This window comes from Gavia stellata, chromosome Z (genome assembly GCF_030936135.1).
Source record: "Gavia stellata isolate bGavSte3 chromosome Z, bGavSte3.hap2, whole genome shotgun sequence".
Lineage (NCBI taxonomy): Eukaryota > Metazoa > Chordata > Aves > Gaviiformes > Gaviidae > Gavia > Gavia stellata.
In genome coordinates this window covers 59810174-59882262 of record NC_082637.1, presented here as the reverse complement: position 1 = coordinate 59882262, position 72089 = coordinate 59810174, and the positions used below count along the sequence as shown (strand labels likewise).

The 72089-nt window shown below is 40.9% G+C and overlaps 2 protein-coding genes across 2 annotated transcripts; both read left to right on the top strand.

Moving 5' to 3' along the window:
• The first annotated feature begins 11964 nt into the window (after positions 1-11964).
• RIOK2 (RIO kinase 2) lies at positions 11965-29049 on the top strand. Its single transcript, XM_059833842.1, has 10 exons — positions 11965-12139; positions 12982-13120; positions 14014-14130; positions 15100-15275; positions 16878-16966; positions 21261-21452; positions 21868-21960; positions 22903-23439; positions 24407-24503; positions 28313-29049. Exons 1-10 carry the CDS (start codon positions 12074-12076, stop codon positions 28472-28474), a joined length of 1668 nt encoding a protein of 555 aa, XP_059689825.1. The 5' UTR covers positions 11965-12073; the 3' UTR covers positions 28475-29049.
• A 3418-nt stretch (positions 29050-32467) lies between these two features.
• LIX1 (limb and CNS expressed 1) lies at positions 32468-70184 on the top strand. Its single transcript, XM_059834307.1, is given in 6 exon segments — positions 32468-32549; positions 52775-52938; positions 56301-56447; positions 59430-59525; positions 69075-69149; positions 69900-70184. Coding segments are annotated over 6 exon segments (849 nt in total).
• Positions 70185-72089: the final 1905 nt, after the last annotated feature.

Below are 72089 nucleotides of genomic sequence, written 5' to 3'. Positions count from 1 at the left end.
AGGCTTCAATTTGCTGCCTTCCCTACTGATCCACCTCCTACAGAAGTGCAGCAATTTAAAAAGAGCTGCAGGGAACAAACAATACTACTTTCAGTCCCTGCAGTGACACTGTTCTCACAGGAAGAAGAGGTGATTTGTTCCAGCAACCCCCTGAGACCGGCAGAAAGCTTTCTGTCCAGCTCCACAGCCTCCATGTCCACATAAAATAGACTTGGGAACACAGAACAAGTACTGAAGAAACTCTGGAGCTGTTTCTACAAATCTAGAAAGGAGGAAGACACAGCAGGGATACAAAACCTCAGAAACTTCCTGAAGAACAGAAGTAATGCAAAGGCCAAGATCTGATAGTAAGGACCAAATTCATCATTGCTGAGAGTACTAGTGACATACGTAGCAAATACATTTAAAGATGTAATATTTGACCTTTATGTTTCCAGCTTTGTGGATAGATCTGGTCCTTGAGTTTTGAATCTTTGGGGACGGAACAGTTACAGTTGTCTCCACTAAGCACACCATTCCTTACACTTTTCAAATCGCTGAGAATATCTTCCTCAAATATGAGCAGAACCATCCTCTAAGTTCCCCAAAATACATTTTAGCATTTTTTCCTACAATGAGTACCTAACTTGCAACTGTCCCAGACAACTTCTTGTTGTAAATATACTTCACACAAAACTATTTTGATTATTTTATTAAAATCAGAAGACTACTCTGTAGATTTCCTTTCAGTGAAAGGATTAATACATGACTAGCTGACCAGAACACAGAACACAGCAGAGCCAGAAAAAATATACTGCAGCACCACAAAGTCTCATTTACACTGTGCCCAGAACTGCAAAATTTACCAAATACATTTCCAGACTCTCCCAGTAAAGACTGCATTTATAAAGATATTTTGTTCATACTTGTGCTTCACTCAATCACGAGGATACAATTTTCATGTTTGAGAGAGCTAAGCACCCCAATTTCCCTGAGTGAGAAGACACGTTACTCCTGATCCACACAGATCCAAAAACTAGGCCAAAAATTATATATTTCTACTTCAAAAGCAGTGGATTTAAATGACAGTAAAATGTAAAGAAGCAAACTGACCAAAACAGAAAGCTTGCATCTTGTCCAAAAATCACATGGCTTCCCGTGAAAAATGCTTCCCCTTCCTTCCAACAAGCAATTCTTATTTTGGATTTCTGATAGTGGGACACATTGACGTACAGTAATAAAACAAGATGCTTAGGCATGAACTCAGATATTTCAAGACCTTTCTGAAATTTATTTTAAAAAGACACACACAGTTTTATATTCAGAATTTTGACCAAAAGTTGCTGTAAAATTTCTAATCTACCATAGCTGTAGCAAGACCACTGTTATCATCTTTTTCATTTGATTTATTTTTCAAGAACAATCTGCATACTTGAGGTATTAAACTTTCTATAAGCTTTATTTCCTCAAACAAGAACCTTAATCTGGCCTTTCATTTTGAGTGAAGAAGCAAACTACTTTTGTTACTGAAAATCGTAACCAAGAAAACTCTCCAAACCAAATGATAGTTCAGAAAGCCGAGACTGGTTTATCGCAGCACTGGGTGCATGGGGGATTTCTCCTCCTAGCATGCACACCCAGTTGAAAACACGACAAGTATTTAAACAGTTAACAAAGTTAGTTACGCCTACTGGTCCCACCCCTTAGCTAACCATTGGTTAGGATCTTTCTTACTTCATCTTAAAGATAACTATTTGGTATCAGTCCCCCCCTTTGGAAGTAGTTAGATTTTCTTACTATTTCCATATATTTTTCTCAATGGTTCTCTTAGTACAACTTATGCAGATTCCTATAATAACTACAATTATGACTACATAAATTATTATCCACGGAGTGACTCCTTCAAGCTCGACAGCTGGTAGGTGGTGAGTAAAATCTGGAAAGGTCCTTTCCACTTCTCCTTCAACGGTTCATCTGACCACATCCTCAGATACACCCAGTCTCCAGGTTGGTATTGATGCACAGGCACATCCAGGGATAGCGATGCACTCACAGTGACATACCTGTGGAAAGAGGACAGAACCTTTCCTAGAGAGATAACGTATTCTTTCAGGTAATGTTTTCGTATGATTTCAGGATTAACTCCTGTTTCTGTCACCTGACAAGGCTTACCATATATGATTTCAAAAGGACTAAGCTTTTCTTTAGTTCTAGGCTGGATGTGTATCCGTAGCAAAGCTAAAGGTAAAGTATCCAGTCACTTTATCTAAGCCTCTTGGCAAATTTTACTTACTTGTCTTTTTAGGGTTTGATTTATTCTTTCTACTTTCCCACTTGGTTGAGTTCTCCATGGCGTGTGGAGATCCCATTTTACCCTAATGCTTTAGCTAAACTTTCAACAGCTTCTGCTATGAAGTGTGGACCGCTATCTGAAGATAGTCCTATGGGTACCCCAAATCTCAGTATTATTTCCTTAAGTAACACTTTTGCTACTTCTTGCTACACCTTGTTGGTGTGGCAAGGGACAGCTTCCAGCCAGCCTGAAAAAGTATCCATCATTACTAAAAGATACTGGCATTCATTTGGCCGCAGTAATTCGGAAAAGTCTATTTGCCAATAGTCTCCTGGACTGTTTCCTCTCTTTGTTACCCCTAGTAAAGGTCTTCGGGGTAAGTGAGGATTGTTATTCCAGCATAATTCACATTCCTTCACCATGCTTTTTGACTATTCCAGTCATTCGTACACTTGGCACTTGTGTTTTCAATGCTTCAACCATTGTCTCAATTCCCCAGGGAGTTTCTTGGTGTTGTCTATTAGCCAATTCACGCATAATTTCCTGTGAAACTATTACTTGATGTGAAGGAGTCACCCACCACCACCCTTCTTGGTTTTTAATCACCTTCAGTAGATTAGCCAATTGGTTGTCTTTTAGTGTATACTGCAGACTCTTAGGCCCCAACCTCTGGACCTTTTCCAGCTAAATTAGCAATATTTGACCTAAAGCTGCTTCTTTCGCAGCTTTATCTGCCATACAGTTTCCTATATGCACTGGGCTATTTCAAAATTGTTGTGCCTTGCAATGCATAATTGCCACTAATCAAGGTAGATTAACGGCGTGTAATAATTGTTGGATCATTGGCCCATATTTAACTGGGGATCCTTGAGATGTTAGGATTCCCCTTTCTTTCCAAATAGCTCCATGAGCATGGACCACTCCAAAGGCAAATTTTCAATCTCTCCACATATTACCAGTTTTGCCTTTTGAAAGTTCTAGTGCTCTCAGCAGGGCTATGAGCTCTGCTTTCTGGGCCAAAATGTTGGATGGCAGAGCTTTTGCCTCAATTAATTCCTTACCTGTTACCACTGCGTAACCTGCTTTCCGTGTTCCGTTCCGCATAAAGCTGCTACTATCTACAAACAGGTCCCAGTCTGCATTTTCCATTGGCATGTCTTTCCGGTCTACTCTGCTGGAGTACGTCTGTTCCACCACTTGCAAATAGTCATGAGTTAATTCTTCTCCACCAGGATCAATAGTTAGAAAGGTCACTGGATTCAGGATCGTGGTTACTTTCAGCTCCACATCGTCTTGTTCCAAAAGAATGGCTTGATATTTCAGCTTCCGACTTGGTGACGAGTGTCCTCCTTTTTGTTCTAGCACTACGGTAACTGCGTGGGGCACAAACACAGTTAGCTTTTGCCTGAGCATCAATTTTCGGGCCTCTGGGATCAGCAGTACTGTATCCGCCACTGCTCAGAGGCACGCTAGCCATCCTTTGCTAACATTGTCTAATTGTTTTGAAAAGTACCCCACCAGCCCCAAAAAGTCACTTGTATGGAATCCTCCTTGTTACTTGCTGCTAGCAGTACATCATCTACGCACTGCAGCAAGGTGATATTTTTACGCATCTTTTGCCAGTCTTCTAATTCTTCAGCTAATTGATTTCCAAAGATGTAGGGCTATTAAATCCTTGTGGTAATACTGTCCAGCACAATTGAGTTTTTCTACCAGTCTTAGGACTCTCCCATTTGAAAGCGAACAGTTCCTGACTCTCAGCAGCTAGCAGAAGGCAAAAGAACGCGTCTTTCAGATCCAATACAGTAAACCATAATAACCCCAAATTTACGAATTGTTCTATTAATGGTTCTGATCCTTTTCTTGCTTCTAATTTAATCAGGTACTGTTTCCATCTTACTGGTCTGGCATCTGGTTTCAACTGGATGACTACTGGTTCTGCTGCTCAAGATCATCCTGGTATTCCTGAAGTCCATATAAGAGATGTTACAGCATTTTCAACTTCTTCTGGTATCTCCTGTAACTTGGCTTCCTTCTCTAACATAAAAACTTTGGCATCCAAAGCTTTATTTTCAGGAATACAGATTTCGATTTTCCCTTTTTCAAAAGTAATTTGTGTATTCAATTTACTTAATATACCTCATCCTAATAGCAGCATAGGGGAATCTGGAATATAGACAAATCGATGGGTTAACATCCTTTTCCCAATTCCAAACTTCAAAGGCTGGAAAAATGGCCAATTTTCTTTCCGCCCTGTGGCACCAATAATTGACATGCTTTGATTACTCAAATTACCTTGCATGTATTCAATGCTGAGTTAGTAGCCCTCATATCTACTAAAAATTTTACTTTCTTATTCCCCAACCTTACTATAACCAGGGGTTCTGTTGGGGAGGGTTCCGATTCTTCCCCCAGTCCTCCTCAATCTGAATTTAACGTCATCACGTTAACAGCCTGCCTCAGTATTTGCTCAAGGCCCAGCTGCCTTAACTGTGGACACTCTCTTTTCCAGTGTCCTTTCGAGAAACCTTCTCCGCTTTGGGCTCCCATAGCCCTGTCATCTGACCCCACCAGTTTCCTGGGCTACAGCTGCTGCCAGTATCTTACTATCTTTAAGCTTCTTACTTCTTTTTTTTTCTTCTTTCCTCATAAGACACTAAATTGTTTAAGATAACTTGCAGATCCTTCCAATCCAGACCCTGATTTTCAACTATAGTTTCCGTAACGTTTGCTACCCGTTCGGGGTCCTCCCTATATATGCCTGCTATCTCCTTCCAAGCCTTTAAATCTGATACCAAAACCAACACTTTTACCCAAACTGGTCCGTCTGGTCCTACCACTTGCCTGAGAGGGGCTTGTATGTTCCAAGCATTTCCCCTCCTAGTCCTACCCACTACCGGACTGAAACCTTCCATGTCGGAGTTATCCGAATCACTATTCCTTTGTTCCCTTTTCCTTCCGCTCAACCCCCTTTCAACCTGCGCTGCTATATCCATCAAATTTCTCCTTGCTCCATTACCCCTTCTTGGTCCAACCAATATCTCAACATCCTCCTCTTTATATTTGTTGCATCGCCGGCCAATGCTACATGCTGAACAACAACGCTTAGGCGCTTCCTTATTTTCTGCCTCTAGTGCCAATACACCACTTTCACCTTCAATCAAGCCACACTCCTTACATATATCATAATTATCCCATAATGCAAAGAACAAATTCACATATGGCATCTCATCCCATTTTCCTTCGCATCCACAAAACAACATTAATTGCAACACAATATTGTAGTTTATACTTCCGTTCTTAGGCCATTTCTCCTGATCACCCAGAATAAACAAGAGCCACCAATAACTGCAACAGTCTACCAACTTTTTCCGAGTGGGTTACCCCCAAACTTGCTCTGATGTTTTAATCTACAAGAAGGACATTGAGGTGCTGGAGCATTTTCAGAGACAGGCAACGAAGCTGGTGAGGGGTCTGGAGCACAAGTCTTATGAGGAACGGCTGAGGGAACTGGGGTTGTTTAGCCTGGAGAAGCGGAGGCTGAGGGGAGACCTCATCGCTCTCTACAACTACCTGAAAGGAGGTTGCAGAAAGGTGGGTGTTGGTCTCTTCTCCCAAGTGACAAGTGACAGGACTAGAGGAAATGGCCTCAGGTTGCGCCAGGGGAAGTTCAGGCTGGATATTAGGAAAAAAGTATTTACTGAGAGAGTGGTGAAACACTGGAATAAGCTGCCCAGGGAAGTGGTGGAGTCACCCTCCCTGGAGGTGTTCAAGGAACGTGTGGACATGGCATTGTGGGACATGGTTTAATGAGCATGGGTGTCAGTTAATGGTTGGACTTGAGGATCTTACAGGTCTTTGCCAACCTTAGTGATTCTGTGATTCTGTGAACACAAGGGAGAGCTCTTAAGAATTCCACTAAATATTTCCCATTCTGCTATTTAGAATCCACTGAACCACATTTCTTTCTCAAACAAACAACAAAACCACAACTCTAGATATGGAATCTCATCATCCCATTTATCAGTTCTTCTACAAAACAACATCAATTGCTGAATAGTATTAGAAGTTAAAGATTCATTTTCAGGCCGTTTTTTGCCATCTTACAATCAATATTGCAGCCACCACTGATTACAATATCTTTTCAATTTATCCTTAGTCATGGGGATCCCCTCCAAATTTATTTCGATATTTCAGGATGCATCCTAGAGGGGAACAATTGGGTGTTTCCTGAGAAACAGTTAAACCCATTTCAGTACCATAAATCAAACCAGCGTTTCCACACTAATTTTTAATATTGCGTATGCTCAATAAACCAGAAACCAAACCAGAGTGTGGAAACAAAATTATCCCTAATGCACTACCGCTTAGCGCCTTCTATAGGGTGAAATATTCCTTGATGCGCAACTTTCCCAATGCGACCTTACACAAGGTAAATATTTCCCGGGAGTTTACTGATTCTTAAGAAATTCCCCCTTCAGTTGACTGTCCAGCTCCCATTAGGCAAAGTTTTAAAGTCACCACGTGTACCCCAACCAAACCAAAAGCCGGACTCCGGGCATCCCCGTAGTAGTGTTTGGATTACACAATAGTGCACTTCTCATACCAATAACTTAACAACACGTACTTAATTCAGATACCACTTACTTGTAAGCAACCAATACCAATACTTATAACCAACGTCATTAATCTCCCAGGTAGCTGTTGCTAAAACTCACCCGACCAGGGAATTGAAGGGCTTCCCGGAAAATACTCCAGTGTGTGCTGGAGTCCTCACAATTCCTCTGGTCTGTCGAGATTCCAGAGAGCAGGTCCCACCTGGGTCACCAAATTCTGTTACCGAAAATCGTAACCTTGTGTCATGGTTTAGTCCCAGCCGGACTAATCACCACACAGCCACTCGCTCGCTCCCCTTCCTCAGCTGGACAGGAGAGAGAAAATATGACGAAAGGCTTGAGGTCGAGACAAGGACATAGGGAGATCACTCACCGATTACCATCATGGGCAAAACAGACTTGACTTGGGGAAATTAGTTTAATTTATCACCAATCAAAATCAGAGTAGGATAATGAGAAATAAAAACAAATCTTAAAAAAAACACCTTCCCCCTACCCCTCCCTTCTTCCCAGGCTCAACTTCACTCCCGATTTTCTCTACCTCTCCCCCCGAGTGGCGCAGGGAGACGGGGAATGCAGGTTGCAGTCAGTTCATCACACGTCGTTTCTGCCGCTCCTTCCTCCTCACACTTTTCCCCTGCTCCAGCGTGGGGTCCCTCCCATGGGGCACAGTTCTCCACAAACTTCTCTAACGTGGGTCCTTCCCACAGGCTGCAGTTCTTCACGAACTGCTCCAGCATGGGGCCTTTCCATGGGGTGCAGTCCTTCAGGAACAGACTGCTCCAGCGTGGGTCCCCCGCGGGGTCACAAGTCCTGCCAGCAAACCTGCTCCAGCGTGGGCTCCTTTCCACGGGTCCACAGGTCCTGCCAGGAGTCTGCTCCAGCGTGGGCTTCCCACAGGGTCACAGCCTCCTTCGGGCATCCACCTGCTCCTGCATGGGGTCCTCCATGGGCTGGGAGAATATCTGCTCCACCGTGGACCTCCATGGGCTGCAGGAGGACAGCCTGCCTCACCATGGTCTGCACCACGGGCTGCAGGGGAATCTCTGCTCCGGCACCTGGAGCACCTCCTCCCCCTCCTTCTTCACTGACCTTGGTGTCTGCAGAGTTGTTTCTCTCACATATTCTCACTCCTCTCTTCCCCAGCTGCCGTTTCCCAGTTTCCCCCCCCCCCCCCCCTTCTTAAATATGTTATCACAGAGGCGCTACCACTGTTGCTGATTAGCTCAGCCTTAGCCAGCGGCAGGTCCGTCTTGGAGCTCGCTGGCATTGGCTCTATCAAACACAGGGGAAGTTTCTAGCAGCTTCTCACAGAAGCCACCCCTGTAGCCCCGCCCCCCCCCCCCCCCCCCCCGGTACCAAAACGCTGCCATGCAAACCCAATACACCCTGAAAACTCTCCAAACCAAATGATAGTTTAGAAAGCCAACATTGGTTTATTGCAGCGCTGGGCGCATAGAGGACTTTTCCTCCTAGCATGCACGCCCAGCTGAAATCATGTCAGGTATTTAAACAGTTAACAAAGTTAGTTACGCCTACTGGTCCCACGCCTCAGCTAACTATTGGATAGTATCTTTCTTACTTCATCTTAAAGGTAAGTCTTTGGTATCAAAGGCAACATGACCTTAGAAGTATACTGACCAGTCAAAAATAACCATATTTTTACAGTCCTCATAAATTTTGTTACATCAGTGCAGACTTCCAGAGAACATTCTTTTTCATCGTTACGACCTTAAGCTCACAAGCAATTTTTAAGAAAGGTTCCTTTTTTTAACTGTACTGACAATTTAATATCTCATTTTACAAGTTCAGCTTTCAAGGGGCCTGCTTGTAAGTCCAGAATGTATTTGTGCTGTAAAGAAGTGATTCTATACTAAGAATTTGCAACAAGATCTGCTGCAGTTAGAATCCAAAGCACAGTAGCAGTAGCTCATGGTAGAGACGGACTGGAGGGAAATTTGTAAAGTTACTATTCCTTGCTAACAGCCAAGAATATGAAGTTCTGGATAGGAGTAGTATTATTATAGGAGTGTATTCAAACAACCAGTCTCTGAATTAAATAATTTACAGTGGGTTAATGTCCTCTTTTTTTTGCCTTGAGATAGCTCATTTGGAAACTCGCCTTACAGTTCCATGTTCCCTGTATTTCTAGCATAAAGATTTTATAGAACTACCTCATCTTCCAAGGCTTGCCAGCAAACCTTGCAGAAGGGATGCCAGACAGCAAATCAGAATATGCCATTCTTCATCACGTCATGTGAGAACATGGCTGAAATAAAAATATTAATTAAAAAACACCCGAAACAAAAACACACACCTCCTTCCCCCCAAAAAAAACCAAAAACTATGCATTGAAGTCAAGTGCATTACTGACCAACATTAACTGGCCAACAAATCATAGAATCATTTAGGTTGGAAAAGACCCTTAAGATCATCTAGTCCAACCGTAAACCTAACACTGCCAAGTCCACCACTAAACCATGTCCCTAAGCACCACATCTACACATCTTTTAAGTATCTCCAGGGATGGTGACTCAACGACTTCCCTGGGCAGCCTGTTGCAACGCTTGATAACCCTTTCAGTAAAGAAACGTTTCGTAATATCCAATCTAAACTTCCGCTGACACAACTGGAGGCCCCTTCCTCTTGTCCTATCACTTCTTACTTGCGAAAAGAGACTGACACCCACCTCACTACAACCTCCTTTGTAGAGCAATAGCTCTAGAGCAATGTCTCCCCTCAGCCTCTTCTTCTCCAGACTAAACAACTCCACTTCCCTCAACTGCTCCTTCTAGGACTTGTTCTCTACACCCTTCAGCAGCCTCTTATGCTCCTCTTTCAACGTTTTCCTGAAAGTCTACTACTAATACTGAGGAAACAAATATTGTTATACATATTCTAATGACACTCTGTGTTTCACCAAGTGCTAACTTAAAACATTGAGTATGGTTAGGTGTCCCACATGCAGATTATATTAGTCCTGTTCATTTCTCCACAGACTCCTTATAGCAGGACAACCTACATGAGAGACCACACAAGAATGCCTCTGCTATACCACCCTGCAGAGGTACAGGAGGAGTTCAGTTTTGCCTCCTCCTTTTCACAGCCCAACTACCCCTAGGATCAGCAGTTTGTGGTCTGGAGCCACCAATCCAGGTAGTATATGATGCTATCAACCAGTCCTGACTTCCTGAGCGCTGTCAGGCACTAGACACCTTGTAGATGACAGCTCTGCCCACCTGCGTGCTGGGCAACCCCTGCAAGCAAGGTGGCACAATGACAGGCAGTAGCAAACAACGCAGACATAACAAGGAGCAGAAAGTCTTTGAGGAGATGTGGAATGAATAAAGTACAAGTACCCCAGACAATTCTGTTCCAGTGCCGGTACAGAACAAAAGCTGATCAACTGTAAATATTTACCACCTCTCTCCATCAGATGCTATGACATAACTGCTTCAGTACTAATTAGATGTTTAGCAGCAGTGAACTGTCTCCTTCAGAAGTACCTGAAACCTGCAGCTGATCAGCATGACTACTTTTTCTATGGTAAAATACAATACTTTGAAGGGTACAGATAGCACGAGTGATGTACAGGTGTGGATATGGAACTGGGGCTTGTGGAGGTTAGAGAGATGAGGATACTGTAGCAGAAGTTAGAATCATGGGGCTCTGGTTTCAATAAAGATAATAGTGATCAGGAGTTTGGTAGAAGGCACATGCCCATGGGATGAGGCTGACCTACCTATCAGACTTGTGACTGCACCACTGGTGTACAGAATTTCAACACAGCATATGCCATTCCTCCACATAATCTATCTTCCTCACTACTTGGAGAGCACTGTATCACCAGCTAGTGCACTGAATACATAAATTATTTCAGATCTTTATAGATGCTCTCTGTACTGCTGGCAACTTATTACAAGAAAAACAGACAAAAATACATAGATCTTGCTATCATTATGAAAGCTTTTCTCAGAGATACCTGATTAGTAAGTAAAGTCCTTCCAACTAGCCATGTCAGAAAGGCTTAAAAAGAAAACAAGAAAAAAAAAAAAAGGGAGGGGGTTGGGGCACATTTCATAGCAACGTTTAAGTTCTGAAAGATAGCCTTTTCACCAAAGACCTTGAGAAATAATCTGAAAAATGCAGTAAAGTTCACCAGGAATAATTCCATCACAAGTACCTGTATTACAACACAATTGAGGAAAGTGTGTCAAATTTTTTCATTACTGCTACAGAATAAAACTAATTAACCTCTCACCACTGCAGTCTAACACACAATGCAGAAGAGTTACTAATAGAGGAGAAAAAGCGTTTCCTTTCCCACTTAGTAAACGTGATTTTAGTCTACCGCCTCTTCCTCAAAGGCGTTGGGGGAGCGGGGAAGAACCACCCCCACTTCCCCAGCGAACAGGTTTGGGGCTTTTTTGTCCCATCAGTATCTCTACTTCTTTCAGCCCCGGTTCACAGAAAAGGCTGCACGTCACCGCCCACCGGCGCGACACACCGCCGCCGCGGCCTCCAGCCCGAACCCCCAAATTTCGCTCGGCGCGCACACAAAGCACGGCGAGGCAGCGCAGGCCTACGAAGAGCTTTCCTCCGCACTCCCGAGTCCGTCGGCACTACACACCCCGGCCGTGCCCGCGTTGTGCGCAGGCACAGTTGCAGTCGAGGGTTCCGGGCGCCTGAAGGGTAGGGAGGAGCGCGTGGCGGGGGTGGTGCTGGGGTGTCTCGCGATAGTTCGTGCTTGCGCCGCCGTTGGAGCAGCGGCGGGACGAGCTGTTTGCTTTAGCTACGTGTCTCGAGAGTATGTTTCTTCTAGGGAGTCGGTCTTGGCAGATGCACATGCCGCCCAACTAACTCATTCGCAGTAAGGAGAGAGGTCAAGCCAGACTCGGAGTAGAGGCTTATTCTGTTCCGGTTTTCTGTCGATAATGATTCAGTGATGAATAAAGCACACAAATATCCGGCCGAGGGCATGCGTGGGTACATAGCTGCCAGGACCTAAACATGCAGCTACCGCAGCCCGTGAGGCGCTTGCTGCGGCGGTGTCTAGAGCTCTGCGCATGCGTTGGAGTGGTGATGCGGTCTGGCGCGTTTCTGCGCAGGCGGCGCGGCCTAGCCGTCTTCCTCTGCGAACTCAACGGGCTTTTCGCGGCGCCAGCGTGTACTGGCCGCAGCGGTCATGGGGAAGCTGAACGTGGTGATGCTTCGGTACCTCTCCAGGGAGCACTTCAGGGTCCTGACAGCGGTGAGCCCGTGGGGAGGTCTGGCGGGGGAGACAGGCGAGCGGGGGGAGCGGCGGAGGCCTGCCTAGCCCAGCTCTGCGCGCGGAGTTCCGCCTGACTGGTCAGCTAAGCGGGGTCGGGCTGGTTCTGTACAGGGATGGGAGACTGGGTTGGTTGTGTCGCAAACGGCAGCGGAAGAAAGGCTGTAGGGGAGAATAGGGCCTGCTTCTGTTCTCGCTGCTTTCCCTAGGGTCCGATGTTGGTGTTTCCCGGTGGGGAGGGCCCAGGTCGTGCCGTTCTTCCATTCAAACGGCCGCCTTGGAGGGGTCGTTAACGGCAGGGCGGTCCCTGGGGCTGCTCAGCTGGTGGCCGCCCAGTAAGGTACCGTCACCAGTTTGTTCACATGTGCTGATTGCTTTTGGCACCCTGTCTAACGAGGAGTGAGCAAGGCTGGTTTACCCGTGTGTGGCATGCTGTCTTGGCTAGTTGCGTACTAAGCGCAGGCTGCACCAGTTGGCTTGTCTGACTGTAGTGACAGCAGGAGTGCTAGTGGAAAGGCAAATAGAGCCATTGTTGTGTAAGTATTGGAAGTGACTCATTTCTGAAATGTAGAACAGTTCCTTCATCCACTCCTGAGACTGAAATCTGATCAGCCTAATCAGCCGTTCATCTTCTGGCTAGTACTGTAGAAGCTGAATTATATAAAAGATATCAAGGGGCAGTGATGCATCTTAAAAAGTTCGGTTAAGTCATAAAAAAAAAAATAATGCATCCATGAAAAGTAATTTTAGTCTCAAGTGGGATCTCATATTATTTCATTGTTGAACACAGGGGCTAACAGAACTGTTTTTATTTACTCTTTTAGGTGGAAATGGGCATGAAGAACCATGAGATAGTTCCTGCTAGCTTAATTGCTTCCATTGCCAGCCTTAAACATGGTGGCTGTAATAAAATTTTGAGAGAGTTGGTGAAGCACAAACTTCTAGCTTATGAACGAACTAAAAGTGAGTTTGAATTTTGTGTTGGGCTCCCTCTCTCATTCTCTCCCCAATGCCTCACAGTGGTACTTGCAGAAGTACCACAGCTTTGCACGTATGAACATCCAGAGCACTTGCTAGCCTTACCTTCTCTTGGACCTGCCCTGGGAATATGGATCTGTGCCGCACCAAATGTTATAGCTGTTCGCTGAGCTGCTGATGATGAATAAATGATCAAGATGACAGGCGGAAAAGAAATGAACAATTAACTTTTTTTGCTCAGTCACCAAAGTAATGAAAAATAAAAGAATCATCAGTTTAGGCAATATTCAAATGCATACAGGAATCAACCCAAATGAGTTACAGTCTTGTAATACACAAACTGGAGCAGACTGCAAAAGCCTTATACATTTCACCTCCTCAGAAACAGCTACTAAAGTAGTTTTTATTTCCTGTTGTGTGACAAGTAGTTGTGCAGGCCTTTCCCCATTTCTTTCAGCCTTTTCGTTGCGTCTGGCTTTGCAAACATACTGTAGGAGCCTAGAGGAAATTCCTATCCTTTTTGTCGCAGTTCTTCAGAGCATTAAGGGTTGCTCTAGATCATCAGAACAATCCCAGATCCCTGCTGTGTCTCCTATATGTGTATATTCCAAAATGCTCCTTCGATTTTCCCAGGCTATTTAAAGTACTGCAATTGCCTTTGTTAGAGAGGGGCTAACAGCATGTCTGTCTGTTGCTCAGTTGTCAATTTTCATAAAACTTGCAGGAATTTAAACATTTTTACTGTTCTGTCAGATTGGGCTGATAGTAGCCAATGGGTGACCTATTACTTGGATGTTGTATATTGTAAGCTGAAACAAGAGTAAATTGAGTCTTATATTAAATGTAATGTATACATAATGCATTTTATTCTTATCTAGCTATACAGGGTTATCGGTTAACTAATGCAGGATATGATTACCTTGCTTTGAAAACTCTGTCTTCTCGACAAGTCATAAATTCTGTTGGAAACCAGATGGGTGTTGGCAAAGAATCAGGTAATTAAAAAAAAAAATTTAATATATTTTTTTAAGCAAACACAGCTGTAATGTTGCAAATGTTTTGCTAGAAACTAGGTAAGTTTTCCTCTGGTTAGTCACGTCAGTTAATCTGTCAAACACCAAGATTTATGGGTCACTTGTTGAAATGCTATGTGAGGCTTCTGGCTGCATTTGACTATTTCTTTGCAAGAGTGTCGATCTACTTTGACCATTTTATCTGATTCGTGGTTCATCAGTTAAAGGGGTACTTTGCTGTTTGTCTCATGCTTTATGAAGAGTTTTGAACCATTTTAGCAAAACAATAATTTCAGCTTTTTCATCCCACTTAAAAATAAGGTAGTAAAGTAAAATAGGCTCAAAACTATTTAGGCTAAATATGCTCAAGTACTGTCTTGCTTCCTCTTATGTTCATGTAGATTGTAATTTGACACAGCACGTAATTTGCATAATTGAAGAATGAGAAGGGGATTATTGGGGACAAATGGTAGCAATGAAACATAGGCTATTTGTTAACACTGTTTAAATTAAGAGGCTGGTCCCTTGGGTTGTCTGTCCACTCAATAGAAAGATGGCGGCTCTTCCAGAATGCAATTAAGAACACCATCATCTGCCCTAAATTTCTCTCAAGGATAGCTTATATTTGTTCTTTGCTGTGCAGATAGCCCGGGGATGTTAACCTGAATATAGGAATGGTAAGATCTCCTAGTCCAAAAGTTGTTTTACATCACATCAATATTTCTTCTAATGGAGTACCATGATTTCTTTAGCAATAATTTCTTCTTGTTCAGATCTCTAATGTACCATAAGTAAATATAGCTGTCTTTACTAACTGTAGTAGAACTCACCATGCCAGAAATGATAATTGTGAGAAGTGAAGTAACAAACTGGTAATTGCACTTCTCCGTCAGATACTAGCTTGTTAGATACCATTTGTTTCTTAGATTTATGCCATTATGTGTCTTCTAGATATTTATATTGTTGCAAATGAAGAGGAACAGCAGTTTGCATTGAAATTACATAGGCTTGGAAGAACATCCTTTCGCAGTCTGAAAAATAAACGCGACTACCACAAGCACAGACATAAAATGTCATGGCTGTATTTATCCCGGCTAGCAGCAATGAAGGAATTTGCCTATATGAAGGTAGGTGGCCATTCACACAATATCAGCAGTTGTGTAATAGGCTGGAAGATACTTTTCAGACTGTCTTTTAATCAGTTTGTATTTGCTGTACTGGTAGGATTTACACTTTTTTTTTTTAACTAGTAGATTAAACTATACATTTCAGAGAATTTCAATGCTGTATGTTATGTTTACTTTCCGATGACAAAATCAAGCTTTGCCATGGAAGTCACATGGAACAGAAGCAGGTGTCATGAGAGAATTTCCGATGAGCATCGTTTTTTATGGATAGGTAGTTTGTATATCATCAGTTCTGCTGATTTTTCTTTAAAAATTATTGCATAAGCTTGCAAAAACACCCTAAAAAGTAAGGAAATTTACAGCTACTTATTGGAAATACTATTTTTTTGTTCAGTTGACTTTTTTTTAATTAATTAATGTATTTTTTTAATTTACCGTGGTTTTAGTTGTTGCTGTGCTGTTGAGGGAAATTTTTCAGTCCACACTGGTGTTCTGATCTGAACAGGCACCATTTGTTCTATACTGTGGGAAAAGATTTCATTTCCAAGCACATATTGCTAATCTCAAGAGTTCCAGATTTTTTTACCTGCTTTAAAAAAATGCAGATGTTATATAGTGATTGAAAGTTGATAGTGGGCAACTAATTATTTATGAAAAATTAGTTTTCCCTTCTCCTCTTGTACTATTCAACAGTACTATATACATTAAATACTATTTTCTTATTTCTCTTAAAAACCCTTCATAGGTTCTACCAGTGGCCTCCACAGAGAGAGAAAGAACTATTACCATCATTTAGAACCTCTGTGTTGGTCCAGTTGGTCCAACTAGTAAAGCATTATGTGGTCAGGACTTGGAGGAATATAATCATGGGTGTCAGTTTCCCTAAAAAGAGAGTTGTGGGAGGATTAACTGTGCGCTGAAAAGTGACAGTAGTGTAATATTTAAGTAATGAAAGCTGTATTTATGTTGCTTTAACTTGGAACTCTTAGAAGAATTGACCGGTAACACAAAAATGAGTAAGAAGAGAATGAACCCATAAAGAAGTTGAGTGAATCAAGTGAATGACTAAATTTGCATTAGAAAAGGCAAACAGGAGAGCTTCAAAATGTTATGACCTACCTTTGGTTCATTTTTAATAATACTTAAGAATGAACTTTTGTCTTACAGCAACTGAGTATGGGTAACTAGTCAGGCAGAACCGTATTGGCAGCAATTTAGTGTGGAATTTTTTTCTCATGCCTGACACCCTATTCCCAGTTATCTGCTATTGATTACTTGGGCTAACAGACCATATCATTCTGTCATTTTTCCATTCTGTTGTGTTTTTCTTCCAGATGCACGATAATTAAACTGTAGACAATATAGCAGTGTGCTTAGTGTCTAAACTTACAAAAGTTATTTGTCTTTGCAGTGAAAGTTCAAATGGCTGTTATGCTATCTGCCTTCTTAAGCATGTGATTTGGTGTTTTGAGTTAGCATTTGAGTAATGTATGCTGCTTCCACAGTAATATTTATTGCTTATCTTAGATGGGAGTTTGCCAATATATGTAATGTTTTCTTAACTACTTAATTCTAATTTTTCAATGTGTTGTCTCTTTCCAGGCTTTGCATGACAGAAAATTTCCTGTTCCAAAACCTGTAGACTACAACAGGCATGCAATCGTTATGGAACTTATTGATGGCTATCCTTTGTAAGTGCTGAAGCTTGAATTCTCTGCGTTACAGAAACCCTAACAATGTTAGGTTCAGTAATGTAACAGGGTTAGGGTTTTTTCATGTCATGTGAGCGAATTCTAACTTCACCATGCTGAATAATGCTCTCTAGCCCACATTCACTGGCATTCTACATAGTTATAGTCTTGCTTCTCTTATCTCTTTATTCAGAGAAATTTTTTTTTCTTAGTCCAAAGAAACTGTTGAAATAGACTAATTTTTTTAAGTAAGGAATGCGTCAAAAGAGCAGTGTGACACAGGTTAGTACTGCACCTACTTTCTATGCAGAAATCACATAGTGTGTATGTTGTTGGATATATACAATATTGAATATTACATCCTTCACGTTCCAAGCTCCAGTTTGTGATCCTTGCTTTGGTAATTAAGGTAAGAGTGTAACTCGCCATTTTAGAACTTCTGCTCTGTTTATGTACCATACCATGTATTATCTGGTTTTGCTTCTTCAAGGAAGATTAGTTTGCTTGAGTATTTCAACATCTAGAAACATCAAATATAATTGAAGTTTGTATGTGAAGGGATGGTTTGTTTTTGCAGAGCAGAATGCAAAAGGCGTGTATACTCAATATAATGTAGAATAACCTAGGTGCTTATCCAGAGATTTGAAGTGTCTAGAACAAACCAGTCATGCTCTTGTATAGTAATCAAGATCTAAAGTGGGCAGTTTAATCAAAAGGGAATTAATCCAGAAGTGTAGCAGTTGAAGAGTAACATGGAAGAGACTTCATTATGTTCTGTCTGCCCAGCTTCATTTTTAAATAATTCCAGATCCATCATGCACATGGAGCACTTCAAGTTTCATGTGGACATCTGCAGTGCAAGTTTACCATGCTTTCCCTGTTTTGTGATTTTAAGCTGAAGGAGATAAGTAGTGGTTGAGAGTTACTTCAAATATGCCAAGATCAAATAATGTCTAAATAGTTTAGGTTGGAAGGAACCTCAGGCAGTCATCTGGTCCAAACACCCTGCTCAGGCAGGACCACCTAGAGTCTGTTGCCAGTTATTCTAGTGTCCATTGCCTGAGTTGAAAAACTAGTATGGAGTTGGTGACTTAAGGTAAACAATTGTTACGCTGTCTTTGACAAGTACAGGGTTACCCTAAGTTCCTGCCAAACTGGACTTAGTTTTTCCTAACCTACCTACTTTATTTCACATCTCACAGAATCACAGAGTGGTTGAGGTTGGAAGGGAACTTTGGAGGTCACCTGGTGCAGCCTCCCTGCTTGAGCAGGGCCACCCAGAGCTGGTTGTCCAGGACCACGTCCAGATGACTTTTGAATATCGCTAAGGAGGGAGACTCCACAACTTCTTTGGGCAACCTGTGCCAGTGCTCAGTCACCCTCACAGTGGAAAAAGTGTTTCCTATGTTCAGACAGACCCTCCTGTGTTTCAGTTTGTGCTCATTGGCCCTTGTCGTGTCACTGGGCATCACTGAAAAAAGCCTCGCTCTGGCCGCTTTGCACCCTCCCTTCAGGTATTTATATACATTGATGAGATCCCCCTAAGCCTTCTCTTCTCCCGGCTGAACGGTCCCAGCTCTCAGCCTTTTCACATAGGAGATGTGCTCCAATCCCTTAATCATCCTTGTGACCCTTTGCTGGACTCTCTCCAGTATGTCTATGTCTCTCCTGTACTGGTGATCCCAGAACTGGACACAGTACTGCAGGTGTGCCCTCACCAGTGTTGAATAAAGGGGAATGTCGTGGTTTAAGCCCAGCTGGCAACCAAGCACCACACAGCCGCTCGCTCACTCCCCCCAGGTGGGATGGGGGAGAGAATCAGAAGAGTAAAAGTGAGAAAGCTCGTGGGCTGAGATAAAGACAATTTAATAGGTAAAGCAAAAGCCGCACACGCAAGCAAAGCAAAACAAGGAATTCATTCACCACTTCCCATCGGCAGGCAGGTGTTCAGCCATCTCCAGGAAAGCAGGGCTCCATCACGCGTAATGGTTACTTGGGAAGACAAACGCCATTACTCCGAATGTCCCCCCCTTCCTTCTTCTTTCCCCAGCTTTATATGCTGAGAATGACGTCATATGGTATGGAATATCCCTTTGGTCAGTTGGGATCAGCTGTCCTGGCTGTGTCCCCTCCCAACTTCCCGTGCACCTCCAGCCCACTCACTGGTGGTGAGAAGCAGAAAAGGCCTTGACTCTGTGTAAGCACTGCTCAGCAGTAACTAAAACATCCCTGCTTTATCAACACTGTTTCCAGCACAAATCCAAAACACAGCCCCATACTAGCTGCTATGAAGAAAGTTAACTCTACCCCAGCCAAAACCAGCACAGGGAAGGATCACCTCCCTCGACCTGCTGGCAGTTCTCTGCCTAATGCAGCCCAGGATACCATTAGCCTTCTTTGCAGCAAGGGCACATTGCTTGCTCATGTTCAACTTGGTGTCCACCAGGACCCACAGGTCCTCTTCTGCCAAGCTTCTTTTCAGCTGGGTGACACCGGGTGTGTACTGGTCCATGAGGTTCTTCCTCCCCAGGTACAGGACTTTGCACTGCTCATTGAACTTACGAGGTTCATGCTGTACTGTTTCTCCAGCCTGTTGAGGTCCCTCTGTATGGCAGCATGACCCTCTGGTGTATCAGCTACTTCCAGTTTGGTGTTGTCTGCAAACTCTGCCCCATCCAGCTCATTAACGAAGATGTTAAACAGGACTGGAACCACTTTTCATTGCTGGGGTACACTGCAAGTCACTGATCTGCAGCTAGAGTTTGTGCCCAGCCATTCAGGCAGTTTTCAATCCACCTCACTGTCTGCACATCCAGGCTGTACATCAACAGCTTTTCTATGAAAGTCTTAAGGGAGACAGTGTCAAAGCCTTACCGAAGTCCAGGTAGATAACATCCACTGCTGTCCATTCCCCCATCTAGCAGGCCACTCACTTCATCACAGAAGTTTATCAAGTTGGTCAAGCATGACTTCCTCTTGGTGAAGTAGACTTATTCTGGACAATTTTCTTGTCCTTAATGTGCCTGACAGTGGTTTCCAAGATTAGCAGCTCCATCACCTTCCTAGGGCTCAAGGTGAGGCTGACCCAGCTTATAGTTCCCTGGGTCGTCCTTCTTGATCTTCTTGAAGATGGGAGTGACACTTGCCCTTCTCCAGTCTTCAGGTAGTTCTCCCAGTCGCAATGATTGATCAACTGTTATCAAGAGTGGCATTGCAATGATGCCTGCCAGCTTCCTAAGCACTCTGCGGTACATCCCATCAGGGTCTGTGGATTTATGTATGTCCAGTTTGCTGGGTGCTCTGACACTCTTCTACCAAGGGTACATCTTCCTTGCTCCAACCCTTCCCCCTTGTCCCTGGGAGCTGAGATTCCTGTCTCAGAAGATACCAGTTAACATGACTTCCAAATTCGAAGACCAGGTGGGATATTTTATGATACAAACCTGTGGCTATGAGATGTGTCCCCAGTTAATTTTGCTATGAGTATGAAAGTGTTCAACAGGAGCCTGTTACAGAGCTACTAGACTTCTGTTGTTTGTTCTTTGTATTGTGCAAATGATCCATTCTCATAATATTGTAGTGCTGCATTCGGACCAAAATATTTCACATGATAACTAAATGCTGGCTGCTTCTTGACAGTTAATGGTACAATAACATAACTGCCTTTTTACTTGATTTGTTTCTGAAGAGATGATGATTTGTGTTTTGCTAGGTAAGGTACTTTGCTTTCTCAGGTGTATATTCAAGAATGCTTTAAGCTTTTTTTTCTTTTCTTTTTTTTCCTAACTTAGCCTAGAAAATATGTTTTTGTAAAAGAAAACGTGGTGGGGCATTTGAATTTGAATATAGGAAGACCTAATTCCTGCTGAGACCATAACATTACCTAGAACAGGAGAAACACAAAAATTTACAGATCCATTATTTAAATAATGCATCATGACAATGATGCCTGATAGGAGACAATGAGGATAAGCTGAAATGAGATTTAGCCTGCATATAAGGGAAAATTTTTTCCCATTGAGGACAGCAAGGCAGTGGCACAGGGCGCTTGAGGAGGTTGCACAGTGTCTCTCCATCCCTGGGATTTTTCAAGCCCCAACTAGACAAAGCCCTGAGCAATCTGGTCTGATGTCAGAATTGACTCATCATTGAGGAGGGTATTGGACTAGAAACCTGAGGGCCCTTTTAACTTGAATTACCCTGTCATTCTGTCAGATATTTTTCGTATACTTTGTTTATATTTTTAAATGAAGTCTTTCAAGGTTCAGAATATTTTATTTTATTTAACTGTCAGGTGCCAGGTACGCCAAATGGAAGATCCTGCCTCTGTCTACAGTGAATTAATGGATCTGATTGTAAAACTTGCCAGTCATGGTTTGATTCATGGTGATTTCAATGAATTTAATCTCATATTGGATAATGAGGACCGTGTCACTATGATTGATTTCCCTCAGATGATATCAACATCACATGCAAATGCTGAATGGTAGGTTAAAATTTAAAGTTTTCAAAGTAAATCTGACAAGCACTGATGACAGCAAATAGTCAACCATGACTTGTTTCCATAAGTCTGTTTCTCATTCTTTTTCTACCATTGTTGTCATGCAGCACAAATAATGTTCCAAACATAGTTTATGAATGAGGAGAAAGATCTCTTTAGGATAAACATGTAATTAATTGCTTCTCAGAGAGAATGATGTTGTTCAGTTAAGAAATGCTTAGAAATAAACTGCATGTAGTTTGTCTCCCTAGCCTTTTGAACTGGGATCGCTAATAGAAATAATTTTCAAATAAAACTAGTAAAAGGCAAGAATTGTAGGGTAAAAGTTTGTCATTGCAGTAGGCATCATTACCTTGATTTTGTGTTTGTACAATTCTGGTTTGTTTTTTTTTTTTTCCAGGTATTTTGACAGAGATGTTAACTGTATCAAGGAATTCTTTAAAAAACGCTTCAACTACGAGAGTGAGCTCTTCCCAGCGTTCAAAGACATCAGGTAGAAACTGCCAGATGAATTTTAGTTCTCCTATTTATGGTATTTGTGTTGGTTTTGTGAGAAAAATGGGTGCCTGTGAGAGATGCTTGTATAAGAAATAAAAAAACCCTAGGCCCAACTATGTAATTTTAAATTATATTTTTGTTATTGTGTTTTCTTCAAAGTTACTGTAAGTGGTTTCTCTAAAGCTAAAGTGTGCTTTAAAATCTGCTGCTGCCTCCTTTCTCTTCCCTCTTGCAGCTAAGGAAGAGAGCTAAATCCAGAAGCTTGATCCAAATGGTAAATGTCTAGGAAATGTTAACAGTGATGCAGAATTAGTTTATCCCACTTCTCAAAGCCTATTTGACAGGTCTAGTATATTCAGGATTAATTTGGATTTCAATTTTAATTTTATTTCTAAAATGCTAGTAAATATGGTGGCTGCCTTTTCAAACATTATGTTCAAAGTTTTCTTCCTAATGTCTTTTGTCCCTTTTGAAAAGTAAAGTAATTTTTCACTTATTTTAAGACTGAAGCTGTTGCAATGAAAAGGGTTTTATTTCATTCTGAGCGCTTTTCCAAAGGGTTACCATACTTGAATCAATCTCTGTGTGTCAGTGTACCCTTTATTCTTCTGTTCGCTTAAACATAATCTGAACTTAAAGCCAAATTGTATTCCTGCTAAAATAAAACAATTCCCTATAAATAAATAAATGCTGGTTATGGAGATGGAATCATCTTCTGTAGAAGTTTGCTTCTCTCCGGTCTCGTTCTCTTAATACTTTACCTAAGCCTCAGCACTATTGTGGTGTTCTGTGTGTTTCAACACAGTATATCCTCTTTGTTAATAGTATGGGTAATTATAATCTAGCCTGATTAGTATTTTTAACCCAAAATGTAGCATATTGGTGGCTTGATGATTTAGCATATTAAAAAAAACCCATACTTTTACTTCTTTCACAGGAGAGAGTGTTCTCTTGATAGAGAGATTGCTGCCAGCGGCTATACAAAAGAAATGCAGGAAGATGGGGAACTGCTTTACCCACCAGGTTCTGATGAGGATGATAATACAACAGAGGTATTAGAATTTGTAGAAGATGCTGACAATAAGCTCAACTTCTTCAGTAAAGATAAAGAAAACAATGCAGGCTACATGTATGAAGTGGGTGATTTCTCTGAAAGCAGAACCTCTAATGACTTTATGTATAGCAATGAAGAGGCTGATACAACTGAAAGTAGTGAAAATACACAAAGGCTGAATATGTCAAAGTTGAGTTCAGCCTTAGAAAAAGTTGAAGGGCAAGCTATGCTTTGGAAGTCTGGTGAAGAAGCAGAGAGTTCTGCAAGTGCTTTTTTTGATGGCAAAAGCATAACTAAAAATGCTGCTGAAGTCAAAAATCAGACAGGTCAAGGAGGATGCTGTAATGATCAGGAGAATGGAGACGAATGCCCTGAACTGGTTGACTTGTCGACTTCAAATGAGAAATTCAGGCACTACAGGTAAAGATTCGTATTTACTATCTAGGAGTGTTGTTCCTCCCCTCCCTCCAATAAATGTAAATCTTTCAAGTAGCTCAAAAAGAACTACTCTTCAGCTACCCTTGTTTAAATTGAAGATCAGCAATTCATTTTATTTTTAAAACATTGCAGTGAATATCTTTCCTATTGGTTTCATGGTACTACATACGTAAAGCCTCATATGTAATGTGTGACAGATCAGTTGTCCAGCTGTGTGGTAGTATTTAATAAGAGAACAGGTCTTGGATTTAATTCATAGACCAGCCTATTTTCTATGGTGGAATTTTTTTCCCTTTTTCTTTATTTCAGTTAATGTTGGTAGTGAGAGTTCTTTATATTAAAATACTGCTTCTAAATAACTTTTATGAATAAGTTTGTAGTTCGAATGCTCTGTTCTCAAAGCCAAATTATTCTGCTGCTCACTTAGCTAAAGTTAACAAGAACAGGCATGTTGGAATGTACTATTCAAATATATTGTACTGTGTGTTGTTCTAGCTTTTAATTCCTTTCCTGACATACTTAAAAATTTCTGCTACCTTCAGGCTAGCCCCTTCTACATTAAATTCTAACTGGGTTTGCCAGCCCACCGTGTACCTGGATGCATATACCAAGCTTATACTCCCCCTCATCTGCTTTTGCTTGTTAGTGAAATGACTTGTCAAGAGTTTGTGCAGAACCTGAAATATTATTTTTTTTTAGTATTCTGAAACTTCTTTTCATGTGCTTGGTATAAATGTGGCTATTATGCAACAAATTCTTCCTGTCATAAAATGCCTGTTTTGAACAACTAGTGTTTAATATTTAAAATGTAAATCTTCTGTAGTACTTGCATGTTCTGTTGGGAATTTTCAGATTATATCTTAAAAAGTTAAGACTAAAACATGGTGCTTATAAAGTCAAAGGACATTTATCTTGCTAGTGCAATAAAGCATTGATTTATGTATTTTAGAAATGAAGAGAGTATCGTTCATATTGCTGAGCACAGAACAAGGACTAAAAGTATCACATCAGTCAGAAGTATTGGGAGCTGTTCAACCATTCCAGCGGTAAATATTGTTGTTCTTATGTTTTTACCTAGTTTACTCTCAGACCATGTTAAATTGCACATAACTGTTAGTATGTATTGAGAAAATGTTACCTAGCATTAGTTACCTTGAAAAAGACTGTTACCATGTACCTCTCTGGTTTGCATGTCCATGCCCACAAAAACATCAGACTGATACTTCTGTAATTGTTTACAAGGAATGATTTCCAGCAGTTTCCTTCATGTATTGCTCTTTGCCCTTTCACCAAAACTCTACATCAGGATTAGTAACTCTCATTTAGCCAGCAACAGGTTAATGTATGTAAATGCACTAACGTATAATCAGTTTATTCATTTTCGTTGCTAGCCACAATTAATATTTTTATTTTAAAAGTGGGTGCATGAGTCAAGATTTAATTTGGCCTTTTTCACCTGTCGTCTTAGAGATTTCTTTATACTCTTTTCAGAAGCATTTACATGAATTCACTTCAGTAGTTGATTTCTTTAGCATTCTGCATTATATAAATCAGAACATTTTACAGCAGAATTTAATGTCTTTTTCTTCAGCCCCAGATTATACACTAGTCGGTATGGCTACCTCTGTCAGATTTTTAAAAATGCGTTTTAATTTTAAAGGGAAGAAAGTCCAATTTTCTTTATTAGTTATAAAATATTCTTGTACAAAACAGGAAGAAACTTCTTTCAGCTGACAGCTGAGGTATTTTTTTAATTAGGTCAGACTATATACTTGCCATTGTAAATATGGGTACCTATGTTCAGTCTCATTTTCATTTGCACTTAGGAGCAGAAGCTCTGAAAAATCTAGTTTGGGGAACATGTTAATGTAGTTTCAGCTCTTTCATGACATACACCAAAAGTAAATATGTACTTTTTCAATTTATGTATGTTCAAAGCATTTCTATTGCCTAATTAGAGTGTTAATCCTAGAAATACCGTATCAGAAATGTCTAGTGCTGGCAAGAGTGATTTTGATTTTTTTTTTTGTTAGGCTTGATCTTCCTCATTTTCAGTCTTTTCAGTCTGCTACTTACTGCTTCAGTAGTTTTCTAACAAAGGCTTTGCTACTGTCCTATTAAGTGATGTGTTATTCTGTGAAGCAGCCTTGTTTTACACAAGGTGCCTGTCAGTGGCTATAATATTCATAGAATAGTTGGCTGCTTTACTCTTCCATGTTTGGATTCTTTTTTTAAGATAGTATTTTAAAGATACACCAATAACGAGTAAAGTTACATGCGTAAATAAATGTTAAGAAACAGCATGTTTGCATCTTGCCTAAGACATTTTTTACAGGACATCATTTATCTGTTGTTTATGCAACTTGCTTTCTGTTAGGTGAAGAAAACATATTAAAACAAGCAGATTTTAAAATTAATCACACAAGTGAAATCATATAGGCATATATAAACAATGGCAGTAATAGCAGTAGGTACAGTCATAACTTGGAGACTGCCAAAAAGAGAAAGCATCATGAATTTTGGAAAAACAGCTATTCCACATGAAGTAAGGTATCTTTTTGTGCTTGTACAAATCTTTATATGCACTGATCTAATTTAATTAGAGGAAACAATGTGAATGATCAAAATTTCACATAATAAAATGTAAATCTGTTTACTCTGAAGCATTTCTCAGTATTTGCTTACATTTAGGTTATGATGATGGAAAGATTAGTGAGTCTTTCCACCACATGCTGTGGTTAAGCAATAGAATTCAGTGAATTTACATTATGATTACATTTCAAAGACTTCTGGTATCCATGTTGCAAAATTTCTTCTAGCAAGTTTTGTATAAACTCTGAAGGAAGTCATCTGTCCTGGACCAGAGTGGAAGAAGTAGAGAAGCCTTCTTTCATATGTTCTGCCTGTAGAAAACACAGAATGACAGATGCTTTAGTGGCAAAAGAAAAATATCAGTGCAACAGTTTAAATTAGTTCTGATCATTTTTTCTTCAGGAATATTTTTAAAGAGAATCCACAATTTTTATTTCCTAAGAGCTGATGGTTAAATACTGAGTGCTACTAAGCACTTAGTACCCAAGGGAAGAAGGACACATCACATGCAACTGTTTTTATCCACATTTTGACAGTCAGCCTGCATGTGACATAATTTAGGAAACTGCTGTTCAGATGGTTCTCTAATTATTACAGAATTCCTGCTGAAATTAGGAGTAATTGGATTCATGGACTACCTTGTATCTTGTTACTTTAGTTGTATTAGTCACAGCAGTTGCCAAAATTATGCTTTCTGGTTCCTGATTTACTCCCTACCAACTTACTACTTCATATGCTACAGTGAAGTTGAGATGATAGTAGAATCAACAAAGCACAAGGCAACTGAAATTGAGGTACATGTAAAGGAAATGTAATTAGATGGATATTTTTCCTCTTGACCAGTTATTTGGAGATCTATTTGCAGATCTTTTAAGGGCAGGTTTATTCCTTGATATTGACTCTTTTTTAAATGCTTTATTAATGAGAATAAAAATAAGATGCTCCTTTTGGGTTTTCTAGCGAGATACAATGCTGTCATGATTAAATATTTAGAAAAATGAAAATAATTGGATTTTTCTTTTTCTTCCAAGACAATATATGCAAGTATTAACTCAGTATCAGTGCAGCAGCTTGAGAGATCATTTTCCAAATGACAGAAATGACTGCCACAATCCACTAAATCATGGCTTCATTTTTGTTATGGAGACTCATTGCCACCATAACAGAGAGCAGAACTCAGAATGAAAACATAGCTGTAAATAACAGATGAAATTTCATAAAACTACTGCAGTTTTATGGAAATAACAGTTCCTGTTTCAGTACTTTTGCTGTAGAGGCATGAGACAGTCCTGGCCTTGTGAATCTTAATAGGAGAGTGCCTTACAACAGAGGAAAACTGGAGGAGGAATTGTAAATCAGTCCTGACTGCCCCTCCTTTTTAGCCACGCTTGTGGTAAAGAGTTGTTGTTCTCCATTAGAATCATACTCAGATCTTTGTAAGCCAAACTTTAGAAAAACCAGGCTGCTAAAAAAAATAGGTACAAACTGAATAATTACTTCAGGACATAAAATGTTCTATTAGTTCTTTTTTTTTTTTTTTTAACTTAAAAGACATTTGTCAGACCTTCAACATAGAATATTATCAGCTTTTACATTTTTGTAGAAGGCATGTGTTTTGCATCAAAGGTGCTGGTCCTTTATGATCACTGCAAGAAAGACAAAACTCTGTAAGGTATGATTTAAAATACTATTTATTAGAGCTAAGACTATCAGAAGAGAATAGTATAGATAATCCCACACCCCTTTAAATGCTGGGGGCCCTGAGGGTGTAGTATTGAACAGGACTGCAACACACATGCAGCAAGCCTTGTCCATGGCAGAGAATCTCTCTTTTCAGTCAGTTGAGCTATTTTATGATTTTCTTACAAGGAAACAACTCTGTTCATGACTTCTCATGTGAACGTCAGTTCAGCTTGACTGTAGAACTTCTTACTGCACTTTTAGATAAAAGCAGGGCCACACAGGAGGCCTAATTGGCAGTACTGAGTGCAAGCTGGCTTAGTTTATCCTACTGCCAGTGGATTTCTACAGCACAACACAGGCCTGAAGACAACCCTGTACATGCAGCTTAGTGCAACACAGCACAGACCTGGGGTACTCACATTAACTGTTGTGTAGATCACTAAATTCTCGATGTACAGAGGTCTTCTGGTTAGGATCAGCATGTTCATGTTGGTACTGAAAATACACTGTCGTTGTGCCATACCTTAGTAATAAATGATATTCAAAAAGTTCTGATACTGAGTTGTTTGTTTATGTGTAGGAACTGGTAAAACAGAAGATAAAACGTCAACTGACCAAACATCAAAAGTCTGCTCTGAGGCAACGGCTGCAAAAAGGAGAGGCAAATATTTATACCAAACAACGTCGAGAAAATATGCACAACATTAAGTCAAGCTTGGATGCAGCTAGTTTCTGGGGATAACTTATTAAAGCTCCTGTAGAACATAAGAAAACTCATAATGTACACAGTTGAAAGAATTATGCTAATAACCAATAATCCTGCTATATAATGGAGCAATCTCTTCTATACAAACAAATGTTTTTCTGGAAGTTAATAAACTTCATTCTGCTTCCTGTGATTTTGATTGGGGGATTTTTGTTTTGTGTTTCTGGTTAAAACTGTTGACTGTAATTTAAATTAAATCAGCAGTACTGGCTAAGATAATTTTACTACAGTAATTTCCAACACTATCTTGTAAATTGATTGTTCTGTGTTTGTTTAGCTTAAGAATCTTCTGTTGTGCAGAGGATTTACCTTAAGAGGGAAGGAAGGGAAATTTTTAAAACCAATTTTTGCAATGACATGAAATTTAAAATGTTGCCCTCATGGTTATAAACAGAGATTTGTTTGGTTTAATTAAAAATCACAAATATGAACCTGATTCCAGTTAGTACTCTAAGATTTCTTTTGTACCTGTACGAACATGAGCAATCCATATGATGAGTATGCATTCTTTGAAGCCAGCAATTCTCACTTATTTTTTCCTTCACTCCAAGATATCACATATAAATCTTTCCCAGAAAAAATACATAATAATAACAGTGTTTTATAGACCTGGCAAGCACTCAGATTTTTAATGTACCTGCACATTTACCAATAAATTAATTCCTTTAATAACTTGCATGAAGTGATGAGGCTTCTAGAACTTCTCTTTTCAAAAATACTACCATGACTTTTACTATGCTATATCCTTGGGGTCTGAAGGCTTAGAAGAAAAACAAGTATCTTGATTTATTTTTTTTTATTTTAAGCAAGATAATGTCTGGTAATAAAATTAAATGGTGCCTATATTTAAAAACACATGATAAGGAGAGAAGTGTTTGTGAACACTGAAGCAAGAGAGAGCAGTTTAAATTTTTCTTTGTTCTTTTTTTAATCTTCTACTCATTGTATCTGTGCTTGAGATGTGAGGTGGAGCCCTTCTTGGGAAGGACAACTTAGTAGAGTTTATCAGTCTATAGTTTGGAAAATCTTAAATCTTTTACTTGCCTTAGTAAAAGAAATTAGGAACTTTGGCTTTGACCTTTGGTTTTCTGCTTGCATCTCTGATACTGTCTGTTCTTTGCCCTGTGTACCTGATATGCCTGATACCTTATTCGGGTTTTAGCCTGTTGAGGAATTGCAGTCTCTGTCCTGTCTTGCAGCACGCTCTTGCTCTCAAAGTTATTAATATTTGTCTTCTCTCTGGAACAATATAAAAGCTAGTCTCAGCCAGCAGCTGTATATGGTCTTAAATAAAACCATGGCAGGTCAGTGAAGAGATGCAGTAGGTAAGTGTTCCTCGTAGCATCACAGCTGCATGAAAGCCTGTTGACAGAAGTAAGGAAGTCCGATGAAATCATGTAAGTGATTGCAATCAAGGTATGTAGGCCTGTTTCCTGATACAGATAGAACTGACTTTAGCAGGAGTAGAAAGGCAAACTAAGTTAATTTAATTGCATTTCCACTTTAAACATTAAGAGAAAAAAAAAACTTTTTATGTTTCTAGGCTCTTATTGTTAAAGAGACAGTTTCAGTGATCGCTTAACAAGATTTGAGTTACTGTTTTTTGGCTAAGATGTTCATGCTCTTTTTGGCTTCTAATTTAGGACTTCTCCCAGTGAAAGTTCTTTTTGGTGTGCAACCTTAAGCCTGTCTTGGTAATCGGTTCCAAAAATATACAAAAGCTATCTGTTTGATTCAGCACCATGAGATAAGAAAGGATGATGGAAATCTTTGCTGTTTATTTTCAAGATGTTCTTTTAAAACATTCATTAACTCTTTCAAAGGTGTTCTAATGGATGGCTGTAAGTTATCAATTACCATTTTCATTTACTCTGCCAGACGAGACTGGAGTTAGCAAGGGAGGAACTAATCCTCAAAGTTACAGCTTCATACATCTTTATTAAGCCTGTTTTTTCCAAAGTAGCAGAATTCCTGGAATATCTAAAGTCATCAAAGGTCACAATGAAGTTTACACACCAACTGAACTTCAGAGTATTAACTCCACTTAAATGTCCACATATGAAACAAGGTATTTGGAATGAACTTAGGAAAATGCAGAGGTTAAGACAATAGTGCTATTGACTATCTTAAATTCACACTCGTCAGGAAGGAGTGATAAACCAATAAAATTGGTTTAAAATATGTTATTTTAATAAGCACACATAAAGTTGCATTAGTTCATGAATTTGTAACCAAACAAAATTTGAAAATCAGTAAGGAGAAGACAAACATTGTACTATGCACACTCAATGTAGGCAACAGTACGTGTTAAAACTTTTAAGTGATACACGTACAAGGTTGTGTAGCAATTTTCCACTGCTAAATCCTAAAAAACCTATTTTTTGTTTGGGAACATGGAAGAAAAGATTGTACAGTAACTAAAGCACACATCTTTACTTTTGGATTTTTCTCCAAGTCAGGAAGACTTTACTGGAACTGATATAAAAGTATTCTGTACCAGCAAAGTAACTCTAGTTGATGTAGCTTTTGGCTGCTACAAACAGCCCTCCTGTTTGAAGGAAAAATTACACCTGTATAACAGCAGTATATTTGCATTTGTACTTCAGGCTTTTGCCAGTGCATCTATGTCTGTCTTCTAATTGGAGTGCCTTTTCAGATTCCTGAAAAACCCACAGGTCCCGTTCTCTTATATGTAAATAGTATAGTTCACTGGCATTTTAATGCACTTACTGCACATGGAGTTGGAAACTACATACCAGGAAAACAGACTCAAATTGGGTTAACCTAATACATCACAAGTTCAATTTTGCTTAACCTAATACATCACAAGTTCAATTTTGCGTTCTTTTTCATTTTCCACTTGCCACTAATACCCAAATTGTGTTCCTGTTACATAATTGAAGGAGAAAGAAAAGCATACCTTTTAGTTAATTCACTGTTTAAACAAAAGTCCACATGCTGCTTTCATGGTAATGAGTTTGGAACAACCTCACATCTTTTTTCCTCATATTTTCAAACTCTTCCCTAGAATTTTGAGAGTCTTATGGAACAATGGAGTGTCTTCTGTTCATTTGGCAGAAACCAGAAAGGTCTTTGCCTCAGCACAGCATCAATATCCTGATGAAACAACTCCTTCAGTCTTTCTCTCCCTAGCCTGTAGGTGGATTTGTGCAACAGAAGGAAGCAATAGGAATGAGCCTCTCTCCATCTGCCTTTACAGTTAATTAGCTTAGTGTACATCAAAGATAAGCAATCCAGGGAGGTGGACCCTTTAAAGGAACTTGGAGTTAGAGGCAGTGTCTGAGTGGCAGTTGTGGGGAGATTCTTTAGGAATCCAGCGCATCAATGAACTTCAAAAATTCATTATAGGACTCAACTAATTCAGGTATGAAGACAGTTTGTGGATACTTTTGTTACAGGACATCTTGAAAAACAAGGGTTAAAAGCAAGTAAGAAGAATGTAAAGAAGACACGTCATAACAACTACACCTGGCACTTAGACATATCAGAGATAAAGACACTCTTCACTAACTCTCTGCTAACTAGCAATAATGATTAGCACAAGGACGAATCGTAGAAAAATAGAATAGACTGCCAAAATAGTGCCCTAGAGTTAACTTGTCTCATTATAATCTCATTATAATACTAAGGAACACACCTCCTAGCTAGAAAAGCCCCAACCCAATTAAGCCCCCTACTCTCTGAGCATGCGTGGTGAATTAAAAGAGAACTGTAACTTTAAGATGAAGTAAGAAAAGTATTAACCAATAGTTAATTAGGGGTAGAACCAGTAGGCGCAACTAACTTTGTTAACTGTTTTAAATACCTGTCATGATTTTAACCCTGTGTGCAAGCTTTGTGGAGAAATCCCCTTGCACCCGGCGCCGCAATAAACATGCCTGCTTTATAACTCTGTGGGAGTTGTGAAGTTTGTTTCCGCGTGTCACTTTCTGGAAGAGCAGACCTGAGATGGAGAGAACCTTGGAGTCTTTGCAACTTGTAATTGCACAAGTTCTTCCTCATAGAGACCTTGCCCTGGTATTTAAAGACTGTAAGTACCTAAGATAACTATCTGACTTCCCTAACAATTCAATTGCTTTATTTCATTCAAATATCTGGTACAGTCAAGATACAGAAGTAATTAATTGGCTTGTGTATGCATGCATATCACGAACTGTAATACTATTTTAACTCCATATCACCTATCTAAGGTAGTGTTGCTGGTTGTTTTTAAGTGCATTTCAGAAGATTGATTCAGAACTTTTTCTTAGGGTACTTAATTACATTCTTAGTAACATTCATCTTGTGGTAAAAGCTTGTACTACTTGACAGCCTTGGAAAATTTTATTTTTCTGGTAGTTTGTCCTGTCCACTTTTTAACCAGTGTTTCTCTAAAACTCCAAAGTATCAAAATCTTCATGCTTGTGTTTACACAGATACAACGTAATACACTGCTTCTTAAGCATAAGATGTTTTCTTACAAGTAATAGAATGGTGATGTGTGTGTTCTCTTCTATCAGACTTGGGCGTAAATGCACATTTTTTTTAAAAGCATGCCAAAACTGTTCATTTAGTTATTCTATATTTATAGCTTTCTCATCTTACAAGCTGTATGTACCTGTCCCTTACAAAACATTAGTTCTGAAGTGCTTTTCAGTAAGTGCTGCATAATAAACTGGTCTGATGCAACCCTTGAAACAAATGGAGTTGAATGTGACCTGCATATCAAGGAAATATAAGCATTTAAATTTGACTTTATGATTTAAGTAGGGCTATACATGAAATTAAGTGCTATTTCATTAGTAAAGTTTTACAAAACTTACTAGTTTTGTAACCAGTTCCACAGATTTCACATAGTGGTGTCTAGAAAATAAACCAAAAATTCTTTGCTATGAATTCAACAAAAAAAATTTTAATTCCTTTGTTTTTACAGTTTCCTCCAGAGATGAATGGGATCTCTTAATTTTGTGCCTCCAAATCCAGTCCTACTTAAATTGTTAAATTAGGAGTTTTCTGGCTGTCATTTCAAGCTAAATCGATCAGTTGCATAATGTGCAGACAATGCTGGGATAATGTTCGATTTTTTTAAGGCAATATTTCCCCTTAACATTTAAATCTAATTGTAATCTATTGTGGAACCTAAGGCACAGTGCAGAGGCATTTATTTAATCTCCACGTCATTCGTCAACGGCTATGTTAGCGTTAATAAAATCAGTCTCACACAATCAATGGTTTCCTTCTAACATGCTATGGAGGAAATAAAGTACATAGCTAGTAATGGACATGGGGTGAAAGCCTGTGTAATTCTGCATTAAACATCTTTACTCACTAAATTCCCATACTGTTATTCACACTGAAAAGTAAGAGACTGCACAAGTAGTTCCCTGGGAATAAGTAGGAATATTCATGTAGAAAGATGTTACTCTCATGCAACTGTTGTATAAGGATCCGCCTCAAAACTTAGAGTTCAACATCTGTTTCTCAAGCCACCCCTCAGGTGGTTTTTATGCTACTGGGTAGATCTGTATTACCATTGCAGTCTTGGGACCTTCCAGCAAATCTGTGAATGTACATGCATCACAGGACCAAAGAATCTGATGGAGGGTGGTGGGGGGCAGGGGGAGGCAGGAAGTTAGTCTGGAGGAAGAAGGGCATTCCCTTTTGCAAGTTGTCATTGGTAACTGGTTTCTGCAGATCTACTGACAAGGTTTTTATTAAAAGTGTATGTACAAGCTGCTTGGACAATGCAGTGGTGACCACCTACAGATCTAAGGGGAAAGACAATTAAATTGAAACAAAAGTGTAAGTGCCTTGGAGTACTATTTTTCTTTAGATTCTCTGGGGTATGAAAAGAATTTTAAAGACATTCTAATACAGGTTTAACCTACATATGTTTGAAATTACTATGAGTGCATGCCACTAATTCTGACTGGTGAAAAACCTTCACAGTGCTTGGTGTGTAAAGTCAGATGAGAATTTACATATATGCTTTTTCTTTTCAGTAAAAAGTCAATTCTAAAAAGATCTAGGTAGAGTTGTCCATCTCTTTTTTTTATTTTATTTTTTAATGGGATTTAAACAATGGGAGCAGGTATTAGTCTAGAAAGAAAATAATCTTGTGGTTCTCTGAGAGAGCGTGTCCACAGTTCTTACAAACATATTCGTTTCAGGCTTTGCCAGCAATAAGCAGACAAGAATGAAAAGCCATCCAGCATCCATTTTGCTGTATTGACAGCTACCTTTTTTCACAGTGTGAACTGAATCAGTTTAGTACGTGGATCAGACTGAATTTTGCTAAGAGGGAAAAACCAAATGTCTCAGAGCAAATAGTCTGCTTGCTACCACTCAACACCACATACAACTTTTGTTCCCATTGCAACTAATAGGTCTCTGCATACTCCGACCCAAAGACACAGTCTGTTGGGAATGCCTTCACAGAGGGCTTTCCCCAACAGCAGGCAGATAGAGGAGTTTCAAACGTTCCTGCCTCCCTGGGTGCAGCTGGCAGGAGAAAAAAGTTTTGATATATAAAACAGAGACCTGAGTAGTCAGTACCCTTGCTTATTAAGACTTCTCTTCTTACTATCTGTGCTAAACCTATGTATTTGAACCGATTATGTTCCATACTGGAACCTCCAGCCAGCATTAGGTAAAAAACAATTTTTGGTCTGAATTAACAGATTATGGATCTATCTTTCTCTGAAAAAGGTGTAATCCTTGATTTTTGCCAAGGGCTTGGTGTTTATCAGCAGAAGTGGCCTTCTGTATAAAAGATGCAAGTTCTGCAGTTAGCTAGGAAAACTTAGCCACACTTCTGATTTTGGAAAATCTCAATTTGCACATGCTCAGTGGAGATACTCTATGGGTGTGAAACGTCTTTTCCCTAATAATTATGTGTGTGCTGAGAGGAACTGGGCCTTGAGTAGTACCTCTGGGCTGCTATAAAGCACATGTGGAGTTGCAGTGGCCCTCACATACTGGCATGGCCACACCTGCTGACTCAGGAACGTGGAGGGGAAGACTGCAGTATTCATGACACAGAGCATACACACCAGCCATTAGACTCAAGGAGGAGGCATCTCAGGCTGCCCATTAACTGGCGGGACAGAAAACATCAGACTGAGACAGCTAATCTGCAGAAAGGCTGTAGCAGGCAGTCCCAGGGAGAAAGGAACAGGCAAAGACCTGGAGGATGGAGGAGGATACTCAGGCTAGAACAAGGACCCCAGAATTCAACTGTTGTAAGTGCAAGAATTATGTTTATTTTTTTGCATTTCCCTGATCTGTGTTTATTACGTAGCTTCTGTCTCAGATAGTGCAGGGGTCATAAAGATAACACCTTCTATCACACAACCCCTATTTAACACCAGAGCTAATCTAACCTGTGCACTGACAGAAAAAAAGAAGGGTCCTGATGGCAGGGAAGGAATCAAAAGTATCAGTATGTAATTAATTACTATGCAATTACATTGTATTTCCTGTGCAAATTAAATTCATCCCCCTTCTCCATACATACTATGATGCACTGGTGTATTCTAACTTCAGTTCTTTTTTTTTTTTTTTAATGTTCTTTGAGGAAAAATGTGGATACCCAAGCAAGGAAGGAAGCTGAACTCATGAATTCTATAAGGAGTCCAAATAAAGGCTGAAGTACAAAAGGATTGTTTTTCTCTTCATATTTCTGTTAGATCTCAGAGAATGTAAGGCATCACTTGACATGCTACCTTGTTTTTATATCTCATAATATTGTCCGTTAACTAAAAAGTAGATTGCTGTTGCATTTCCTGCATGTAAATTATTTTTGTAGGTTGAAGAGATGGAAAAAAAGCCCTTTACCTAATGTGCAATTGTCTGACTAGAGCCACTGTGGAATGTACTACATAAAAGTTTTAGAGTATTAAGACTGACCTAATGTGATACGCAAGCAAGTCTGTAGGATGCCTGAATATATGTCAGAACCCAATTCTGTTAAACACTGTGCAATCAAAATAGATTCTCTGCCTGAAAACACTTACAGAATAAGTAATGTACTATGCTATCCTTAGCCCAAATTTTCTTAAACGTATCAGAAAGTATAAAAAAAGTAATTCTAGATCCAATAGTAGATGATGTACTGTACAGAAAGATTTTATTCTTCTTCAAATATATGCTAATTTTGCTGGTTATCTCTTCGCTTAGATATTTCTGGTTCTTAAGCCAAAAATGAGGTAGTGATAAAAAAAACTACAAGAATTAAATAGCATCCCATTTTATAAGTTGGAGAAGCAGAAAAAATAACCAGGTATATTCCTAATGCAACAACACAGAAGTCACTGGAGAGATTATTAATCCGAAGATTTTGAATCAGGCATTTTATCATCTTAGGAAATAGTAACAAAACTGCCAAGGTTTCTTTTAGGCTTTATTGTTCTTTCTGTTGGTTTTGTTTTGGAGTCTTCGCTGCTTGTGGGTTTTTTGTATGCTTGTTTTTAAGAAATGGCCTGCTTGAAGGTGCTAGGAGATATGAAAGTCTTAGGAAAAATATATTCACTATGAATGGAGAGGAGTTAACCCTCATTTTGGTCCTCAGCAATACCACATGCAGAAGGCAACAGAGAGTGAGACTCAGGATGCAGGGTAGAGAATTACAGGTGTGGTGACTTGACCTTGGCTGGCTGCCAGGTGATGACCAAGCCACTCTCTCACTTCCCCTCCTCAACAGGACAGGGCGGGGAAATATGATGAAAAGCTTGTGTGTTGAGATAAGGACAGGGAGATCATTCACCAATTACCGTCATGGGCAAAACAGACTCAACTTGGTGAAATTAATATAATTTATTGCCAATTAATAACACAGTAGGCTAGTGAGAAATAAAAACAAAACTAAAAACACCCCTCTTCTTCCCAGGCTCAGCTTCACTCTTGACTCCATTACTTCGTCCCCTCCAAGTGGCACAGGGGGGATGGAGAATGCGGGTTGCAGTCAGTCTATAATCACAGACTCACAGAATCACTAAGGTTGGAAAACACCTGTAAGATCAAGTCCAACCATCAATTAACACCTAATGTTCTGTCTCTGATGCTCCTTCCTCCTCACACTCTTCTCTTGCTCCAGCATGGGGTCCCATGCTCTTCTCCACAGGCTACAGGGGATTCTTTTCTCTGGCAGCTGGACCATCTCTTCCCCTCCTTCTTCACTGCCCTTGATGTCTGCAGGGTTGTTTCTGTCACATATTCTTGCTCCTCTCTCACAGTTGCTGCACAGGGATTTTTACCCTTTCTTAAATGTGTTATCATGGTGGCACCACAAGCATTGTTGATGGGCTCAGCTTTTGTCAGCAGCAGATACATCTTGGACCTGGCTGGAACAGGCTCTATCCAACATGGGGACAGCTTCTGTTGTCTTCTCACATAAGCCACCCCTGTAGCTCCCCACCCATTACTAAAACCTTGCCAGGTAAACCCAATACACATGGGAAGTGTCTTGACAGTTCTATATGGAAAATATCCTGCTGAGGAGCTCAGCTTCCTTGCTGTCTGGAGGCCATCAAAGAGGATCAGGAGTCAACTCTGAACTGGTTCTAATCATTTAGGGTGGAAAAGACCCTTCAAATCCGTAACCTAGCAGTACCAAGTCCACCACTAAACCACGTCCCTAAGCACTGCATCTACACATCTTTTAAATACCTTCAGAGATGGTGACTCAACCATTTCCCTGGGCAGCCTGTTCCAATGCTTGACAACCTTTTTGGTGAAGAAATTTTTCCTAATATCCAGTCAAAATCTCCCCTGGCGCAAACTGAGGCTGTTTCCTCTCTTTCCTATCACTTGTTACTTGGGAAAAGAGGCTGACACCCACCTTGCTACAACCTCCTTCCAGGTAGCTGTAGAGAGCAATAAGGTCTCCCCTCAACCTCCTCTTCTCCAGGCTAAACAACCCGAGTTCCCTCAGCCCCTCGTCATAAGACTTGATCTCTAGACCCTTCACCAGCTTCATTGCTCTTCTTTGGATGTGCCCCAGCACCTCAATGTCTTTCTTGTAGTGAGGGGTCCAAAACGGAACACAGTATTTGAGGTGCGGCCTCACCAGCGCCAAGTACAGGGGCACGATCACCTCCCTGCTCCTGCTGGCCACACTGTTTCTGATACAGGCCAGGATGCTATTGGCCTTCTTGGCCACCGGGGCACACTGCTGGCTCATATTCAGCTGGCTGTTAATCAACAGCCCCAGGTCCTTTTCTGCGAGGCAGCTTTCCAGCCACTCTTCCCCAAGCCTGTGGAGTTGCACGGAGTTGTTGTGACCCAAGTGCAGGACCCGGCACTTAGCCATGTTGAACCTCTCACAGTTGGCCTCAACCCACCAACCCAGCCTGTCCAGATCCCTCTGCAGACCCTTCCTACCATTCAGTGCATCAACACTCCCACCGAACTTGGTGTCATCTGCAAGCTTACTGAGGGAGCACACGTTTCCCTCGTCGAGATCATTGATGAAGGTATTAAACAAAACTGGCCCCAATACTGAGCCCTGGGGAACATCACTTGCGACCAGCTGCCAACTGAGTTTAACTCCATTCACCGCAATAATTTGGGCCCAGTCATCCAGCAAGTTTTTTACCCAGCAAACAGTACACCCATCCAAGGCATAAGCAGCCTGTTTCTCCAGGACAATGCTGTGGGAAACGGTGTCAAAGGCTTTATAAAAGTCCAAGTAAACAACATCCACAGCCTTTCCTTCGTCCACTAGGCAGGTCATCTCATCATAGAAGGAGATCAGGTTAGTCAAGCAGGACCTGCCGTTCATAAACCCATGCTGACTGGGCCTGATCTCCTATTTATCCTGTACATGCCACATGATGGCACTCAGGATGATCTGCTCCATAACCTTCCCCAGCTCTGAGGCCAGACTGACAGGCCTTTAGTTCCCCAGATCCATCTTCCGGCCCTTCTTGTAGATCACAGAATCACAGAATCACAGAATCAGTACGGTTGGAAAAGACCTGTAAGATCATCGAGTCCAACCTGAAAAAAAACAAAAACAAAACAAAAAAAAACCACCACCCAAAAAAAAACACAAAAAAAAAAAAAACCACAAAACCCACGCCACACAACAACAACAACAAGCCACAACCCACCCAACACCACACAGCACCATGTCCATCAAGCTACATCCCACAATGCCACATCCACACGCTCCTTGAATACCTCCAGGGAGGGTGACTCTACCACCTCCCTGGGCAGCCTATTCCAATGTTTCACTACTCTCTCAGGAAAGAACTTTTTCCTAATATCTAGCCTGAACCTCCCCTGTCGCAACTTGAGGCCATTTCCTCTAGTCCTGTCACTCGTCACTTGGGAGAAGAGACCAACACCCACCTCTCTGCAACCCCCTTTCAGGTAGTTGTAGAGAGCGATAAGGTCTCCCCTCAGCCTCCTCTTCTCCAGGCTGAACAACCCCAGCTCCCTCAGCCGCTCCTCATAAGACTTGTGTTCCAGACCCCTCACCAGCTTCGTCGCCCTTCTCTGGACACGCTCCAGCACCTCCATGTCTTTCTTGTAGTGAGGGGCCCAAAGCTGAACACAGTATTCGAGGTGCGGCCTCACCAGAGCCGAGTACAGAGGCACGACCACCTCCCTGCTCCTGCTGGCCACACCATTTCTGATACAGGCCAGGATGCCGTTGGCCTTCTTGGCCACCTGGGCACACTCCTGGATCATATTCAGCCGGCTGTCGATCAACACCCCCAGGTCCTTTTCTGCGGGGGAACTTTCCAGCCACTCATCCCCAAGCCTGTAGCGTTGCCTGGGGTTGTTGTGGCCAAAGTGCAGGACCCGGCACTTGGCCTTATTGAACTTCATCCGGTTGGCCTCAGCCCATCGATCCAGCCTGTCCAGATCCCTCTGCAGAGCCTTCCTACCCTCAAGCAGATCAACACTCCCTCCCAACTTGGTGTCGTCTGCAAATACTGTCGTCTGCAAATACTGTGCTATAACTGACCACTGGTCCACTCTGTCTCCTGTCCTGTTTTCAGCTAGTCCCAATAGCCTTACTCCACTTTTGAGACTAATGCAGGTCAGTGAAAGACACGAGAAGAAGAATCAGAAAGAGCAATTCCTTTTAGCTTTCCCTACACAGCCTAAAGAATTCATCAGATAACTAAGCCTCAAATGTAAGGCGCCATCACTGTAGAATTTGAAGCAACCATGAATTAATTCCTACATTTGCTGAAGTGTTCCCAAGTTTAATTACCTCAGCTGGACCAGATTGTTAATCAACTTGTTTCACACCTGAATTTGTTGAATGATAGCTTTTAACCACATTATCTTATTATGCCCTTGCTTCAAGATTAAAAAATTCTCTGGTATCCCGTAGAAGTTAAGTTATTACATAGCTTGGAAAAAGCTAAGTACTTCCACAGAGGCTTTTTTATCCCCTAACTTGAATTCATGGTTCCTAGCTGATTTGCACTATAGTTAGTTGGTTTGTGAACACTTTGCCAAGTGATTTCAGTCCATTGTGGAAAACTAAATAGGCCCCTGAATGCCCTTCAGCATATTGTTTGTGCCCCAGTCTTTCCTACAGGATATTTTCTTAATGCCTCTTTTCATTCTGTTGTAGTGGAGGTTTGAGCCTCATTCGTATTTGTACTACATCAGATAGTATATCTTACACATAGAGAATAGAAATTATAGCATGGGTACCACTATATTCTAATGAAATCTTTACTAAGCGGCTATATAACTGCTTATAAACACATAAGAAGGTCATGGAAAAATTAATTGTTACTGTCTACTTGAATTTGCAACAATTTTTTTTCCTAAAGCTAGCCAATTTTTAATTTAAAAATATGCAAAATTAATTGAAAGAGAAGATATAAAAGCTTCCATTAAAACCCTGCTGGTTCCTACCTCAATTGCTGACCTGTTTTCTATAGTTTTAAACAATATCTGTTTGTTAGTCTGAAACCAATTTAACAGCTTCCCTAGGATGCATGCATTAAGTTACAAGCTGTAACAGGCTACAGCTACAGGAACGTGCTCTTGGAACTTAGGAACTTTGTTTGAATGTTACAGTTTTACTGACCATGTGCCACAGATTGATTCAAGACACGTAAGACAACTTCACTCGCCTCTCACTAAAGAATCTTCTTTAACAAATTTTGTATTACATATTTCTTTCATTCAAAAAGCTTTTATTTTTCTCTGCAGTCAGGTATTAAATTAAATCTACATAGGCAGCTAAAAAGGTTTTTAGAAAGAGCTGGTTTAAGTTTTAAAACAATGAAGTAGGTGGTTATCTTGTGTGTGCTCTTTATATTCCACTCCCTCAGCAGCAAAATGTTGTCCAGTATACAACTCCATTCTACTTCACTGCATAGCCCTTCTATTCTTAGCCAAAACACCTCTATTTTAGTTGAGCATTCTCCTGTTCATGGTCTTGTTTGTTTGCCTTGGTTGAGGTGAGTGTCTAGCCAGACTTCATAGAAATTTGGAATCAACTTTTTCTCTTTTTTCCTAGCATAGAAGTGGTACAAACTTACTGACGTAATTCAAATGAGAGAGTTCTGTTTTGCCCTCAGAATGACACTTAATTTGACCCACAGACTTCCATGAGCAGAGACAAGGCATTCCCTACTCAAAGGTGAGAAATCAAAAGGGAATTAATGCGATGATATAGCATATGTTTCATCATTTAATCCTCTTCCAAATCTAGTTTACATAAAACAGTATTTATGAAAAGAGCTCAGGGCTCATTGAAGGTAAATGCAATAGAGCAACCCATCTATTTTTGCTCTGTAGAGCTCTGAGCTTCCAAGCAGCCTGCTCCAGGAAAAAAAAAACAACAATCCTTGCAGACTAGGAGAACTCCAAACAGGATACACTAGGACAGCTTCACCAGCTACAACACTTAACTTCTGGACAAGAAGCTTTTTCAGCTGATTAAAAAGCATGGTAGAGAAATGCACAGAAAAAGATAATCTTCTCACCTCATAGCTAGACATTATGGTAAAAATCAAATAGACTATTGTGAAATCCTTATTATTCACAGATGGGAGAGAACTAAAGAAAAAGGATATATGAAATTCTTGCCTTTGAACTCATTAATACTTCTATTACTATAAACTTCCAATTGAGAAAGATCTGAGTAGGTCGGGAGGGAGCACACATAGATTTATGGATAAAATATTGTCTGTTTGAACAGGAGGCTTGGCATTGACTTCACTAAAATCAGTACAGCTAATCGATTCAGTGATCCATAGCATACAAAGTAAGAATTTATAAAGCACAGATAATTTAATCCTGAAAAAAGTGGTTCTCAATGCATATGAATAGTATAATCATTATTTTAAAAACTCAGACATTTTCTAGGCATCATTCAAAATAGAAAAAGCAATTAGAAGAATGAGAATGGCTTTTCAAAATGAGATATAAATTGCAGTCTTCTGTTTTACTAAACCTCTCAAGTAAAAGCAAATCTTGCTGTTTCATCTATGTACTGCTACTATTTCTGAAAATCCTCATCGTTGAAACATTGCATTGTTAGACCAGTTGGATACAAAATACTGATACACAGCATATCACAGAATCACAGAATCACTAAGGTTGGAAAAGACTTGTAAGTTCATCAAGTCCAACCATCAACCAACACCACCATGCCCACTAAACCATGTCCCACGATGCCTCATCCACACGTTCCTTGAACAGCTATGATCAAACAACATTCTTCCTGGAGTGTTTAAAAATTTAACCAAAGAATGCACATTCTTACAGGAGAAATGAATATTGAGAGATCTTAATAAAACATTGGTAATTGTGGTACTCTTTCAGAACAGTACCATAGCACAATTAATTTTACATCCGAACACACACACACACACACATTTTTCATGCCTTCTTAAATTACTACAAATCTGCATGATATATCATGAAAATATATAAATTAATGGTTATCAGGAATACAGTGTTATAAAATTAAAAAGATTTTTAGTAGACAACTTTTAGAAACTCCTAACATGTTTAATGAAGGAATAATCTAGGATGAAGCATTTAAGCATATATACACACACAGAATTTCTACTAGTTTAGCTGAAATTGGTCTAGTTATCTGTTAGAAATTGCTATGCTGTTTTAACCTTGTGACAATAAAATTACTGGTTCAAATCATAAAGCAATCTCACAAAAATTGTTTGATGTAACTAAAACATATTATGGCCACATCCTACAGTTGACCTGATACAGCTTTGTGTATATCAGTGTTTTGATATGCTAGCTTTGTCTGGGGTTGAAAAATCACAGAAAAAACTGCTGTGGTAATTTGAGATGTTACCACCACATACACATCACCAAGTATTTCCCAGACAGATACTGCCATCCCCACAGCTAAGCCAAGTTTCATGACTGCTCCTTACCCACTTCTGTACAAAACCAGGCACTTTTAATTACAGAGCTGTCCAACTGCAGTGTTGAATTGCTTCATAGGTTGCTATGTATGTGAACTTCATTTGACAGACAACAATTCTAATCACAACGGAAGTATTGCTGCTCAGCTACTGTTTAAGTAATAGTCTTAACCAATGCGCACAGCATGGGGAATAAACAAGAAGGATTAGTGACCTGTGTGCAGCCACAGGGCCATGATCTCATTGCAGCTACTGAGACATGGTGGGATAGCTCACGTGACTGGAACGCTGTCATGGATGGCTATGTTCTTTTCAGGAAAGAGAGGCCAGCAAGGCGAGGTGGTGGAGTTGCTCTTTATGTGAGAGAGCAACTGGAATGTATCGAGCTCTCCCTGGGGGTGGATGAAGAGCAAGTTAAGAGCTTGTGGGTAAGGATTAAGGGGCAGGCTAATATAGGAGACACTGTTGTGGGTGTTTATTACAGGCCACCTGATCAGGATGGAGAAGTTGATGAGGCCTTCTACAGACAGCTGAGAGTTGCCTCACAACCACAGGCCTTGGTTCTCATGAGGGACTTCAATCACACTGGTACCTGCTGGGAAGGCTACACAGCCAGGCATGTACAGTCCAGGAGGTTCCTCCAGTGTATTGATGGTAACTTTTTGACTCAGGTGGTGGAGGAGCCAACAAGGAGAGGTGTGCTACTGGACCTGGTACTGGCAAACAAACAAGGACTGGTGGAGGACATTAAGGTTGGGGGCAGCCTTGGCTGTAGCGATCATGAGAAGATACAGTTTGGGATCGTGTGCAGTATGCACAAAATGACAAGTAGGATTGCAACCTTGGACTTCAGGAGGGCTAACTTTGATCTCCTCAAGGAACTGCTTGGAGAAATCCCATGGGTTAGGGCTCTAGAGAGTAGGGGGGCTCAAGAGAGCTGGATGATATCCAAGTCCCACTTCCTCCAAGCTCAGGATCGGTGTATGCCTAAGAGCAAGAAATCAGGCAAGGGAAGCAGGAGACCTGCATTGTTGAGCAGGGAGCTTCTCAAGTGGAAGAAAGAAGTTTACAGTATGTGGAAGAAGGGACTGACCACTTGGGAAGATTACAAGAATGCCATCAGAGTATGCAGGGATGAAATGAGGAAAACCAGGGCCTCCTTGGAATTAAACCTGGCAAGAGATGTCAAGGTCAACAGGAAGGGTTTCTTCAAGTACATTGGAGCCAAAAGGAAAACTAGAGAAAATGTGGGCCTGCTGTTGAATGAGATAGGTGCCATGGTGACAGATGATGTAGAGAAGGTGGCGTTAATGAATGCCTTCTTTGCTTCAGTCTTTACTACTCCAGCTAGCCCTCAGGAGTCCTAAGACTTTGGAGGTAACAGAGAAAGTCTGGACAAAGGAAGACTTTCCCTTCACAGAATCACGGAATCACAGAATCACTAAGGTTGAAAAAGACCTTTTAGATCATCAAGTCCAACCATCAACCCAACACCACCATGCCCACTAAACCATGTCCCACAATGCCACATCCACTTGTTCCTTGAACACCTCCAGGGACGGTGACTCCACCACTTCCCTGGGCAGCCTGTTCCAGTGCTTCACCACTCTCTCAGGAAAGAAATTCTTCCTAATATTCAGCCTAAACCTCCCCTGGCGCAACCTGAGGCCATTTCCTCTAGTCCTGTCACTCATCACTTGGGAGAAGAGACCAACACCCACCTCTCTGCAACCCCCTTTCAGATAATTGTAGAGAACGATAAGGTCTCCCCTCAGCCTCCTCTTCTCCAGACTGAACAACCTCAGCTCCCTCAGCCGCTCCTCATAAGACTTATGCTCTAGACCCCTCACCAGCTTCGTCGCCCTTCTCTGGACACGCTCCAGCACCTCAATGTCGTTCTTGTAGTGAGGGGCACAAAGCTGAACAGAGTATTTGAGGTGCAGCCTCACCAGTGCCAAGTACAGGGGCACGATCACCTCCCTACTGCTGGCCACACTATTTCTGATACAGGGCAGGATGCCGTTGGCCTTCTTGGCCACCTGGGCACACTGCTGGCTCATATTCAGCTGGCTGTGAACCAGCACCCCCAGGTCCTTTTCTGCCAGGGACCCTTCCAGCCACTCGTCCCAAGCCTGTAGCATTGCATGGGGTTGTTGTGACCCAAGTGCAGGACCTGGCACCTGGCCATGTTGAACCTCATACAATTGGCCTTGGCCCATGGATCCAGCCTGTCCAGATCCCTCTGCAGAGCATTCTGACCCTCCAGCAGATCAACACTCCTGCCCAACTTGATGTCATCTGCAAACTTGCTGAGGGAGCACTCAATCCCCTCATCCAGATCATTGATAAATATATTAAACAAGACCGGCCCCAAAACTGAGACCTGGGGGTCTCCTCTTGTGACCGGCCGCCAGCTGGATTTCACTCCATTCACCACGACTCTCTGGGCTCAGCCGTCCAGACAGTTTTTAACCCAGAGAAGAGTGTACCTGTCTAAGCCATGATTCGCCAGCTTCTCCAGAATACTGTGGGAGACAGTGTCAAAGGCTTTGCTAATGTCCAGGTAGACAACATCCACAGCCTTTCCCTCATCCACTAGGTGGGTCACCTGTTCGTAGAAGGAGATCAGGTTGGTCAAGCAGGACCTGCCTTTCATGAACCTGTGCTGGCTGGGCCTGATCCCTTGGTTGTCCTGCGCATGCCCTGTGAGTGCCCTCAAGATGAACCTCTCCATAATCTTCCCCAGCACCAAGGTCACACTGACAGGCCTGGAGTTCCCCAGATCCTCCTTCTGGCCCTTCTTGTAGATGGGCGTCACGTTGACAAGCCTCCAGCCATCTGGGACCTCTCCCGTTAACCAGGACTGTTGATAAATGATGGAGAGTGGCTTGGCAAGCTCCTCCGCCAGCTCCCTCAGTATCCTTGGGTGGATGCCATCAGGCCCCATAGACTTGTGAGTGTCCAGGTAGCATAGCAGGTCATTAATTACTTCCTCCTGGATCATGGGGAGTTTATTTTGCTCTCCATCCTTGTCTTCCAGCTCAGGGGGCTGGATACCCTGAGGATACCTGGTGTGGCTATTAAAGACTGAGGCAAAGAAGGCATTAAGTACCTCAGCCTTTTCCTCATCCTTGGTGACAATGTTCCCTCCCACATCCAGTAAAGGATGGAGATTCTCCTTGGCTTTCTTTTTGTTGTTAACGTATTTATAGAAACATATTTTGTTATCCCTTACGACTGTGGCCAGGTTGAGCTCTAGCTGGGCTTTTGCCTTTCCAATTCCCTCTCTGTACGACCTAACAAGACCCTTGTACTCTTCTTCAGTTGCCTGCCTCTCCTTCCAAAGGTGATAAACTCTTCCTTTTTTTCCTGAGTCCCAGCAAAAGCTCCCCATTCAGCCAGCCCGGTCGTCTTCCCCGCAGGCTCTTCTTACGGCACATGGGGTCTGCCTACTCCTGCGCTTTTAAGATTTCCTTCTTGAAGAAGGTCCAACCTTCCTGGACCCCTTTGCCCTTCAGAACTGTCTCCCAGGGGACCCTCTGAACCAGTGTCCTGAACTGGCTGAAGTCTGCCCTCCGGAAGTCCATCACAGTGGTTTTGCTGACCCCCCTCCTCACTTCACCAAGAACTGAGAACTCCATCATTTCATGGTCGCTAAGCCCAAGATGGCTTCCAACCATCACTTCTCCCACCAGACCCTCCCTGTTTGTAAACAGCAGGTCAAGCAGGGCACCTTCCCTGGTAGGCTCGCTTACCAGCTGCATCAGGAAGTTATCTTCCACACACTCCAGGAGCCTCCAGGACTGTTTTCACTGTGCTGTGTTATATTTCCAGCAGACATCCGGTAAGTTGAAGTCCCCCACAAGAACAAGGGCTTGTGATTGTGAGACTTCTGCCAGTCGCTTGTAGAATGCTTCGTCTGCCTCTTCGTCCTGGTTGGGTGGTCTATAACAGACCTCCAGCACAATATCTGCCTTGTTAGCCTTCCCCCTCATCCTTATCCATAAGCATGTGACCCTGTCATCACAATCGTTCACCTCTATACAATCAAAACACTCCCTAACATACGCAGCCACCCCACCGCCTCTCCTTCCTTGCCTATCCCTCCTGAAGATCTTATAGCCATCCATTGCAGCACTCTAGTCATGCGAGTCATCCCACCATGTTTTTGTGATGGCAACTACAGCATAGCTGTCCTGCTGCACAATGGCTTCCAGCTCCTCCTGTTTGCTGACCATGCTGCGTGCATTGGAGTAGAGGTCGTTGAGGAGGATCAAGTTAAAGACCAATTAAGTAAACTGGACATCCACAAGTCCGTGGGTACTGATGGGATGCACCCATGAGTGCTGAGGGAGCCGGCAGAAATCATTGCTGGGCCACTCTCCATCATGTTTGAAAGGTCCTGGAGAACAGGCGAGGTGCCTGAGGACTGGAGGAAAGCCAATGTCACTCCAGTCTTCAAAAAGGGCAAGAAGGAAGACCCAGGAAACTACAGGCCAGGCAGCCTCACCTCCATCCCTGGAAATATGATGGAACAGCTCATTCTTGGCATCACCTCAAAGCATCTGGAGGAAAAGAAGTTTATCAGAAGTGGTCAACATGGATTCACCAAGGGGAATTCATGTCTGACCAATCTGATAGCCTTCTATGATGGCATGACTGGATGGATAGATGAGGGAAGGGCAGTGGATGTTGCCTACCTTGACTAAAGCAAGGCTTTTAACACTATATCCCACATCATCCTCATAGGCAAGCTTAGGAAGTGTGGGTTGGACGAATGGACAGTGGGGTGGATTGAAAACTGGCTGATAGATAGAGCTCAGAGGGTTGTGATCAGTGGCACAGAGTCTAGTTGGAGGTCTGTAACCCCAGGGATCAGTACTGGGTCCAGTCTTGTTCAAGATATTCATCAATGACCTGGATGAAGGGATAGAGTGTGCCCTCAGCAAGTTTACTGATGACACAAAACTGGGAGGAGTGGCGGACACACTGGAAAGCTGTGCTGCCATTCAGCGTGACCTGGACAGGCTGGAGAGTTGGGCAGAGAGGAACCTTATGAAATTCAACAAAGGCAAGTGTAGGGTACTGCACCTGGGGAGGAATAACCCCATGCATCAGTACAGGTTAGGGGCTGACCTGCTGGAGAACAGCCCTGTGGAAAGGGACCTGGGAGTCCTGGTGGACAACAGGAGGACCATGAGCCAGCAATATGCCCTGGTGGCCAAGAAAGCCAATGGCATCCTGGGGTGCATCAAGAAGAGTGTGGCTAGCAGGTCGAGGGAGGCTGTCCTCCCCCTCTATTCTGCCCTGGTGAGGCTGCATCTGGAGTACTGTGTCCATTTCTGGGCTCCCCAGTTCAAGAAGGACAGGGAGCTGTTGGAGAGGGTACAGCAAAGGGCTACAAAGATGATTAGGGGACTGGAACATCTTTCTCATGAGGAAAGGCTGAGGGACTTGGGTCTTTTTAGTCTGGAGAAGACTGAGGGGGGATCTTATTAATGCTTATTAATACTTCAGGGGTGCGTGCCAGGAGGATGGGGCCAGTCTTTTTTCAGTGATGCCCAGTGACAGGACAAGAGGTAACAGACACAAACTTGATCATAGGAAGTTCCACTTAAACATGAGGAGGAACTTCTTTACTTTGAGGGTGGCAGAGCACTGGAACAAGCTGCCCAGAGAGGTTGTGGAGTGTCCTTCTCTGGAGATACTAAAAACTCAGCTGGATGCATTCCTGTGCAATTTGCTCTAGGTGAACCTGCTCTGGCAGGGGGGTTGGACTAGATGATCTCCAGAGGTCCCTTCCAACCCCTATCATTCTGTGATTCTGTGATATTAGTTTAACCTGTAACAGCTACTCACTGCGTATTAGTCCCCCGGTAAAATATTTCTTTATCATCTGTAGAGTTTGTGACAGCTAAAAGTATGTTTCAGGATTTCAGCAAAAGTCGGGACACTACCTCATTTTTGTTGGTGGATGGCAGTAGAAAGAGGTACTTCTCTACTGCTCTTAAAAAATCTTGTGACTGTTAGTTTGCAGAAAACTGGAACCTGAGTGGAAAATTTCAGTCAAGTGAGAAAGGCAGGCTGTCCAAATGCTGAATTACCTTCAGAAGAACTCGTGAAGAAGAGTGGAAATAAACCCAGAAATCTTACATTCTGAACACTTCTAATTGCTATGAAACTGACAATAAAAGAAAAACAAAGATCACACATGCACACACCCTCCCTTCACCCTGATTTAGAGGGCTACATGTTGGTATTAAGCAGTTTAAATACCTTGTGTTTGTTGTATGAACCACTATAATTTTCTTTTAATAACCAAAGCATGGTGTTTGTGGGTAGTTCCCCCTCCATCAAGGATGGCTAAAGGCATTGGACATTAAAATTCTGGGACTTGGTTTGGTCAAAATAGGACAAAAAGTCTTGGGACTTCCCTGTGATGTTTTGCCAATTGCAGCCTACATGTTGTTAAAGACTTGACAGGTAAAGCGGAGCACAAAACTCTGGCACAGATGTATTTATCAGCTGTGGATTATTCAATCTGATGATGATATGGCTGAATTTTATTTTTTTTTTTTAACAAAAGTTGTAATGATGACGCCAGCAAAAGTACTGTAGGTTACTTACACCACCGTATTTGGTATTCCTGCGGACATTGGATTGTTGTTTTTAATGATTACACTCTTGGACAACTATTGTTTGAAAGGCCAAATTGCTTTATGGCAGCATGCTAAATCTGTGGTGTTCCTGATGTTGGTAATTTTTATTGTGATCTATTTCAATACCAATATAGGACTGAATATAATTTCTTTACTGAAGTGGCAGCTTCTATTCAATTGTTAAATTTAAAGCTTGGAAATTTGATGTTCATAGAATTTATGTCTAAATATCAGCTTTCACTTAATGGATTTTGAACTAGATTGTTACCAATACATATGTGAATGCTCTGTGAAACAGAAGGTCTCATAAAAGACGCCCAGACATTTACATCAGTGAAACACTTACAGCAGAGAGACCAGTTTCTGAAGCACTCTTGATCAAGGTGGATTGTCTTTTGGGGTCTGTTCTGCTGGCAGTTTACCAGGGTAAAATTCCAATTTTTCTCCCCTCATGTTACTTGTAGTTCATAACTGGCCTTCTTGAGTATAAAAACAGTCAGCAGTTCCAGAAAACTACCTAATTTCTCCGAATTACGAAGTACTGAGTTTCAGAGAGTATCAGTAACTAGAACAGAACCCTCCAAAATAAGACCTAAAGAGATGTTATTGGCACGGGGGATTAATTTAGAAAAGCAGAAGACAGTTTCTCTGGTTTCTCTGTATTTCAGTTTTTCGTAAAGTTAAGCTGCACCATTACAGATGATTATCCCAAGGTGTTTCCTGTTACAAATAATACTTCTGTTCAGATAACTGTCGTCTTTATGGTGAAACAATATTCAGATACCATGACAGTTCTGCAGCTTTAAACACTCAAAATGCCAGAATTAGTAGGTGCCAACACCACTGCTGCATCTGTGATTATCATTCCAGTGGTAGAACAGTGTAATCCAACCACTCTCCCTCAATTCCCAAGAGCTCAGATCGTGCTGCTTGCATGTCGTGATGGTTTGAGCACACAAAGGAGGAGGCTGTTGATGGTCACACTCTCTGCCCCTGTGCTCATCCTGACTAAATGCCCAAGAAAATCTGTTGCACGTGAGACTAGCGGAGTAAAGAACCAGGAGAAGACACTATTGAAGATCACATGGCTCACATTGCAGGAAATAGAGTAATGCTCCATCCATAGACTGCATTTGAGCTACCATCAGGGTGACGCTATCTCAAAATGGATCCATTTTCCTTTCACTCCCCACTAACAAGCTCAGACTGAATGAAGAAAAGGGAAAGCTAAGGAGGAAAATTATCTCTGCCCTCACTTATCCTCTGAAGCCCACTGATTTCTGTACAAACAGTACATGCCTTACAGCATTATGATACTAAACTGGTATCAGTACTCAGACAGGCTCATGCTATTGACTAGAACTAATCCATACATCACTGGAAGGTCCAGAGTAAGAACATTAGTTCTTATCTTCTAATTTAAACTTTTAATTTTTAAGTGAGGGTTTACTCCCAAGAGCAGCATGTATTTTTATGGCAAACATCCTACACGGCTGTTCTTTTGGGTAGACTGGCTTTTCTGGCAAGGTCTATAGCAAATACTGGCAGGAGCTTTGACAGAGCTAAAAAGAACATCTATATGGTGCTCTTCCTTCTGTAGTCATCTCCTAGAAAAGGAACTTATCTCTGAGCTACAACACAGCTGGCACTGCAGAAGGTGTCTAGATAAACTAGGCACAAAACCCCTTTTGAGTCCAAAGCAAAAATTTGTGAAAAAAGTCCACCATGGAAGTTAAAACTTTGGAGCACCACATCAATAGTCAGGCTGTCAGCTGAATTTCTGATTTTTTTATTTCCACTTTCACATTAGCCTGTACCATCATAATATACAACACCTTTAGCATGGCCACTTCATAAAGTTTTGTATTAAAAGCTGCTTTCTCTGGGTAACCATGTTTTTTCTGAGAATGGGTAAAGAGAAATTAGAATATAACATTTTCTCTTGTTTGAAAGTGAGCTGTTCCATTCCTCCTGTTCCAACATACTGAGTTAAAAGAAAAACACTGCTGACCCAGAATGAATGTTCAACAGCTATCTGTAATCCTTGAAATTCCTCAGCCTATGTTTTTGCAATGTGATCACATTTTCACACCAGGGACTATCATAGAACTTTTAATACTGGTGAAGATACATAAAGTATCAAGCTCATATGCCTGCATTTCCTGTCTAACACAAAAAACACCAAGTCAAGATCAAAGACTTTCATGGTATCCTACATTCAGCATTTTTGTCTTTGACAGTGAATGTCATAACAATATTGCAGGAGTTCTGGGAGAGCAAAAAGAAGCAGAAAGCCATATTTCCAAGTGAAGGCATCATTGTATATGAGTCACTGAGCTCCCTGGACCCACCATTTGTGAGTTACGTTACCTTGCCAGAAGGAAATTGCTTTGGTAACTTTCAGGTAAGTGGCATCTTCCAGTCTTGCAAGGGGAAATTTTCTTCTGAAGAGGATTTTGTCATAAAAGATACATGTCCACATCTATTTCTGTAACAATGCAGTTTCACACCTGACTTCTTTATCCTCGCACTCTCTCCAACCCCAAGCAATTTGAGAGAGGCAAACTACTCGAAGGAAAATATCAGACACTTCTAAGAATTAACTGAGCACAAAGTGATTTTACCAGTCTAGTCTCTGGTTTCCGGTCATATCTACAACAAAAGAGATTATGATTAACTCAAGCACTTCTGCCAGTTGAATCTAAGAAAAAAGTGTGTGTGGTTTCTTTCCTTCAGAAAATAAGAAAACATGTTCTGAAGGAGAAATAGTTTTGTTTTGTTTTATTTTCAGTGTGAAGATACTTTCCACCATAACCGCATGCCCGTAATATGTACCACCCATGCCATGCTAATCATGTGCTGATATATAAAGAACAGGGAACAAAACAAAACACAGACAGTTCAGATTTCACTTTCAGTGAAACAAAACACTGAAACTGAATTTGATGCCTCCATCTCCAGGAGGAAAATTGCCTGGTTAAGCACTCTACCTTCATTTAAAGGAAGGTAGCTCAAGCTAGGACTTCATAGGCATTGACACTGTGAAACAGAAGAACATTCAAAGAATGAGCTTGAGATCCTCAACAACCAAATTTTTGAGACAGAATGAGAATTATTTCCAGAATATCAGTGGTTTTAGTAGACTCCTTCATAATTCCCTTTTTTCACTAGCTGCTGATCACATAACCTTTTGTGAAATAACTGATGGCTTCAGTACAATTACAGAGAGAGAGGAATACAAACACAATATTTAATAAAACTGGAAACAGCCTAGCTCGCAATTTCATTTAAAGGTTCATTTGTATAAATCTATAAACCAGCAAATTCAATTGCTGAACTACTTGCTTTTTTGGTCAAGAGCTAGTTTCTCCATGTCAAAACAGAGCAAGATATAGTTGTCATTCTGTAAAAAATACAGACCACAAGCAAACAAATAAAAGAAACATATTTAGGAACACAGTTTCCAGAGCCTGTTACTCAGCAATTCTCAGCAACATAGTTACTTCTGCGTTTGTATTACTTTTGGGGGTAAAAAGTCATGGCAGACCCACAAATTGTGTTAGAAAGTGGTGAAGACTTTGACGGGAAAAATAGGCTACATTCCTGTTCCACATGCACTGTAACTTTCTAGAATTTTTTACATTCTCCTTAGAATTTCTAGAATTTTATCATTAGTCAATAAACAGTAAAATATTAAATATAATATAATATAATGGTGTTTATATTTAATCCATCTTTCATTTCAACTGCTTAGAGTTATTCACGCTATACAATACCTTATGGCACCTGGAAGTCAGGTAAGGAGGTATGAATTCATTTGTTACAAGTTATGTTTGAAATTTAGGGCTGGCCTTCAATTGAAGCTCTTCTTTAACTCAGTGGTAAGTTAGCTGGAATAAGGCATTTTTGTCATGTTCCAAGCTTGTCATAGCCAAGATATTACAGGAATATATGTACTCTCAAGCATTTTCTTTTTTATTTATCTATTTGTTTGGTGCAGAGTAGCATTCTTTCAGTATTTCAGCAATTAAGCAGGTTAATACTACTATATAGTCACTTTCTATCCCAGTCTAACAAGTGCTTGTGCATGATTTACACCACTAGAACATGTCTATCCCATTGCAATAGTAGGAGGAAAAAGATGAATGGTTAGTCTAATTAATTGACCTCTAGTGGTTTGCATGGCAAAGAAGCAGAAAGTGTTGCAACAAATTAGAAAATTCAGAGTATAAGCAGCACATATTAAATAACATAATAAAACTCATTACTTGCCTTTGTTTTGTGACAGAGAGAATTTTGCAGGTGAACTCATCCAGAATATATTTCTAAATCTAGCCATCTTACTTCCTTTTTTAAAAAAAGGCAGGGAAAAGGTCAGTAAAAACTAATTGTTTCATTTACATTTTTAGGTGGGGTGGGGAGACAGCAGCTGTAAGAATGAACAAAGCAGAGTTTTAGAGTGACTGCTTTTCATTGTATCATAAGAGAATGGCCATTGCTGGAACTGATTTACCCTCTAGGACAGAGCTAAAGTAGAATCTGCACTCTGCTGTTTCTCTTGAGTGTCTTACTTGCTTGTTCAAGCCCAGACTGTTTGCCAGATTTAAGATTTTTAGAAATTTCACCTTTTGGTCAGATTGGCATAAATATTCTAAGGCATTTTTAAGCCTGCCTAAAAGCCTCGGGTGTGCTTCGTCTACTAGGTTCATATGCATTTAATTCATGTAATCTGTTCCTTGTAGTTGCAATTTAGGCACTGCTAGTGCTTTGGCCCCTACTTTTCACTGTCTGTTGTACACAATTTAGTCTTGTAAAAGCTTTGATATAATTAAAATCCTTGGGCTTGATGTTGGGTACATGGGTGTGTCCTGACTACATATATAATGCAGGATATTGGGCAAGATAAGGTGGGGACATTTTCTGGCCTTAGACTCCATAAAATTAGCAGCATGGTATTTTGTTCAGGTCACCGCTCAGAGCTCATATTGTGCATGGTTGCATTGTTTGCTTGTTGAAAGAGTTAAGAAATTTTCATGGTCTATTACAAAACCAAGGAAAACCAGCTTCAACTGCAATTTTTAAAGATTTGACTAAACTAGCAAGTAGCCCCCTGTATAATGAGCAAGGAAAGCTGCTGCTATGCAACAAAGTTGGGGTGAACAACAGTAGGTGACAATTTTGTTTCAAGTTGTCCCTTTAGACTGATCAGAGCCTCAAAATACTTTACAGAGTATAATTGGTTTAAAAGAAGAAAAGGACAGAATCATCAAGAAATTCAGAGATGTCATTCTGCCTTGCAGATGTCAAATCAGACTCGTTTTCTGACGAAAAAAATGAAAGAAAACCCAAACCCCAACCATTTAATATGCATTTTCACCGGAAAATTTTTTGGAAACTTTTAATTCACTCCAAACTTGGCCTTTGCTAGGAAGTGTGCTAAGCTGCAAATTAATTAACTTGCAGAAACTGTTTAAAAATGCAATTTAAAAAGTCACCAAAATTACAGATTTTTTATAGAATAGATTATTCTTTAACTAAACAAACATATTTTGTGAAAAAAAGCGGTAAAATTGTTTCTCACTTAAAGTGTTGGCTCTCAGAAGTCAAATCTTATAAGAAAAGCAGTTAATAAATAATATAAGTAACACCTTTTTTTTAACTGTGCTTTACCTTTCTTGTATTGAGAGGCAAAAATATACCTAAGAAACGCAATGGAAAATACAGACTTCATCTGAGACCTGTAAAATTCACTGTGTGCTTTTTCAGAACTGCTTAAGCAGAGCAGAGGCAAGGCGAGATGCTGCAAAAGCATCTCTGATCAGCTCTCTCTTCAATGAATTGCCTTGTCACAGGATCACAAAGGAATTCATCAGGGAAGGTGTTCAGGAGGCTGTTTTCTCAACCAGCATAAGTGTAAAATGACACATGGAGTTTATATCAGTACAGATGCATGACTGTGGTTTATTCATAAACTTCTCCAATAAGATTATTAGAACCTCTGCAAGTATATCTTCAGTGTTAATCCAGGTAACTCAGAGTTTGTGTGCTTCTCTAGTGTGTAGAATTATATCAATTTAGAAGATTGGCAGGGGAAAAAAATCATAAAATAGGTAAGATCTTGTAGGCAAAATCAAAGGTCTACATAGCCTACTATCTCCTCTCTAGCAGTGACCAATAGATAGCACATGTGAAACGTATTAATGAAGGAAATCTACATGATTATTATTCTTCAAAACTGGTAAATTTTCATCCAGCTGACAAAATTAAAAGATTTTGTGTTTTTTCACCATTGTTCTAATAAAGATTGTCCAAGCCAGTTTTATGCTTAACACTGTGGTATTAAAATATCAGTTTTGCAAGGCTGTGTTAACCCTTAAAAGTTGCTTAGATTTGTTTTCTCTGGAGTTTATACCTAGATAAAATATTTATAGCTCAGAAAAAGACTACGTAAAAAGTATCATCTTAGTGTGTTAGAAATCCTTAAAAATGAAAGCAGTAATTTGCTAAAAGACATATTTAATGGATTCAGGAAAGCTTAATTGAATTCCTATTATGTTTGTGTTTCTGAAAGATGGAAGAGATTTTGAAAAGTTTAGAAACATTACTATTTCCTTGTATTTTTTGAGATGATATGTAGCGTTCATCTTGTGAGCAAAAAGCCTTGTACTCGTAAGATATATTTGGGGAAAGAAGTAGAAACAGATGAGTGTAAGGTGGTCTAGTCTGTATCTGTTTTACAGATGAAAGGATGGTTTCTTTTCCTGCACTGCAAATTTTGTACTTCTTGGAGGGACAAAAATCCATAAAAGTTGGGAAAACTATAGCATGTTTTATTTCTCTGTGAAATTTCTGTGGGGGAGTTTTGATTCAAGTAATTAATCATTTTTTATGGAAATTTTTGAGGTAAAATGTTTTGTACTTTGCAGAGTTGTGCTTGGATTTCCTCAGGGATTTTTGAAAGCCAGGATAAACGTTTCAGCAGCAGTGTGTTAACACTACAGCATTCAATAGCTATATACATATTAGCAGTTCAGTGGAACCATGTCTGGTAGAAATCTGTTTAACTTTGTCATTGAACACCTGGGGTTATCTAAAGGAATCTGTCCCAAATTATCTCATATTGCTTTTCTAGTTTCCCCCTAAAAAGGAGAAGGAATGCACTTAAGTGAAACTCTGCTCCTTGCTATACCTGTCTAATTCATGCAGCTATTGGATTCTACTGAAAATGAGAATGTAAAATTATGGACCATTTCATCATACTTCATCAATACAGCCACAGAAGCACTTTATCAACTACCTTCTTTACTACAGATGTACTTTATGAGATGCCAAATTGGTACAGTTAGAATTATCAGTGTGGTGATAAGTATTCCTGCAAATTAGAAAGAAATTATTTAACTGAAGGGACATATTGTTGATACATCGCAAAGAATTATGTTTAAGAATTTAGATGGATGAGCAACAGTATCACAGAGATTGGTAAATCCTGGAGCCAGGCCATAGACCCTCCTATTCATAAAATACCAGGACAGCTAAGATCAGCTGAAGGGCAGCAGGGCATTAACATAAAATAGATCATAGCTGAGCTACCAGCCACTCCCAGTTTATTTTCAGAAGTGCTCTAGAGGGATGCTGCTCTGGTTTGTAAGAAAAATTAAGAACAGCTTCAACATTTTAGTCAGTCATTTTAGTCCCATTACAATCAGTTTATACTAGAGCTGTAAAAACAAGGAATTTTTTATCTTTTTGACTGAGGAAGGATAAACAGGTCCGGACAGAATAAAGCTGATTGTTTCCCCTTCTTTCCATTTCGCCTTCTCCCCAGTCTCATACTGTCTTCCTGTCTTTACACCTGGCAGAAATTTTTGTTAGATCTTCAGAACCAGATACCTCTTCTACGTAATTTTCTTTTTTGTAAAGAAACTGAAAATGCCAAATTGCGTTTTTGTCCCTTAAGCGCGGGGGACGTTCTTTAAAATGATGGCTTTCTTTTCAAGGTGGAAAATACCTCAAAGTATTTTACAAGTGCTGCGTTACCATTTTCCTGGGCCCTCCTCCTGCTCTCTTTGTCATCTTTCATTATCCATCCCATTATCCATTGCTGGGATAACACTTTCATTCTTTTTCTCCTCCTTTGTTGCTACTGATGAGGGTCTTACTTCCACTTCATGCCAGTGTTGAGGTATTTCAGAGCATATCTGAGTCATAGCAAACACGAAGTTAGAAAAGCCTTGCACAGTTCACTGACTCATCTAGTGAAATTTAATAAATCAGGCTAGAAACAGCCTGGCTAGATAGAAAAGAAGGAACTCGGAGCAGGTAATGTGAAGATCACAGGCAAGAGGAAAACCATATCAGATAAACCAGCTCAACTATATCAGGAAAAGAATGATTTAAGAAGGACCAGTAGGATCTGCATGGGGGGGCTAGTTGAGCAAGTGCTCTAGAGTGCTGAATGCTTACGGAAAAGCAAATATTAAAACATTTCTAGTTAATCCCAGAACTCCTTTCCTCCTTCACAGTAATCAACAGCTCACTAAGCAATACAGCAGTCTTATTTGCTATCACTGTAGGAAGACTGGCAAGCATCCAAAGGCATCAACAACTCTAATGTTCAATAGATCAATGTTTAAGGAGAAAGAAACCAGAGTTTATGAATTGTCCTTCACAAGTAATCAGATGGTATACAAAATGCTGGTAAAATTAATAACTGCCACGGTAACTCTGATTGACAAAATCAGACTCCCCAACTGTTTGCTGTGGAAAGAAACAGACAGTGGTCGTTAAAAATGACTCAGGTTTGCAGTGCTCAAACATGTCCATAACTATAAAACATCCAGCACATCATAAACCAGACACTTCCATCTAATCACATTCTCTTATTTCTTCCCTAAGGGTAACTTAAAGGATGCTGATGACCCAAGCACTAGTATTGGATCCTATCATTACATGCTAGAATCAAACATTGGAAAGACAATGCTGCAATTTCACGTATAAGGATCACAGTGCAGCTTCTGCTTCATTCATATTTTAATGAAACGACTTACTTTCATGACTAGTATCTAACAGAATTCATGGCATCTGAGGCACGGTGAGGATGTTGCGATGATAAAGAATGAGAGAAAACTGGATTAAGATCAAATCTGACTGATCAAAGGCTAACTTCAAAACTCCACTACAATAAGTAAACGGCAACATCATGTGACTGCTATATTAGAAAACAGCAGTGTTCCCTTCTGAGTAATTATATGTACTCAAATATCATCTACATAGTGCTGTACTTAAAATGAACATTTGATAAAATGGCCCATTTGATTCTAGTTCCTAATGAAAAGTATCAAGCTAAATCTACATTATTGGAGTAAATACTGTGGACACTTATCTTACAATAAGTAAATGTGAGAGAGAGAGAGAGAGAGAGAGAAAGAGCGCACCTGACTTCCTGCTCTGGTGATTCAAAGAAGAACCTAAAAAAAATGTCCTGAACATGGGTGAATGAATTGCCACCCAGTGTCTGATGCAGTATGTTTAAGGGCAAATATTCCTGTAATGCTGGTCATCTCAGAAGGATGGTGACCACCTCTGGCCCTCTGTCAGAGCCAGCTATTTCAAAGTTTTACTCTGATTGAAAGAAGTTTAATATAACCCTTCAGGTAATTGACATACTGAGGCACTAATGAAATCTCCAGGTAGCTGTTTGTTTACAGCTTTCTAAATAACCAAGACATATTTAAAACCTTCAGCCACAGTTTTTTCATACAGATACCAAAGTAGATCCATATGTTTCTGAGTCAGTTTGCTTTTCTTCCATTTGATGAAGTGCAAGTTGGGCTGGTATCAAATTCAAAATCTCAAACTGCCTGCAGTATAGTGTAGGATTTTGCTTTTTGTTAACCAACACAAGTTAACTGGAAGTAGGTGCTACGTTATGGGGATCATTCCTCTTCAGCTTACTGGAACAAGCAAGACATAGCTGCACATAAATAACAAATGAGTGCAAAGGGGGATCAAATTCAGGAAAATAATCTGAATATTCATAAAGTGTCCCCATTTTGAACTGTGCGTTTCCAGAAGCCTATGTATTTTGCCTGAGTTTCAAGTAACACCTCACAGTGACATCTCTAACACAGTGTGAAAAGTGGTCTCACGGGAAAAGTTGCCATATTTACTCAATATTATAAGTAATGATACTGCACTGGAGATAGAAAATTTTCAGGAGAGGTGCTGTGGCCTAAGTTATGCCCTTTTGAAGTCCTGACCACCCTCTCCTGACCCCAGGATGCACTTCATCCAGGGAAGGAAACCAAGAGAAATTTGAGACATGATCAAAGACACATCAAAAAATCAGGCCTTTAACACTCTTGAAATACAAAAACATTTAGAGGAGTAAGATGCTTTAGCCTATGAGCAGAGAATTTTGTGAAAGAAAATATGTTTGTAAATCCAAATCCAAAGATGTCCCAAATTTAAAGGCCTTTCCTTCCCACTTTGACAAGTAAGCTAAGAAGATTTAGCAATTGGCCCAGAATTCCTGTAGCAGTGCTACCAACAGAAACAGATGAGAAGCTTTCCTAAGGGAAAAGATTGATATCTACTGTAGACATGTTAAAATACAATGATAAGTAAGAACTAATACAACAGGTTTACATGTATGAGCAAATCAGAACAGAGACTCAAGCAGCCTACGCTATTTTCCATCAATTACTGTGTTTCTAAGGAAATTCGCACCTGTTTCCGGGTCCAGGCAGTAGTCTGAACTAGCACAGGTATATGCTATTTTAGAAGGTTTATGTCACGCTCCCATTCCTCCCTCCAATTCCCATTACCAACCATCCTAAGCCTCCACAGGATCTTGACTTCATTCAGGCAGGATGATTTTAGAAACATTTCTGGCCCAAGAAATTTTAGAAGTCTTACATTTTGTAGTATGAGAAACCCATTTCCATCCCAGCTCCACTCAGAAGTATTCCAGATCTAATTACAACCCAGTAAAGGATCTAGTTCAGTGTTCTTAGAAGCAGGCAACTGAGAGCTGTCTAATAGTACTTGCTGACCCATTAAAATGGGTCAGTTGAAACAATTGATCATTTTGTGTATTAACTGGGAAATATGCATTGTGTTTCACAAAAAGTTCAAAATGCTTGCAGGTTGTAATTTAGCAGCAACATTTACATTTAAATAAAAATTGCTACATTGACAATTGTAATAATTTGGTTTAAGAACACTGAATGTCTGCCCTTAAAATTAAAATCTCATTAGAGATATGTTCTGTTAGACAGCAGCAGGCATCCATATTTTTATCCGTTTTCACAGAATCATAGAACACCACAAACTGGAAGGGACCTCGAAAGATCATCTAGTCCAACCTTCTGTGAAAAAGGGAGCCTAGATGAGATTATCTAACACCCTTTCCAAGCGCATCTTGAAAACCTCTACCACATCCCTGGGGAGGTTGTTCCAGTGATTGATTGTTCTGACTGTAAAAAATTTCTTTCTTATATCTAGATGAAACCTCTCTCAGTGCAACTTGTACCCATTGTCCCTTGTCTTCTCCATGTAGCTCATTACAAAGAGAGAGCATCCATTTTCTCTGTAGCCACCCTTTAAGTACTGGAATACTGTGAGAAGGTACCCCTGAAACATCTCTTCTCCACAGAGAAAAGACATAACTCCTTTAGTCTTTCCTCATGGGGCAGGTCCTCCAGTCCTTTGACCATCTTCGTGGCCCTTCTTTGAACCCTATCCAGTCTATCTGCATCCTTTTTTAATTGCAGGGACCAGAACTGGACACAGTACTCCAGGTGTGGCCTGACAAGCACTGCATAGAATGGGATGATCACATCTCTATCTCTGGTAGTAATGTCCCTGTGGATGCAGCCCAGGATTTGCCTTTGTTGCTGCAGCAGTGCACTACAGACTCAAGTTCATCTTATTGTCCACCAGGACCCCCACGTCCCTTTCAGCATAGCTGCTCCCCAGCCACACAGACCCTAGCCTGTACTTTGTACAGTTCTTGCTAGTCCACTCTTCTAGTCTGTCCAGACGTCTCTGTAAGATGGCTCTCCCTTCCAATGTGACCACCTAACCACCCAGTTTGGTGCCATCAGCAAACTTTATGAGGGTGTTTTCAATCCCATCATCTGTGGGAAACAGTGTTGAATGCTTTGCTAAAGTCCAAGTAAACAACATCCTCTGCTCTCCCCAAGTCACCAGAAAAAAGTTTTTTTGATATGCAAGGTGACCAGATTAGTCTGGCATGATTTGCCTTTGATAAATCTGTGTTGGCTTTTCCCAATCACTTGCTTCATTTCCTTTGCAATTGGTGGGTGTGACATATGCCCTCTTCCAGTCATCAGGGATGTCCCCTGGGCTCCATGACTTTTCAAAGATTACAGACAGTGACATAGCAACAATGTCATCCACTTCTCTTAACACCCTAGGATGGATTCTGTCTGGGTCCATAGATCTATGTGGGCTGAGCCCTTGCAAGAGGTCAAAGACCAGTCCTTCCTCCACTATGGGTATGTCAACACATATATTGTTGTAGTGACTTGATTCCATGAGCTGGAGCTCAGCTACAGTGGCAAGGACAGAGGCAAAGAAGATATTGAAAGACTCTGCCTTGGCAACATTATTAGTAACTAGTTTCTCTGCGCTGTTTAGCAATTTGCCTATGTCTTTCCTGTGCTTCTGCTTACTGCTCATGTGTCTGAAGAACCCTTTCTTGTTGTTCTTGATACCTTTGGCCAATTTCAGTTCTAGCTGAGCCCTAACCACCCTGACTGCATCTCTGCCACAAGGTTCTTAGAAGAGAATACAACAGAACAGAAGAGAACAGAACAGAATAGAAGAGACTGTTTCAGTTGGAAGGGGCCTACAATGATCATCTGGTCCAACTGCCTGGCCACTTCAGGGCTGACCAAAAGTTAAAGCATATCTATTATTCAGGGCATTGTCCAAATGCCTCTTAAACACTGACAGACATGGGGCATCGACCACCTCTCTAGGAAGCCTGTTCCAGTGTTTGACCACCCTCTCGGTAAAGAAATGCTTCCTAATGTCCAGTTTAAACTTCCCCTCACGGATGCAGCTTTGAGCTATTCCCAGGCATTCTGTCACTGGATACCAGGGAGAAGAGATCAGCACCTCCCTCTCCACTTCCCTCCTCAGGAAGCTGTAGAGAGCAAAGAGGTTGCCCCTCAGCCTCCCTTTCTCCAACCTAGACAAACCCAAAGTCCTTAGCTGCTCCTCACAGCACATGCCTTCTAGCCTTTCCATCAGCTTTGTTGCCCTCCTCTGGACTTGTTCAAGGACCTTTTAACAACTGTCTTAAATTGTGAGGCCCAGAACAGCACTCCAGGTGAGGTCACACCACCACTAAATACAGCGAGATAATAATCTCTTTTGACCTGCTGGTTATAAAGTGTTTGATGCACCCCAGGATGCGGTTTGCCCTTTTGGCTGCCAGGGCACACCGCTGACTCATATTGAGCTTACTGTCAACAGGCACCCCCAGATCCCTTTCTGCAGGGCTGCTCTCCAGCCACTCCTCTCCCAATTTAGACTTGTGCCCAGCATTACTCCATCCTAGGTGCAGAATCCAGCACTTAGACTTGCTAAGTTTCATCCCATTAATCACAGCCCAATGCTCCAATCTATCTAGATCCCTCCGCAAGTCATCTTGTCCCTCAAGAGAGTCAACTGCTCCTCCCAGTTTAGTACCATTAGCAAAATTGCTAATGCTGCATTTAACTCCTGCATCCAGATTGTTGATAAATATATTGACCAGAACGGGCCCTAGAATTGAACCCTGAGGAACACCGCTGGTCACCGGTCACCAGACAGATGTAGCCCCATTCACTATAACCCTTTGAGCCCTGCCATTTAGCCAGTTCTTCACCCAGCACACTGTGAACCTGTTCATCCCACGGTTGGACAACTCGTCCAGAAGGATGCTGTGAGTGACAGTATCAAAAGCCTTACTAAACTCCAGAAAGACTACATCCACCGCCTTCCTTTCATCCACTGGGTGGGTGACCTTATGATAGAAGGATAGCAAATTAGTTAAACAGGACTTTCCTTTTTTGAACCCATGTTGGCTGTGCCTGACAATTGCATTATTCTTTAAACGCCTTTCAATAGTACACAGTATAACCTTCATAATTTTTCCAGGAACTGTGGTTAGACTAACAGGTCTGTAGTTTCCCGGGTCTTGCCTCATGCCCTCCTTGTAAATTGGAATAATGTTGGCCAGCTTCCAGTCAGTGGGAGCCTCCCCAGACTCCCAAGACTTTTGGTAGATGACTGAGAGGGGGCCTGCTATAATATCCACTAGCTCCTTCAGTGCTCTGAGATGAATCCCACCAGGCCCCATGGACTTGTGAACATTCAATTGATAGAGCTGATCCCTTACAATTTCAGTGTCCACATGTGGAAAGTCATTGTTGCCACAGTCATGGTCCTCCAACTCAGAGGACCAGGCAGCCGAACATCTATAAGTGTTATTAAAGACTGAGACAAAAAAACCTGCATTGAATGCCTCCACTTTTTCTTCATCCCTGTTAGTGGGATGACCATCTTCAACAAGTATTCGTCCAATGTTTTCTTTAGACATCCTCTTGCTATTAACCTATTTTAAAAAGCCCTTCCTATTACCTGAAACAGAACTGGCCAGTTTCAACTTTAATTGTGCTTTGGCCTTTCATGTCTTCTCCCTGCATATACGAACAACACCTCTGTAATCTTCCTGTGAAGACTGACCTCACTTCCAGAGATCATACAATTTCTTTTTCGTCTTGAGCTCCATGAGGAGTTCCCCTGTTCAGCCAAGCTGGTCTTATGCCCTGCTTGCTTCACGTATGACACAGTGGAATTGTCTGCTCCTGTGCTTATAAAAGGTGGTTCTTAAAGATTGACAAGCACTCATGGACTCTTAAGCCCTCAAAAGCAGATTCCCAGGGTACTCTGCTAAATAGTTCCCTGAATAGCTTAAGGTTTACTCTCCTGAAGTCCAGGGTAGCAACTCTGCTGTCCTTTTTTCTTATTATACTGAAAATTTTAAACTCAAACATTTCATGATCACTGTGGCCAAGACAGCCACCTACCATCACATCCCCCACACTTTCTTCTCTACTCACAAATAGCAAGTCTAAGAGAGCATTTCCTAGCTGGCTCACTGAGTACTTGTGACAAGAAGTTACCTCCTACAAACTTCAAGAATTTCCAAGACCTGCTAGTCACAGCAGTAGGATATTCCCACTTAATGTCTGGGAAGTTGAGATCTCCCACAAGGACAAGGGCTGCCGATCCTGAAATTTCTCCTAATTGCCTATAGAATAACTCATCATTGCTTACACCCTGGCTGAGCAATTGGTAGTAGACACCTACTACAACATCTCCTTTGTTTTCTACCCCCATTCTTGTAGTCCTTGATGGGTATTTGGCCACCTTTCCATAGCCAGTATGCTTTTTTTTTTTTTTTTTGCTTTTAAGCCTAACTAGAAGCTTATTATTAAGCTGGGGTGGTCTGCTGTTCTGCCTTCTTCCTTTCCTTTTGCAGGGGATGGAATGCTATTGTGCTTGCAGGAGGCTGTTCTTGAATAACTCCCAGCACACACAAGCTCCTTTGCCCTCCATGGATGCTTCCCATGGAATGCCTTGCACCTGAGCTTTGAGCATAATGAAGTTGTCTCTTCTAAAATCCAGGATCTTTGTCCTACTATGGGTCTTCAGTGTGCACAGCAGGATCTTAAACTCCACAATGTTATGAACACTGTATCCAAATCTGTCATTGGTAGTCATGTTGTCAAGTAAGCTTTCTCTGTTTGTGAGCAGTAAATCTAGCAATGCACTGTTTCTAATTGGCATGTCCAGCATCTGTAGCAGGAAGCAGTCCTCAATGCATTCCAGAAACTTGACGGACAACCTGTGTACTGCTGTGCTGTTTTCCCAAAAAAATATCAGGTAATTGAAGTCACCCATGAGGATCAGATCCTGTTGACCCAGGGCTACCTTGAGCAGTCAATGTAAGCTTTCATCTGACTTGTCACCCTGATTGGGAGGTCAGTAACAGATAACTACCATAAGATTCCCTGTGATGGTGATCCCTCTAATCATGACCCAAAGGCATTCAATGGAATTTTCATGGTCTCCATAACTCAGTACTATCACTCAAATGTCTCTTTTACATAAAGTGCAACTCCACCTCCTCTTCTTCCTTTCCTATCTTTCTGAAAGCGTTTGTAGCCATTCTTTGTAGTCTTCCAGTCATTTGAGTTTTCCTACCAAGTTTCTGTGATTCCTATGACATCATAACTCTCAGACTGGGCACAGAGCTCCAGTTCCTCCTGTTCATTGGCCAGACTACATGTGTTGGTATACATGCACTTGAGGTGGTTGAACTTAGAGTTCTTGCCCTTGGAAAGCAATGGGGAGCATTCCTCATTACTTTGGTAAGTGCAGTCATCCACCCTTTTGCTTGTAAATATACAGGTGTCATCAGTTTGGACACTACCCCCACACTTCATTAGTTTAAAGCACGATTCACAAAGTCAGCCAGTCTGCTAGCGAAGATTCTCCTGCGTCTTCTACATAGGTGGATTCCATCTTTCCCCAATAGGCTGTATTTGTTGAAGAATGTCCTGTGATCATAGAAACCAAAACTAAAACGCTGGCAAGCACAATCACAAAACCAAGTATTGATCTTCACGATATGTCGGCTTCTGCCTGCACCCCTATCTCTGACTGGCAAGACAGAGAAGATCACTTGGGCACCTGTCCTTTCCACTTGCGCTGCTCCCAAGGCTTGAAGTCTTGCTTGATTCTGCCCAGGTGTTTCTCTACCATGCCATTGCTGCCCACATGCAAAAGAAGTAGGCGATAGTAGTCTGTGCTTTTGACCAGTTCTGGCAGTCTCTCTGTGACATTCTGTATCTTGGCTCCTGGCATGCAGCAAACTTCCCTTGACTGTATATCAGGCCAGCAGATGGGTGCCTCTCAGCAGGGAGTCACTCACTGCTAGCACTTGCTGCTTTCTTTTGTAGTTTTTAGTGTGTGCTGCTCGTGCAGTTTCTCCCTGTGAATCTTGCTCATTAGTTTTGTCCACTGCCAAGGTTTCATATCTGTTGCTGTACATGCAAGGAAGGGGAGTGAAGTGGGAACCTGTTCCCACAGGTTCACCAGAGACCACGGTGTCTCATGCTCCAACATGTTGTCTTGCTGCTGAAGGTCTTTTTCTGGTAGTCCTTGGAGCTCAGTGCCACTAGCTCCCTGTATTTCTTCTTGCAAAATCTCGAATAATGCTCTATTTCTTGTTCACCCTCCCTAAAAAAAGCATAGCCTGCTAACTTACTCCTGCAGCTCCTCCACCTACTGCATCAGTGATTCTGCCAGCGCACACTTTGTGCAGATGGAACTTCCACCCTCCTCTGCCCAGGATTCTGGGGCACGGACTTTGCAGCCTTCCACCTGCACAGCAGGTTCCCTGACAGAAAATTCTGTCTGAGTGGCTGCCTCCACTTGTCTCAGGCTAGCTTGGCTAGGTAGATGGTTCCCAATTGCTGCAGAGCAAAGTCCTTCCCTGGTCTCTATCAACATCCTTGTGACAACCTCAAAGTACTGCCTAATAAGCCCTGCTAATTCCCTGGAGCCCTCAAGCTGCTGCGTGGGTTTGCACAGCCACCAGCTAGGTGGGGGTGACCGATGGGGTTTCAGTCTAAGCCTACAGGTGAGCAGAGCATCTGGCAGCCCAGTCACTGGCAGAGTGCACTTTCTGCACGCCCTTCTACGTGAACTGCCATGCAAGCTCCCAACACCAGTCCCAACTGATGCAGCTCCCTGTTTGCGTGCGTATTTGCCACTCTCTTTTTGTGTGCATTTTTTGCTTACGTAAAAATGTAGTTGCTTAATTTAGTTGATAGTATTCTTTCTGTGACAGTTTCATTTCTCAAGTCAAAGTTCAGACGTTATTAAAACTGATATAACAATTGTTTGGGGCAAGGATTTAAGGTTGCTTTTAGATACCATTGGTAATGGGCCTATTTCAATTTTTTTTTGCCATGAGTAGCTAGGCATATCACAATGAAGATTAGAAAGCAAGTATTTTAAACTGCCATACTAGCAATACACAGAAAATAGAAAATACATTCAGTGCAGTGACCAAGAGTTCACAATATTTTCACATTAGCATCTGATTCTTAAAAAGCTGTAATTACCCCAGCACTATGACTACAGACAAGGTTGTAGAGGTTACCTAAAAGTAAGTAAATGTTCCTTTAGAAATCAATATTAAACGTACACTGCTTAGAATATGAATATTATTCAGTACTCATGCATTTTCTATTTGTTGTGAAAGAGGAAATACCAGCTTCCGGCTGGCTGGCCATAGATCTTTCATTATGCCTCTTAATGTGATTAGGATCAATTTTGTTTCTTTATGTTATCACCTTTAAATACCAAATCTGCCCTATTTTTTTTTCTCTTAAATGCAAAGATGTGGGTTTTGAAGAGTCAGTCAGTAATCAGCATGCTCCCATTTTGCAGGAGCTGATGACTGTCTTTCAGTTTCTGCATTGGAAGCCTTAAAGCCCTATATGTGAAACAAAGTGCTCCCAGCAGGTAGGACATCACATAAAAACCTTGGCTGTGTGAGTGGTTACCTGGCTGAGGTTAAAATATTAAAAGAATTTTCTTTGAAGTTCTGAATTAATTTGTTCTTCCTTTGTTTTAATTTATAATGGAATTCAGACAAAGTTAAATTTTAATACAGATTTATATTTTCTATACTTGACTCTTGTTGTCACTGCAGGAGCCCTGGAATATTTCTCACTTTTATCTACCAAGAAACAGGCAGAAAATTCTCTTGAGTAAAAACTGTAAATGCAGCACGTTTTATCTTCCATTTTTGTGAAAACATTCAGAAATGTATTAGGTTGAGCAATTTCAAGATATTTTTTAACTTCTTAAATTATGTACTGTGTTATATTCTACAGAAAATTATGTATTCCAAGTTGTCCAAGGGGAAAAAAGTAACTTCTAGCATTTAAAATATTACCACTCTTCAAGATAAGTGTCTTCATAGGCAGAAGATGTAGTTATAGCTTAACATTTTTAGCATCTTATAAAGTAATTCAATATCTGATGGCTATTTTATTCCCTTCTAATAAGCAGCTTCTGAAATACGTGTAGAATGTTGCAAAAGGATTGCTGTGTAATATTTGCCCAGTAGTGAATGGTTCTGCTGGAAGTTGTTTTGTTAAAATGAAAACAAACAAACAAAAAATTGCAAAACCAAAAGAAAAAAGGATGCAAAACCAGAAGATATTTGTTACTAACTTCCATGTCTGTTTTTACTTTCCTGAATAATAGGAAGCAATTTCCTACTACTCCCAGTATTCCTTAGATGAAAGGGTGAGAAGTCACATGGCCCTGAGCTGGATCATGAAGGAGCAAGATTCTCCAGGAATTATACGCCAAGAGCTGCAAGTTGCACTTATGGAACTGGAAGAAGTCAGGAAAGCAAGGCAGGAACTGAGGTTTTACAAAGAAAAGAAAGAAATACTGAGCTTAGCACTGAGTCAGATCTCCAGTGATCAAGTTACGTCTCCCTCACGGAACGATCAAATGAGCTTAGCTTTACATGGCTACCACTAACCTTGAAGAGGGCATTTGACTTTGAACTATGACATACTCCTCTCAGTTGAAAAGACCCCATGTGTAAATTGGTAACATTCTTTTCCATGGCTGTTTTAATTACTGCATCTAAAAGCACTGATGTCTTTTTTTTTTTTTTCCAGTGGATAGAAATATTCTTCAAGTCAAGTAAAAGCTGCCATGAATATTTGATGTAGTACTGCTATTAAGCTGCAGGTAAACCTGAAGGGAAGCAAACCACAGAAAACTTTTATAGTACTCTGGAGATTGAAGTCTTCTGCACAAAGACTCTATATTTTCTTTGCTGAAGATGTAAAAATTGTGGTCAGAACATACAGACTGTTAGCAATAAAATACAAAAAAGGCCCTACCAGTGCCTCTTTAGTTCCAGACTCTTTCACAGCAACTGTGTTTCCTCCTAGCACTGCTAAAAGGTGCAATTCCTGAACTTCATTTAGTCTGTTTATTCAAGGGCAGCAAGAGTCTTCCAAGAAAAAAAAAGCTGCAGCATACAACTAGTACTCCAGATTCCACCTTTTTCAACCTCTGTTGAAATCAACAAGACATTATCAAGCTGTAAGAATGTAAAGACTAGCTAAACTTACTAGATTGACCATGCTCTACCGAGTATTAGTAACAGATCCTTTATTATAATAGTCTGTGAGTCAGACTGGCAGTCTTTGGAAAACTGTTATGCTTTCATTCCGCTGTCAAGTAGAATCTTTCACCAGGAAACATGCTTTCTTTTTTATGCTCTTTCAAAGAATGTTAACTCACTTGCACTGAAACAAATAGCTACTGAGATTCAAGATCTTTACTTTCCCCATACCAACTGTCAGCCCAATTCTTCTGGCAGAAGTTACCATCCTGGAGCAGAGCCAACAGCATGTTAACCAACATGCTATTTCAGCTGATGATGAAGGCAGAAAGGTATTAAGACACCGGACAATTAACTTGAACACATTTCTTCCTAATTCTGCTTTATAGTACCTTCTGCCAGAAGAATGGACACCTGGCAGTGCTCTTAGTTTAAGTAATCTCAGTGGTCTCAGTAGTAACTCCTAGCATCATTGACATATTCTTTCAACATTGTGAATTTCCACATAAAAGAGACAAATAGTTCCATTAACAGAGAAGGAGCTGTAGAGTGTTCAGAACTGGGGACCCAACTACATGATTTCTGAAATAAAAAACAAGGGGAAGGATGGTCAGCAATAGTAGTCTTGCTGCAAAACCAGTCATAGCACTACTAATGGGTGTGGCTCACAGCCTTGCTGCAGAGACGGACAGCTGTGACCTCTAAAGGTTCTTGTGCTCTCTATGAAAGAATATGTGATGATTGTACAGGATACATGTTCAGCACAGGTAGAGCCAAGCTGCCCACAGAGCCTAGCTACAGCAAGCACAGCTTAAAAAGGAACACAAATAGTGCAGAATTTTGGAAACTTGGGGGTGGAAGTTTATTTGTGAAGGAAAAGAAACAGCCATTGCTGGGGTTTTTCTGTGATTTTTTTTTATTTGGTTGGTCGGGGTTTTTTTACTTCTTGCCTATTGAACATGCAGTTTCCAGAGGCAAGAAAAGAAAGCCACCTCCTTCTTCAGCAATCTGAGATCTGTGCCTAAACTGTTAGGGGCATGGACTTCAAGAATCTTGGATGCCCACCAAGGAACCATGTCAATTTATTGGCAGGAACCAACAAGTCCTAAGAGCAGAAATTCGTATTGAAGAAATGTTATTATGTAGGATGGAAAATTGGAGGGAGTGAGTATTATTATGTAGGATGGAATACTTGTGGGAGTGAGCTCTTGACCAATATACCAGATAATAGAAAACTCTGGGTTTTTTTTTTTAATTTTCAATGGCTCATCAAAAGAGCATATGTAGCTGGCTGACTATTCCTCAAA

Bases quoted from the DNA above. Each gene is read 5' to 3' on its own strand.
- RIOK2 (XM_059833842.1), top strand. From the start codon at position 12,074: ATGGGGAAGCTGAACGTGGTGATGCTTCGGTACCTCTCCAGGGAGCAC. The intron at 15,276-16,877 runs GTAGGTGGCCAT...GTCTCTTTCCAG, and splicing joins AGGAATTTGCCTATATGAAG to GCTTTGCATGACAGAAAATT. The intron at 21,453-21,867 runs GTAGGTTAAAAT...TTTTTTTTCCAG, and splicing joins TCACATGCAAATGCTGAATG to GTATTTTGACAGAGATGTTA.